Here is a 72,089-nt window from a genome sequence, read left to right as displayed (position 1 = left end):
GTCTTTACAATTTAAGCTGTCGCTTTCTTATTCAGAATCTATTGTTCCTTTTTATAGCTTAATTGGGGAATAAAAACGTTTACCCAATCATATTTTGTATCAATTGTTTCCGCTCTACACACTAAGAAGTATCGCATGGTCTACGCTTTTACCACCCTATAAAACAACAAGTAAAACAGGCAGTCAATTCTTATGATTACATTCTAATGCTGAAACCAGGAAAGTTCGCATTATATCAAGCTTTTTGTTTGTTTTATCTAAATATTTCTTAACATTTCTGGAAATATTGTCACTGAAATAATTTTGAGTAATTGGTGTATTAAATAATAAAAAAAAATCATCTGCGTGATTTAATTATGTGTGCTTAAAATGTAAGCAATGAATGGAATTAATAATTTATTTAACAAAACATAGCAATGTCAATATTGATTACTTTGGAAAACGTACAAAAATGTAGGGCAACCAATTTGGTTTAAACCATTGAGAATAAATATGAATGTAGTATACCGATTAAAGGGGCATTGTCTGTCAAATTCATGTTCACTGACTTGACCAAAATTCTCATACTGTATTTGTAACATACTAAAACGTATATCAAAAATACAAAACATCCAACAGAAACAATAAATAAAGCATGAGCTCTCTATAATGTATCAGAATTTCTTACGTATTTTAGACCAGATGCCATCTAGTTATCTATCAAGAAGACCCCCGAAGACTGCGGACAATCATACAGCCCGAAATAAACATAACTATCAATATAAATAGATAGCAAGCACTTTCAATCTGATTTTTATAGGTCTGATTTCATGATTAGAATAAAAAATATATATAAATCATCGTTTTTTCCCATATAAGAATGATTTTTTTTTTTGGTCGGATCAGTGAACGAAATTGTTATTCCTGTTGACTCTCTTGTTTTACTTTTCAGTGTTAACATATTTTTCTTATTTTTTTTATAAGATGAACACATGCGCACCCATCTTCACTTAAGGTCAAATTAAAAGGTTCCATGAATACGGATTCAAATGAGTTAAATTATTGACTTGCAAGCAAAAAATACATTAGCGATGGGTTTTTGGGCTCATTTTGACGAAATTGAACCAAATTGACTGCTAATAGCGAAATATTAATTCTATATTCCGCTTCTATAACTGTTTGAAATAAAAAAAAAATAACAGTTTTTTTTCAATTGTTTGTCAAATTCGTAGCTAATGCCCCTTTAAAGGTTAAAATTTCAAAGTCCATGTTCAAACATATAATTTCTTTCAACAATATAGGTTAAACTTATATTGAGCACTATTATCCCGAAACATATATTATTTTGCACGAGATTCAGAGCAAAAACTATAGAAATTACGAGAAGACATAATTCCTTAATAGTTGTACAGTAACCTTTATAAAGAAGCACAAATGTGTCATTGCAATGCTAAACAATGCAAGCTTGACTTTAAAGCTTTTAAGATATTTTATATGTAAATTATTTTCAATGTTTTTTTTTTAAACATTTCAGATTTACGATCTTTGCCTTTTAATCCGAAACAACACAAAGTATTAAATTCCGAATTAAAGAAGCTATACACAGCAATTACAAGAGCCAGGCAAAATGTTTGGATATTTGATGAAGACAAGGAACAAAGGAGGCCAATATTCGAATACTTCAAGGCTCTTAATCTTGTTGATGTTGTTGCAGAAGATAAGGAAGTGAAATGTTAGATCAGTATTTTGTATATTTTGAAGAAAAAAAAAACACTCATCGTAATCAACCCTGGGTGGGAGAAGGTTGGATAGCACAAACTAAATATAGGGTAGTTGGGATGGTTATGTATCTCTTTTTATGCTTCATAATATATGAAAGTGGTGTAAGCTTAATATGAAATATTACACGTGGATGTCTTATATAATTATTGGATTTGTTTGTTGTGTCGAAAGTTTTATATTGATTGTAGATCTTTGATGGTCTTATTAGTTTGTTCACAACTTTGTAAACTAAGGGTGGTTAAAAGCTTTGTATAGTTTGGAGGCACCTATTAATTGCTAATGACTACATGTTGGCCTTTGGGTGTCTTTTGATTGTTTGTGTCATTGAGTTGATGAATCTTTGGCTTGTAATCTCCTTATACATAAACACTGAATTTCTAGTTAATATCATTGGAAATGAAAACCATTCTATTATAAAATTATATACTCTAACTATTGGAAAATTCAAAACTTGTAGCCAAAGCTGGGCAAGGGTTCAGAGCTTTGCATGAAGGAGATTTATTCCTTGATTAAGGATAACTTCCAGAATTGTGTAACATTAGATTTTCATAACAATATCCGTATTTTTTGCCAGTACCGAAGTACTGGTTACTGGTCTGGTGATACCCTCGGAGACTAACTATCCACCAGCAGAGGTATCGACCCAGTTGCAGAAACAACATTAACGGTACCGACCCTGTTGGAATAACAAAATTGACGGTACCATTTGCACTGTACCAGATGCACATTTCAACTATAAAAATATCTTCAGTGATGCTCGAGGCCAAAGTTATTGAAAATTCAAAACTTATAAATAAACTGAAGAGCTTGTGAATTAAAAAGAAAAAAAGTATAGCCAAAGCCGTGCAAGTAACCATAGCTTTGCAAGAAGGACATTTATTCCTTGATTTAGACTAATTTCCAGAATTGTTTAACAACAAATTTAAATAACACAATATCCGTATTTTTTGCCAGTTCCGAAGTACTGGTTGCTGGGCTGGTGATACCCTCGGGGACTCAATATCCACCAGCAGAGGTATCGACCCAGTTGCAGAAACAACATTAACGGTACCTTTTGTACTGCACCAGGTGCGCATTTCAACAATAAAAGTATCGTCAGTAATGCTCGCAGCCAAAGTAATTGAAAATTCAAAACTTATAAAACAAAATGAAGAGCTAATAAATCAAAAAGGAAAAAAAAGTACAAAAAAAAGCCGTGCAAGTTATCAGAGCTTTGCATGAGGGAGATATATTCCTTAATTCAAAATAAGTTCCAAACCTTTGTAACGGTAAATCTTAATAAGACACTATTTTGATGACAGTACCGAAGTACTGGCTGTTAGACTGGTGATGTTCTCGGGGGCTTACAGTCTATGCATCGGTATCGACACAGTGAAAGTAATAAAGTGACAGAGCAAATGATAAAATATAAAAATCATGACACACATTATACATTGTACGTAAAATTTAATATCAGCAGGTAAAGTGGTTTAATCTTGCTCTCCGTACTTTTGATCTTTTTTTTTGTTGCGGTACAGTTTGTTGATACGTTTTTGCTGTCTAATTTTGACTGTCAGTGTCGTCGTTGTGTAAGGTGTTTTACTGCTCTGGTATTTGTTGTAGGTTCTCTTGTGTGCCGCTTGTGGCCCATTAATTGAGTTTGAGATTTGATAGTTGAGATCATAAAAGACTAGTTAAACCCGCCACATAAGTATTCACCTGCTTAAGTCGAGAATCTCGTCAACTATTGTCTTACTTTACATCTCAATGGGTTTTTTTTTTTGTTATAAGGAGGGTTATGTGTTGATGGCGGATCTGTGTTAGTTTCTGTGTAATCAATTCACTGAATTCTGCATTTTCAGCTTTTACAAGAAAGTCTACACCAAGAGAATGGATTGATAAAGGAGAAGAATTCATGAAAGTGAAGATGTATACACAGGCTGCACAATGTTTTAATACTGCAGGCGATTAAAGAAAGGAGTCCATAGCACATGCGTATCAACATTACAGAATTGCTAGCCTTCAATCTCAAAATAGTCCCCGTAGGAAAAGCGAACTTTATCAAGCAACTTTGAAATTTTTAGAAGCAAGAAAAACCAAGGAGGCCGCAAAATGTCTAGAAATGGCAAAACATTTTGATCTAGCCGCACAATTATATGATAAAAGACAACAGGTTAGGATAACGGGCAAATCTTTGAAATCGTCGTTTATATAATACCTTCAATTATTGCATCTTTTTACACGTTCATATTTGTACACAGACGAATTTTCACAGTATATACAATTGAAACAAATATGCCAATAACCATATGTATTTTTGAATCACAAGGGCATTTGTAATCAAAACAAACTTTTAAAATCACTCTACAGGCTCTTTTATGTTATCATGATCAAAATACACTTTCGATTTGGACCAGTTTTGCCGTTTATACCTTAAGCATTACCCTCTGTTTTTAGTTTGATAATTTCAGTTCCAGTTTTATTCTTATTCTTATTCTTGAAATAAGTGTTTCTAATTATTGAATCCTGAAATTCGTGATGAAAATTTTTCTCTAAATAGTCTGTTATGTTTTGCCAATTTACTGTCCATATTGAAGAGAGAAAAAAGAAAGTGATATATCCATCAAGAAATGGCAAATATCATCAAGTGCAACTTATTTAACATTACAACGAGTAAGTTTAATTTCATATTTGTTTGCTCTTTCAATTTGCGTTTCTATTCTAAATCTTAAATACAATTTCAACATTTCACAGCCTATTGTAAAATTAAAACCTATTAGAAATGAATTTTAATGGTTTCATATACATAGTGAACTCTAGATGTATTTGGGGATTTTAAAGTAGTTCTGGTGCTCTCTCAATTGAATTTACCTCACATCTCATTTTTCATATCGCTATGTAGTGGATCGCAAGTGGGGATCTATTGCATTCACCTTCTTCGTCCGTTCGTCCGTTCGTTTGTCCAACAAATATTCCCTTCATAATTTTCTCAGATCTTTATATGCCATTCATAATTATCACTGCATTAAATGATAGCTAAGAGAGATAGTTAGTCTCTTATGAGCTCAAGTTTTTATATCAAAGAGGAAAGGAATAGAGATGTCACATCAAATAGAAACCCAAATAAATCAGCATGAGAAAGTCATTTTCATAAAATGATATTTTTTTATTTTCGTTCAATATATTATATTGTCACTAAGTCATGTTATTAATGTATGCACCTTCTTTTATTTAAATAGTTTGAAAAAGCAGCTGAAATGTATAGAAGAACAAATAAACCACTGGCAAGTTGCGAATATTACGAACTTGCTGGACGTTTCGAAAAATCCATTGATGTACTTCTTGAAAACAAACAGTTTGAAAAAGCTATTCATTCATTAAACAAATATCAAAAAACGATACAGGTGAGAAGCAACATATTTAATACAGGCCTGTGATAAGTTAAATTTCACGCTTGAATACAACATCGCTATCCCTTTATCTTGTTAAATGTTTCAAACGAATTTTATTATTTAAAAAAAAAAAAAAATCTTTATGATTTTTAGAAGATTGGATTATGTAAATACATTTTGTATGGCAAAAACATACTTATATTGTCTATAAACAATAGCAGAGAAGCTGCAAAACCAATTTTCAAGTCTTGAGTTTGACACGACCGGGGTCGTTTCCACGACATCTACAAATGTACCACTTATGGCGAGCCCGCTTTCACGAGACTACATAGGCAGTCTCAAATAAGAAGAATTATTCTAAATGATTTCAAACTTATGTTTATATATCTTAATAGTAATGCATAAAAGAGAACACATCAAAATGCTTTTCTTTTCTCCGAGAGTTGGTATTCATCTAACGAGTTTTAAAAGTGTATATCAAATTCAAATAAACAGTTTGTACATCTGTCCCTCTCTTCACATATAGATTACAAAATAACAGATAGATATAGGAATACACAGCTTAATTTTACAGATATAACTAGATTCACAAAATATGCCGCAAACAAATAAAATAAAATAAAATACAACTTAACCAGCACGCTGAGTTGGATTTTTAACTTGCTCGATCACAAGGTAACATTGTTCGAACTCCGAGTCGATCAGTCTTTTGCTATAACTCATAAATGACGTGTGCGAAGCAGAATAGCAGCAATTACAGACCTTCTAAAATTCAAACTGACCACACGCACGATACACGCACGCACGATACACGCACGGTGAATGCACGATACACGCACGGTGAATGCACGATACACGATACACGCACGATGAGCGATGAGCGTTACACGGAGGATTAACGAAAAATGAATGATGAATGATGAACGCACGATACACGCACGATGCACGATGAATGATGAACACACGATACACGCACGATACACGCACGGTGAATGATTCATTGACGAATGAACGATAAGCGCTTAATACACGGTTCTCAGAGCCATTTTATTTTGAATTGCATTTAAAATTGATGTATGATAATGACAATCTATAAGGGTATACAAATTTTAGATATCTCGCTTTCTGTGTTGATTGGTCGACAGTTTTACTAAACACTCCATGTATTAAATAAATTAATTGTAGTATAGTATTTCCAATATCAATGAGTGTTGTCAAATTATAAAACTCATCGATTTTATAATTCTACTTAATATAAATAATTCATAAATTGCTACGTTTTAAAGAGTGGCGATTCCAGCCATTTTTAAAAAGAGGGTTGTCAACCCAGGATAAAAGGAGTGATTTTAACCATATGTCCCCATTCAAATGCATTGACCCCCCCCCCCCCCCCCCCCCCCCTCCTTCTTTTTATCTGCCTAAATTTGTAACCTTAACTAATTAATTATCATATGTTTACGTTCCGAAATTTAGGAAATATTTGTATGTTTCGAAGTTTAGTATGATGTCCATTATCACTGAACTAAAATTCATTTTTTTTTAGGGACCAGCTGAAAAACGCCTTCGGTTCGGGATTGTCTACCCATTGGTGGCCTTCGACTGTTTTCTGCCTGTACGTCTAAACACTGCTAAGGACTTATAATATGCCACTAAGGACTAGAAAGGACGTGTTACTTGTACTCTGTTTTCATACTATGGTAGAGATAGATAGATTTTTATTACATAAATTCCAATTTTTAAAGAAAAAGAATCACCATTAAATGAGTAGTTGAACAATATTTGGAACGTGCCGGTTTTTCCTTGATATTGCCGAAAATCAGTGATCCGACTGACACGATCGAACTTACATAACAACTGATTAAACAATCATAATCTCTTTTTTTTTTAACTTAAGTTACAATGTTCCTTATATTATCAGAATCGTATGAGTTAATTTAGAGCAAAATATATAATTTTTCAGAAAAATCTGATTCGTACAAATTAATTAGAAATAGCTAAGAAAATGAAATTTACCAAATAATGAGAAAATTTAAACATTTGTAATACCAAATATTTCATAATATACTTCTGAAACGACTTTTCGTCCTGAATATGCATGAAATTTTTGCCACTGGAGTTTAAACAACCACTGAATAATCAATCAATCAAATTTTGCTCGCAGTAAAAATGAATTAAACAATATAAGCCACAATTGTATCCATCACTTGGTGTCTGTTGTTTGTTTGTACAGTAAACATACTGAATCTTTTTATATTCCTTATACAATTTCAAGTATGTAATAAAATTCATACATATTTTCAAACATCCTGGCACTTCAAATTTCTAGGAGGTGAGATTCTCGGGGTTTTACCTGAAACTCTTTGGGAAATGCAATTTTTAATTCCAATTCCAATTCCAAACTGTAAAAGATATCCCAAGGTTTTTTAAAATGCATTTCTAATTTGATAAGGAGATTTGAAAAAAAAAACGATCTCAATGGTAGTTGAAATTATTCAGTGCAATCATTTTGTGTCCGCCGTTGTCTGTCATACATATCAATTGGTGTATCCGCTGTTTGCTGTTCGTTATCTGTTGTTTATGGCAGTCAGGCCTCGCGATCGGTCTCCAAATTTAAGCCCCCACTTAGGTAAATTAATGATCATTTATAAGGGGGGGGGGGGGGGTTTCTCGGGACAAACATTATTTTCCTTCCTTAAAAACAACTTAACAATTTTCTATATTTTTCATTTAATCATAAACCGATGAATATTAAATGATTTTTAAAAAATTAAAAAAATATTTTTATTCTAATATATCTAAATATCTGGGTTATTTTCTTATCCAAATAATTATTTTTTTCATTTTTTTTAAGGAAAAAGTGTTTTCAGTTATGGCCTCCTCATTTTAGACATGACATTTTGCTTGATACTGTATGAAGATTATTCGTTGCAACTTTTATGAAGAAATTACCGACTTTTTTTTACCTAGATAAATATACAACAAAAATACCGTTTTTTCTTCTTGTATCAATTTCTTTTCACAAAAATTAAATATTAACAAAGAATTGTTACACAAATGTAGAGCCCAATTTTATAACGAAGATATTCCTAATCTCTTTACCGAAATCCGCATATCTTTATCTTTTGAAACAAAAACGTTAAGGATGTCTGTTCAAAGGACAAAAATGTCCAAGAAACCGAAATGTTATAAGTAAAATTTTTTAATGTCGAATAATTCAAACCCATTTGTCTTTTAAATTTAGCACATGAAGATATAATTTTTATTACATATACAAATTGATTTTGTAAAAATTAGCTTGTATATATGTGAACTTTTGTAAAAAAAAAAATCACTGTGGTTCTTAAACTGTATCACATGCCCATAATTGTCCTAAAGCTAAATGTCATCGTCAGATTATGAGGGTCTGAATAGGGATTCATTATTTCTGTATTCTATCATTTTAGGCAATTTTTTCTAATCGTTATACCTTTTGTCGATCATTCTTTATTCCATATATTCTAGTACCTCATCATTTTCTTTTCTATATATTTGTCTGGTTATTTTTTGTATTCTTTATTTTTTGGTCAATAATTTTCTATTCTATAAACCCCCATCCATACCCTCATGTATAATGGAAGACGATAAACATTTTAGTATACATACCACCCGTTGTCACTTTCACCTAACATACAAACCACAAATTGTTATTTTTACCTGGACACGGGACTTATATAATTACGTAATAATAACGGATATAGTAAATTCAGTAAAATATAACCTGTATCAACGCACTGGCTTGTTAAATGAATATTGATCTGACAACTGTTTATCATATTTTTAGTTATTTTAAAATTGAGAATGGAAATGATGAATATGTCAAAGAGACAACAACCCGAAAAGAGCAGATGACAGCCGAAGGCCACCATATTTGATAAGGTTTTAGTTTCTAATGAGACAGTAACCATCGTATTTTCAGAAAATCTCTAAACGGATAATGAGAGTTTAGCTACCTTGACTGGCTATACAGCCCAAGCACGGTCGGTCTCTAAAAGTTGCCATTTAAGAGCCTATATCAAGAGATAGGCTTTACCTAGCTTTAGGTGTTTAAAAAATATCCATTTAAGAACCAAATGTGGCTTCTTTATTTAATACCAAAATTGAGTTCAAGGCAGTATTTTGTCGAAGAGAACAATTACACAAAGTGCAACATGCGAGAAGAGGTTTCATTTCCCTTATTTATTTTTTATTGAAGTGAGTAATCTTTTGAGATTACTTCACGGAAATATATTTTAAATGAAAAGGTGCAACTGGATGCATCCCTAAAAAACAAATTTAAATATATATATATTACATGTACCTGAAGATCTGTAAAAGCAGTGAAAGCGCTAGTAAAAGTGATGAATTGAAACCGTTATTATCTTTTATTAATTTTCTTATATGTTACCAGCATACGGATTCTAGACTACTTAACTTTTCTTTATATATATATATATATATATATATATAATTTAAATTTGTTTGTTATATATATATATAAAATGACGGATATTCGTCAATCAGACAGCAATCCAACATAAACACGAGTAAGTTACCTGACATCTAGAATAAGAGGTTTAAGCATACCCCGCGCTGGTCAACTTTCTGAGTTGTGGGTAAAATTCAATATACATGTAGGACTGTGAAACGGGAAATATACGAAAGATTTGTTTTTACGTACGATGAAGTGTCATTCCCTCAATACATACGGGTCCACCGTGAAACTATTCTTATGATTATATAACGGTAAATGATGATCTCATTAGAGGAACAAATTAAGTAAAGATACATGTTGAAGCAAGAATAATTTCCACATGCAAAACATCAAATAGGACGATCTCTAAATTAGTACGCGGCAACTTTAACTATTACATTCATAGACAATAACACTATTAAATGCACAATAATTGCACATCTGTAGACTTTAATCTAGGTATCCCGCGTTATATAAACCATCGCAAACCATCGAACAGCTCATCGCACTTCGGCGCAGACCAGCGCACTTCACGCGTGGCCATCAAACTTTATGATCTCCATTGCACCTCCGAGTCATACACACATATATATTCCGATTTTCTAATAATGGTTTTTATTATTTTAATTCCCGTAGGTATTGCCCAAAGAAATAGTGTTTATTTAAGGGTTTACACATCTTCATAGCTAAAATATTTTGATACTTACATCACGAACAGATATCTATGACAAACATTTCTTAAATTGTCAGTATATAAATTTAGATTTTTTTTTAAGAAACGTAGGTTTCAGCTACAGCAGACTAAATTGGCTTTTGATGGATTGAAGGCTTATGTAAAAATAAGAAAATGTGGTATAATTGCTAGTGAGTCAACTATTCAAGAAAGTTCAAATCAAGAGGAATGCTAGCAGTTATATCTATACGACCTTCAATAATGAAAAAATACGGGAACTGTAAGGTCGGTTATTAAAGGCCCCGCCCCGACATGAAAAAAATATGAAACAATTCAATTGAGCAAACTAACGGCCTTCTTTATTTCAAAGCTACATGTATCTTGCCACAAAAAAGCCCAAATACATGTATATAACAGAATTGATGTTACGAAAACCACTGAACTACGTGCTTTTGGCTTTGGACAGACACATAAATACACAGAATGTTGTGAATGTGTATAAGCCCTTTATTGGTCATATAGCTCTACACTCCTATCTATTTTATACATTCTTTGGCTTTCAAATATTTAGCATTGAGCGTTCCTAGTGAAAGTAAATCCAGAAAAGCGTTATAGATGCAAGAAATGTGTTGTTTTGTGAGGGGATCAAAACGTAGGGATCGATGTTAATGTCTGTTTTATATGTGTAATAATATCGGCCTTCTAACTTTAGTGAAACTCTGCAGTTGTTCAGTGACGGATCCAGGGGGAGGGTTCAGGGGGTTGGAACCCCCTTTTTTGGACGATCAATGCATTTGAATGGGGACATATAGTTGGAACCCCCCTTTTGCCCTGGGTTGGGAACCCCCCTTTTTAAAATGGCTGGATCCGCCCCTGTTGTTTCATGTATTTGATATGCAAATTATCACAAAACTAAAAGGATAAGATGGATGAATTAATAGTTGATCGTTTAACGTCCATTGGCATATATTATAGATTCATTATTAGGGGGAGTACAATAATTATGATATAATGATGAACATTGACAATCATACCTCAACTTCTTTTTTATAAGAACGTACATGTGTAGATTTTCGTCTTTTACTGTAAACGACAGTGTCCCCGGGAGTCAAAGCCGAAATCAAACTTGTGTAAATTTCTGAAACATACATTTCATTATTTAACCCAATGTAAAGCAAAACAAATGATACCGTTTTGAGCTATAAAACCAAGGCAACCCTTTATACTAGTCAAAAGTTGCTGGATCGTGATAGATGCATACGAAACTTCAATTAATTGTTTGTATTTTTCAATCTTTTATATCCGATAAAGATGAACACAAAATCTATCGGATAAAAACTACCGATTTTTCTATAAGATAAAATTTATCCTTATTGGAGTCAAATTTGTCATATGGATTCATAAAGGACAAAAAAATGTCCTCAGTAACGGAACAAAAAATACCTCCATGGTAAAATAATCCGTCATTCTTTAATACAAAGTACTATTGTGAATTATTTTTTCGGATATTAATCTTTTAGACATACATTAGAAACGGTGTCCTTGATATGCAACCATGAACACAATGAAAAGTGAATCTGTGAAAGTGTTCCATGTTTATTCCATTTAAATAAAGACTTGTTATGATAATACAATATATTTAACTATTTTATCAAAAAATTTAAATAAAAAAGAATATCTTAAACTCGTAAACACAATTTCAAGTTTAAAAAGTTCCTCAATTTAAAATCCTTCTTAAGGAATACGGGATATATTTGCGTGATCTTATACTTGTTTAATTAAAAAAAATGCCTTCAAATACATATGTTTATTTGTATTCAATTTTCCACAAAACATATTTAGCTTATTTTAAATGAAAATAAAGAACAGTGAATAAAAACACTGTTGAAGAGAAAATACATATTCGTGTTAAATTCGCCTCAGTTGAATTTGTTAATTCAAGTTTGACATCTAAAATCTTAATCCGCAATCCACATTTACCCGACAATCTTGTATATTGCATTTTCTCAATGGAATAACCTTACCTGCACGTGACCATCAGAAACGAAGACAAAAATTATATTTGTAATGGTATTTATCAAAACTTAAATGTTTGAATATTTAGTAGAATATGAATTTGCCAAATAAGCGAAGAATTATAATCTTGCATTGTTCAACATTGGAGAAATGACTCAAGTTAAACATTAATCATGTTAATACTGATTCAATATTTTATTATAGTTTCACCACATACAAACATAAAATGAGAATCACAGAAATAAACATAAAACATTAAAACATTTGCATTGTATGTACCAATCTTAAAAAGAATAATGAGAGACTTTTAAGACACAATATATTTACTCATTTACATTTAAAATTTACAGTGTCCACCTGTACTATATGAAAATAAAACATTTTTTCTTTGAGAACTAGGAAATAAAATGCCGTTTCTTTTCAATGAAATATTGTTGATGTTTTTGGCAACTATAGCAGCAACATTGCCGTTATTAAATAAAAATATAAATTTTTCGCTATCTGATAATAAAAGGTTAAAATGTTCATTAAAATGTTTAGCTTAATGTATCATAATTTGTCTTAAATCTACATATAATGGGCATTTTAAAATGACATGAAGTTCATCTTCAATAGTAGAGCTACAACACATGTCATCTCGTGGACTTCTTTTCTTTCATACTTTCCAGTTTCTATTTTTAGTGGAGCTACCCCACATCTAAATTTTGCAAAAGCACTGTTGTTTTTAATTGGCGGAATATTTTTTAACAAATAACAGTTGGCCAACAGTATATTTTTAAGCCCATTTCGCTCAGTTGAATAGAAATTCCAATTTTAACTGCTCTGTCCTGGGACTATTATACTAACACATCTTAGTATAATAGTCCCAGTTCTGTGGTAGAAATGTCATCATGTTATTGTTGATACGTAGAACATGTATCATTATATTAAAATGTGTCAGTCCCAGCCAAGATTCACTGAATAACCACGAAATGTTTACAGATGATAAATAAATTTTACACAAAAATTCATGATTCTGTATGAACGTTATGTACGATGAAGTTATTTAAGTGTTCACAAGAAAGTAAGTATGAATGTAAATTTTATTTAAAGTCGGAACATATATATACACTTTAACCGTGAGATAAAATATAAGCTTTGATGAGTTCATAACCAACTATCATATAAAAACCGCAAAGAAAGAACGTTACCCGATAAGGGATGAACGTTTGACAAATGCACGTTATCTGATGTACACAGTTATACACGATTGACGAACGCACGATACACGGTTAAGAATGAATGATTGATGAACGCACGATACACGCACAATACACGCACCATACACGATTAAGAATACACGATGCACGCACGTTACACGGAAAATACACGGAACGATGAATGATGAGCGCACGATTGGTACACGCACGATACACGCACGATACACGCACGCAACACGCACGATACACGATGAACGCATGGAATAATGGTCAGTTTGAATTTTAGAAGGTCTGTACCAATTTTCAAGCTTTTGCTTTGAAAGTGGCATTAAACATCAATTAATCAATAAAATCATCTGACGAGATTAAAGGTGTATATCACATTCTCACATTTAAATGCGGAATTGTTTTAAGTTCGTACAACTGTCCATCTATGCACACTTCTAGCTACTTTTTTTATGTTTCAGGAAAACCCTGACCCGGAAAAACCAAAACTACGTGATAATCAAACTGAGGACCAAATAAATAGAAATGCAGCTGAGTATTATCATACACAGAAAGACCGCGACGAAATGAAAAAAGCTTTGAATAGAATTCGTGATATTCCTTTCAGGGTGAAGTTCCTGAAAAAAAGATTCGATGGTGAAAATGATTATATAAAGCTTGCAGCATCTATTTATTTGGAAAATGGTAAATATCAAGTTCCATTTTCTAAACCAGCCATTATTGGAACCTTCTAGTTTTGTCAAACAGTACATTACTGAATTCTAATTGTTAAACCGTATAGAAATATCATAATAACCAGTCTCATTAAAAGAGATGCGAACGATACCAAAGGGACATTCAAACTCATAAGTCGAAAATAAACTGACAACGCCATGGCTAAAAAAGGAAAAGACCAACAAACAATAATACACAAAACACAATATAGAAAACTAAAGACTGAGCAACACGAACCCCACCAAAAACTTGGGGTGATTTCAGGTGCTCCGGAAGGGTAAGCAGATCCTGCTCCACATGTGGCATCCGTCGTGTTGCTCATTTTAGTAGAAACCTGGTAATACGTATAATTCGGTAGGGCACATTCGCGGAAAAGGGGACGGGATTGAAGCTACGACATTTGTAAAACGTACCAAAGTACTCAAAATTGTTTAACAACTTTTAACTTTTATAGATATGAATATTAGTTACATACGAAACAACTGTTTGTTTACACAACACATACATTGACCGATCGAGTAGCAGAGGTTCATGGACTATTTGTTTTCCTTTATGTCCCTGAATATTTTTTTTCCAAGTTGAACTACTACTACAGATAGCCAGCTCATTATTTATCGGACATTATGTTTTTATTTATTTATTATTAAATGCAAATAACCCAACTTCAATAATAACACCATTGACGAGCTAAGAATATTTGGTTGTGCATGTGTAGCATTATGAACTTGTATGTGATGAGATTAATTGAAAGTCTATTTTATGCATTATTTCTTAAAACAAAATACTAATGATTGCAACAAAAAACAAAAATTGATGCTTGTATAAAGTAAATGCTTAGCAAAAGGAGCCTAGACCATTGAAACTAAGTGATATACATGAACTTTTCAATTTACAATATAATGTATTGAATGCAAAACGTGTTAGAGTAAAAAGTATTTAAATTACAATAAGACCATATCGATAATTTAAATCACTGACGTGAATGTTTGACCATAAACTTATAATTTTGATTGATAGCTATGATATATCTGTTGATGAAACTATTTCAAATAGGATTTCAATTACTTCTAGGACAAACAAGAAAAGCGGCCAGTCTATATGTTGACTACGGTTATACACAGGAAGCACTTCCGTTGTTTAGAAAAGACAAAGAAACATATATGATAGGCAGATGTTTATATTTAGATTCTCTCATAAACATTTTCATTAGACCTGCTGGAAGTGCTATATGTACTTACAGTACGAGTCTGAAGGAGATGACAGTACAGTTAGAAGAAGCAATTAATTACTTCAATAAATGCCGAAACAAGTACAGGGACCGGAATTATGGAGAAATAACTGACGATATCGGTAAATCAAACATGCTTCTTGCAAGGCTAACTGGCCAGCAAAGATTTATTGGAACTGCTTTCAATTGCTTTGTCAAAAAAAAGCCGCATTCAAATGAAGTAGGAAAATTGGAGTGTCTTAGTTGGATGATCAATAATTCCAACTTAAAAATAGACTCCAACTTATCCAAAATTGTGATAGGAATGGAAAACTTCTTTAAAATCTTTTCAATCTTAGCCCTATCAAAACCTTCAACAAATTTCACAAAACGGATAAAGGATCAGTTTTTGAGGGATTATGGAATAGAAACTGAAATAGGGACTTCTTTTAACAACCCTATTTACAAACCTCGTATTCTTGAAGTTCTGATAAATGTTCGAGATTCAATAACTCGCAAAACTGTTAAAACAGTAGTTGATGATATACCTGCTATTCATGAAATGATTGTTGGAGACCGTTTAACAAAATGCAAAGTATGGTTTTGTAGAATAAGAAAAACAATTGAAGAAGAACGACAAAAACTGAAAACATTGTCTAAACCGACTGTAAAATCACAAAACTTTAGAGATAGGTCTCCGAAAGTCAGTATACCTAAAGTTTCTTTCACTCATAGTGAATTTTTGCAGCTCATTCGTTTGGACATGCACAATGTTAAGCTGGAACAAATTTTAAATGAGTGTAATACAAAGCTAGATCTGAACAGGGAGCAAAACCTTATTTTGAATCAGTCTGAACAAAGAAGTTTTCAATTTTTCAAATGCAGAAGACTAATGGAAGATTTGATTCATACTGTACCGCATATCAGTAATACAAAATCAGACTTGTTCGAAACCTTGAATGATGTACGATCCCAAATGGAAATTTACTTTAAATTGGAATTGGAATCTTCTAAAAAGAGACAGAAAAGTGTCGCTCGAATGTTCGAATTAATTTTCTTCAAAAAGATATTTGGTCTTCAACAGAATGTGAATGACAGTCTGACAAATCTCGAGAGTACAGTCTTGCAGGAGAGGAAGAAAAATACTTTAAGTCGACAGAAAGCTTATAGTTGTGGCTTCATCTCAAAAACAAATGTACAATATCCATTTGCGTTGTCCGTTGTTCGTTCTTTTAAGGAAAGTCTTGATTGTTTAAAGTTTCACCACAATCCATCCAAAGCCTTGAAAAAGTTTAGTATTTTTATTGGGAGGATGAATATACAACAAACAGAGGAAACAATACCAGAATTGACATTACTTTTAATATGGGTTAGATATTTCACTTTAGTTGGTCTTAGTTTGCAATCGAAATTTTGCGGAAAGAAATGTAATTTTGTTATTCCATCGTCATATATCATTACTTCAAAATTCGTCGAGCGAAGTGTTTTTCATTCAAAAACATGGACAACTGAAGCAATAATTTGCGCAAGCAAAGTAGTGTCAATAAGTGGCGATATATCAGTTCTTTTAGAAAAAAATATCGAGATATTGGCCGGAATTAGAGGAAATATCAATATCATAAGTATAGTTTTTAGACGTCTTGATGAATATCTCCAATTACAGAATTCGTCCGAACAATTAATGAAAGACGATGAAGCTCTGTCGTCAATAATTGACATGGCTGAAGATATTATATCATTGAGTATGGTATACATCATTAATATGGGAGAAAGCATGTCATACAACCTGGAACCATTTCTTCTTAAGGAATTTGCGCTTTTAAGATGTAATGAAAAATATCCCAAAAACATTTCTGAAGCTATACATGGAATACAGACTTCCTCTGGCATAGCAGATATCTGCATTTGTGTAAACAATTTTTTAAAGCAAAAAGGGGATAGCTTGATAAAATATGTATGGGATAATCAAAAGAAATGTATTTCAAAAGAACAAATTGAGTCTGTATTTAATACTAGAGGGAGTTTTTTCCTTCCACAAACTATAAGAATTTTATCAGATCCCACTTTGTCTGCTAGAGAGACAAACGAAGAAATCCAAACAATACAACCAGAAATTGAAATCGACGAGGAAGAAATCAGAACAGTTCGTGAAGTTCATCTTACTGTTGAAAAGAAAAAAAATGAACATTTCAGTTTGCAAACATTGCAGGCTAAGGAAAACCTTCATTCTAAAGTTAATGTTGGGTATGACGAATTTTTAGAGGATTCCTTGTTTTCTATCGTGTCTGTAAATGAAGCAGTCTGTGATGTTTGTGGCTGTACTTTTGAAGGTATCGGTGACGACGAGGCAGGAAACGGTGCTGGAATAAATACAAATCTTGAGCGTGTTCCTGACAGTCCTTCATCATCAACAGTATCAGTGAGTTTGAAATCAGTAGCAAGGTCTCTGTCTTCTACAACGGAGGAACATTTATCAGAAGCAACATCAGCAAAAGCTCAATCTCGCATACTGAATGAACAACTTGTCGATTTCACTTCAAGTCATTCCCTTTGAAATATGTCACAGAGATCAATTTCGTTGGAATCAGAGGAGAATAAACATTTTGTAAGGTCTTTGTCATCGACCTCTGATGATCAAGCACAATTGACATTGCAATCATTCGAAGAACATGCCGTATCCCTTTCTCATAAGACAAAAATGAAACAGGTACAGATATTTTATGAAGATTATAAGAAGTATATAAAACCCGGTCTAGAAAAAGTTCGTCTGTTCATAACAAAATACGAATTGTCTTCCGGCGATATAAGTGAAAGGTATGGGGAAGATGAAATCAGAATAAGCGAACTGCTTACACGTTTTGAGGAATGTAACACAGATTTATCTGATATGATAAAATCAAAACAATGGAAGACAACAAAAGCTGTAAAGAAAAAGTTGCAACAACTTGTACAGCTTAAATCTAAATTAAGAGACAGCGTGAAAGAATTATCTAGTGTAAAGCTTAAGGTATGTAACATATTATTTTACATTGTATGCATCATTAGGACATCTCCTTTTATTCATATTTGTGTTTTTGTGTTTTTGTGTTTTACTGTGAATGATATTGTGGACAGACATTTACTTTAATTCTGTCGATGTTCTATTTATGCATAAACTGTCAATTGACAATTATATTTATTTTATTTTTAGGAAAAATAGATAGTCCAAAATTTTTAGTTGTCTTGACTGAGCTATACATTTCAGTATTAACTTATAATAACTTGGTATAACCATATTTCATTATTACTCGAACATTGTTATTTACATTGCATACTGAAGTACATATACCTGCCTGGTAAAACGTTGTGACATGACAATCTTGATTTTAAGGTTACTTTTGCAATTTAAAGAGTTGCGATTGTCCGACGTTATTTTGAAGATATTTAAAACAGTTAATAAAACGCTTTATATTGGTGTGTTTGTTTAATAAAAGACAATCAAAAGTAGTCATTATTTGATTAAAAATAATAACTGAATAATTGTAAAATAATATTGAAATGTCTAATTTTTTCTTGTATTTGCTGAGGTAAAACATTAAAACTGATAATCATTTTATATAAAATTATTTTCCCTTAAATTTTTCAACATACACTGACATGACATATGAATCGTTATCATAATTAAAAGACAATATGTGTATATTGAATGGATAGTTGATAATGAACACACCAGCCTGCTCTAAATCTTAGTTGAAGAAAATAAGTAGATTTTGGAAAATTATTCCATGTTAGGGTCTATGTTTAACATTCTAAAAATTGGTATAGGAAAGAGCTAGCTTTTGTATGCTCACGAGTTATTTTTTTTTAACTTTTTGTTTATCGAAATACAGCTAAGAATAACATTTAAAAAAATATCAGTATAACAAGCTTCTAATGCAATTCTCTCGATAAATAATGAAACAAGGCAATATGCATTTGCATGAATATTTAATATAACATGGTTTAACAGATAATTTCTTTTAATATATGACTGTAGTTTCATTTTGTTTTTAATGTATGGCTACCGACTTTAAAAAGCTTTTGATTGTGTTACCTATAATATTATCATTAGAAGAGTTAGTTTTCTATGTTAGCGTTTCACCAGTTAGCATATTGTGTATTCTTTTTACATTTGACCATTTTCTATGCATGATATGTCTTAATTATAAGAGCTTCCAATTGCAATGAAACGAACTGATACCATTATGTTTATATCTCAAGAATATATTAAAAGGTCTTCACATGTTTTATTGAGTTCAAAATTATGGAAAAGATTTTCGTGAAATAGACTTCCAACGACATTGTATTTGTCTTCTGTCGCATCACGAATGAGGAACATAGAAAAAAAAATTGTCTGTCTATCTTTACTCTTCAGATACGGTTTGCCATAAAGCTTTCATACTGGGTAAGATTGTTTGTCAGGATGTGTAATTGACTATGCTATATAACACAAGATGATGTGGAAAACATTTTTTTAGAATGACTATTTTTTTTTACTTATTTGAGCAATATGACACGTTGTGAATGCTATTTATTTGCGATCATTATGTACGACAGCCCTCATCAGAGTCTTAAGCATTTATTTAGATTGAATTTTTTTTACTTATTTTATCATATGGCACGTTGTGAATGCTACTTATTTGCCATCATATGTACGACAGCCCTCATCAGAGTTTGATTTTGTTTTACTTATTTGAGCATTATGACACCATTTGAATGCTACTTATTTGCAATCATATGTCCGACAGACCTCATCGGAGTCTAAAAACATACATCTGAATGTGTCTGTTTTATTTAGCTCTATGTTAATAGATTTATCAAATGTGTCATTCGTTTCTCATATCTACATCTTCATCACCGTATTTATATGGTCATTTATCGAAAAAGGTATTGTACTTTGACCGTTAAACCTGGTTTATGTATTATCATAACAATCACTCGGAGCAGTTCAGTATAACTTACGATTAATTTTACTCGTATGGTTTATTTTCTTTTAAAGCTACAGAGTCTAAAAGCTATATCAAAATGTTTTGATATAAAATTAGGAGCTGTGGTATCATTGCCAATTGGACAACTCTCCACCAGACACCAAACAACGTAGAAGTTAACAACTATAGGTCACTGTACGGCCTTCAACAATGATCAAAACCCATACCACAAACATGTCAACTATAGAAGGCCCCGAACTGATGATTGTAAAACAATTCTAACGAGAAAACAAACGGCCTGATTTATGTACAAAGCAATAAACGAAAAACAAATATGGTATACAGCTACAAACATCACCCACTGAATTACAGGCTCCTGAATTTGGACAGGCACCTACAGAATGTGTCGGGGTTAAAGCTCACCAGTGACGAAAATATTAAGTGCATTCAACGTGTGAAAAATCCAAAGTATCGGCAAACAAGAAGTATGTTTCTGACAGATCCAAAAAGTCTTCGGACATTACAACTCATCGTCAAAGCTACTTACATTCTGCACAGTAGTACTTTGGAAAAGTGTGATTAAAATATTTGTTAGACGAACGAGCCGACGATCAGAGGAACGGACGGACAAGATGATTGCAATCTAGCACTCATTAGGGTGGGAGTATCATTAGTTCAATAATTCATTGATGGTTGACTTTAAAATATGTAATAGATCACTCAATCCAACTCCATAAATTGCTGCCAAAATTGTTAAGAATAAAATTTTCGACTGCAACTACCATAATTTTAGTTCAGTACTCATTTCCGCTGAATTGACAGGGTCAATTGGAAACTTGAACTTCATGATCACTCGGGGTCAACTTAAAACAATATGTCCAATGACTACGTTGTTAACCTAAATCTTAAATAGAATAAATAATCAGGTGACTGGTACAGTCTCTTTAGAGTTTACAGATAATCTACCTCTTTCCGCGAGTTACTATCTATCATTCGTTTCTTATCATATCAATCTTTTTTAATGTTTCAGACCGATATTGCGGAACCACACAACGATATAGTTGAATTAGAATACAAACCGCAGAACGAAAAGAAAAAACGAAGAAATGAAGGGAGAGGAAAGAAGGATTCGCGCAAATTTGACGTGAATGTTGTTTAGTACTCTTCAAGGTCATATAAAATGATGACCGTTTTAGTCTTTTGTCAAACTGTGAAATGAACTTTATGTGAAGGAGACATCATACAGATCCAGGCGCCCCGATATTTTTAATTTTATGAATACTAGTTTATAATCTTTCTTTTTTATTACTTAGTGTTCATGACATGTAATATGAGAGAGGTCTTTTTATATAATCATGGTAGTCAGTCATTTAGTATTGTTTTTCCACTGCAAATGATGCCACTGAAGTGGAGGTTTAAGTATATCATTAACAAGTTGTACATATCTTAATATTCAGAGGATAATTTAGGCTTATATCAATTTCAAACTTTTGGATTTTGCTGCTTTGTTTCGTTTGAAACTTTACTTTTCTTGTACCTTCAATATTTGGTTTCTTTGACACTTCAACATTCAAAATTTCTCTTCGAGGATCTTTTTGGATTATACATCATTTAGAAAATAGATAAAATTTGGGAGACTTAAAGTTTGTAAATACTTGAAAAGCTTTATAAACATACAAAAACAGAACCATATTAAGTATTCTTTGTAACCGGATGTTATGAATAAAGTTTTTTTGTAAAATGTACATAAATTATCTGTTAATAATTATTATATAGGTTATAAATCGTGGTTAATGACAACAAGGCAGCCAAAACTAAGTTACACACTTCACATTTTGGATTTGCACCACATATTCACTCTGTGTGTCCGATATGTTGACAGTTGATGGTATTATCGGACGTCTGACTTTTATCATGTTTACTATTGGCTATATATGTTTACATAATTGCAGTTAGTAGGGTATAGATAATTACAATATACACATTTCCACATAAAAAACATCTTTTGCATTTTCTTAAATTCAGTCAGCCAGCACCTGTGCTTTATTTACACTTCAAAATAAAAATAAGGAGATGTGGTATGATTGCCAATGAGACAACTATCCACCAAAGTTCAAATGAAATGGATTTGAGCAATTATAGGCAACAGTACGGCCTTTAACAATGAGAAAACCCCATACCGAAAAGTCGGCTATAAAAGTCCCCGACATGAAAAATATGAAATAATTCAATTGAGAAAATAACGGCTTAATTTATAACAAAACAATTTACGAAAAACAAAGTCCATTTATTTATTACACGTGCGCTTATAAATATGTAATTAACTTCCCGTTCGGTTGTTCAAAGTGGGACACCAATTAATATCAGTAAAATAAAGCATACACATAGATGTGTACTTTGATAATTCAATTTTTGACAATCGTATGTTTTAAATAACAACTCTAAACTGATGAATAGTTACACGTTATAAATAATTACTGCCCTTTCCATAAAAGGTTTTGAAATTAATTGAAATCAGGATGTGCTTACCTTTCCAGAGCACATGAGATTACCCCAGTCTTTCATGGTGTTCGTGTTGCTCAGTTTTTAGTTTTCTAACAGTGATGTCGTTATCTCTTCGACTAATGAGCTTTAAATGTTCTCATGGTATCTTCTACCTCTTTTTTTTATTTTCATTTTGATTACTAACTATCCAATTCAGATTTTTCGAAAACATTATAAAACAGTATGCACATGTTTTGCGTATTCCATTATGCTTGTGGTGTCTGAGCATCAAATTATCACACAAAATAAAATACGACTCTTGATTAAAATGTCACAAGAACAAAGTCAAAAGTCAAAACAACTATGAATAGACACACATTTGAGAACATTTTTAGTTTCCGAATGAAATCTAGAATCGTGTCCCTAATTTGTTCTATACTTAGATTAATGATATTGTCACTTTTGTCAATGCGTCCTGTTCCCTTTTAAAATCATTCTTTGACCTTGAATTTTGACCTGAGATCAAATTCTATTTTCTGGCATAAATTCATGTTTGAGCAATAAACCTTGGTTATCGTCATATCATATTCGGTCTGCAATTGTATGACCTTATGTTGATATTTTTCATTCTTTTTAACCTGAGGATAAAATATATATGTCATTGCGCGCCTTTCATGAAAACCAGTTGGCAGCATAATTTAATATGCATACTTACCTTGCTTTTCAAACATCATGTCCTTGGACCAACCCGAAGATATTAATTCCAAAGCCACGTGTTGAGTGCACCATAACTATTAAATTTATACTATATCATTATCATTGTATTCGTCATTGGTCTAATTCATTGTCATCACAACCGATATCAAACCAGTTGACTGCATGAAAGAATTGTCGCTCATTTTAGCATGTCTTGCATTTTAACATGTAATTGATTTTAATACTCAAAACTATCATAAATGATGACAATTATATACAAAATTATAGATTGTATGGTGATCGATACTTAATAGTTTAAATACAAGGAGACGTGGTATGAATGCAAAGCAAAACACTATTCATAAAGAGACTAAAAAACGTTAATATAAGCAACTATGGATGTAACATGTGTAATATATGACACCAGACATTGCAAAGTAACAAATTTTAAATAGGAATGTTTTAAATTTGCGCGAAGTCAGACTGGAGTTTGTTATATTTTTGAATATTTGTTTTAAATAGATCATGTTCGACAGCTACTTTTGCTTGCTACAAACATGGAAGTACTCTCTTGTCAATATAATACTCCGATGCATGCGGGAAAGAAAATCAATTAAGATTCACTCAGATTCATTGGTGTTTTCTTATCGTCCAGTGACGTACCGGAAAGTTTTAAGATAACATCACAAGATGCATTGCTTAAATTCGCTATTGTCCATTTGGCTGATATAAGCTTTAACTTAAGTATTAATTGATACAATGGATTTTAACAAAGACCTCAAATTACGTTTGAAGTAATATACGTTTTGTGTGGGTTTTTTTTTAACGTAATCTTATACATACATTCGTCATGTACTTCTAATGTGTTTTTCATGTAACAATTTTCTTTTATGTTATTTAGTGTTAGTGTGAACAACATTAATTGTAATAGCCACTGGCTTTGTATTTTTTCTGTTGAAAATCCTAATAAATTTATCAATCATATTTTTACTTGATGTTATGTTTAGAATTTCATTTAAAAATTACCAATGAATTCATTCGCAACTTGTAAAGAATTGGGGTGATCAAGAGCGTGTTAATATAGTATAGAATCTAGTCTGGTATATTGTTGTCCTTTAGACTCCTTTCATTTTGATTAACAATAAAGTCGGGTATGATACATCTCTCATATATAGCGATATATATCTAGTTATGTTTTGATTTTTCATTTTGTATTTAATCATTCTTGTCATTGCATAGTTACTGCATGCCAGTGCATGGGATATGAATTCAAGTACAGCGACGGTATTAGAGTATAGGACGGTACGATTTCATATAAGCAGGTTAAGTAATTTGAGCTTGTTTTTAACCATGTTAACTGCGAACAGTCTTGTTTTGTTTTTCCTTTTAAGCTTGTAATTGGTTTTTTTTTACCAATCATTTCGTTAATTTGGAGTGAAGTGCTTTTCATGTACTGATTTTACAGCATTTTCTTTTGCGTAGAGGTTAAACCAGTTTTTGCCTTTCTAGACCTTATGTCATAAAACTAAAGCACGCAATAGAAACCTTCACATTTCAGCTATCAGTAGGGTGACAACTTATACAAATAGCAAATAAAACAGGCATTTTGAAAGCAGGGTAAAAATATGCTCGCTACTTCAGGAAGCAGCAGCTGTTGGTTTATTTTGTTTATTCCTGAAATTAAAACTTTTAAAAAACAGTGGGTAATTGTAAGAAATTGTTGTACGAAATGTAGCATGTCTTGCATTAAAACATAGGATTGCGTCGGTTTAGGTTGTTTCAATGCAAAGTGCAAAATGTTACGCAATATCATCTTATTATATGATATTTTCTCATTGATATTAATCCCATATTATCTCATTTGAAACAAAATTGTTGTTTATTCTAAAGCAAGTTTGATACAGCATCTTTATAATGAACAGGTGTACTTTTGCAGATTGACAAAAGGAACAATGCATAACCCAATTCATTTTGTAATGATTAAGAAGAAATACAATTTAATTTCAAACCGAGAAGACCAATAAGATAGATATAGACTCGTCGCCAATTGCTTATTTTTATTTACTGTTCTCTTTAGAGTTGACGAAAGTATTTGTGCGACAAACAAACATGTTAGAACTGTGTTGTGTCGTCTGTGCTGTTGTTTGTCTGTTTGTCTTTTTATTTTTGGCCATGGCGTTGTCAGTTTGTTTTCGATCTATGATTTTGACTGTCCCTCTGGTATCTTTCGTCCCTCTTTTAGAATAATTTCTCTATTTTTTTTACCTTAACTTTTGGCAAGCATGAGCACCTGTTAGCTTGGTACATGTAAATGAAATTCTTTGTGTTCACAAAAATTATGTCGTGTTTATATTTAAGTCTCCAAAACGAAGTTTGGGAAGACTTATTGTTTTTGCTCAGTTCTTATTATTATTATTATTATTATTATTATTATTATTATTATTCCTCTTCCGCCGCTTTTAAATTTGAACTTGTCCGCACCCGTTCTCAAAAACCGCTTGTCAGATTAACTTAGGGTTCCACAATATGTTAGACTAACATGTCTAGTGGTGCAATCAGGGTTTTGTTTGTGCAATGGGGTTTATAAAGGGGTACTTTGAGGGGCAAAAAGAAAAGAGGGTTTTACTATAGAACCCTATGGGATTTTATTTTTTAAAATTTTCAAATGATTATAAATTGAAAACCGTTTGTGATAGGCACAATCTTTTTAACTGAAAATGTTCTAAATGATAAAGCCCATTAAATGAAATACAGGGTTAGTCCCCAGGGGTCACCCCACCCCCTGCCATTTAAGAAAGTTCTAATACCTTGTAAGTGGTCAAGATCCCCACCCCTAAACCATATATATTTTGGTTTGTCATGCTAAGATGGTTTGAATGATATACAGGGTTAGTCCCCAGGGGTCATCCCGACCCCCTGCCATTTGAAAAAGTTCTAAAATCTTGAAAATGGTCGAGATCCCCACCCCTAAACCATATATATTCTGGTTTGTCATGATAAAGCACATCAAATGTAATACAGGGTTAGTCCCCAGGGGTCACCCCCTGCCCATGCCATTTAAGAAAGTTCTAATATCTTTGTAAGTGGTCAAGATCCCCACCCCTAAACCATATATATTCTGGTTTGTCATGCTAAAATGGTTTGAATGATATACAGGGTTAGTCCCCAGGGGTCATCCCGACCCCCTGCCATTTGAGAAAGTTTTAATATCTTGTAAATGGTCGAGATTCCCACCCCTAAACCATATATATTCTGGTTTGTCATGATAAAGCACATCAAATGTAATACAGGGTTAGTCCCCAGGGCGTCACCCCCACCCCATGCCATTTAAGAAAGTTCTAATATCTTTGTAAGTGGTCAAGATCCCCACCCCTAAACCATATATATTCTGGTTTGTCATGCTAAGATGATTTGAATGATATACAGGGTTAGTCCCCAGGGGTCATCCCGACCCCCTGCCATTTGAGAAAGTTCTAATATCTTGTAAATGGTCGAGATCCCCACCGCTAAACCATATATATTCCTATTCGTCATGTCTCGAACATTTGAATGACGTATACGGTCAGTCCCCAAGGGTTCCCCCCATCCCCAATGTTCTAATATCTTGTAAATGGTCGAGATCCCCACCCCTTAACCATTTTTATTCCTGTTCGTCATGTCTTGAACATTTGAATGACGTATAGGGTCAGTCCCCAGGGGTTCCCCCCACCCCCAATGTTCTAGTATCTTGTAAATGGTCGAGATCCCCACCCCTAAACCATATATATTCTGGTTTGTCATGCCAAGATGATTTGAATGATATACAGGGTTAGTCCCCAGGCATCGCTAATGCATATAACTTTACTGGACCAAACCAATTTTCACTGGACTTTGCCTAATGTCAGGCGACCCTGAGAATTACGAATTATGGGAGCTTCGTTTGGGAGACTTCGTAACAGCATCCTGTTACAATCATTTCTTGTTTGTAGAAGAATACTAAAATAAACATTAATACCACATCTCCTCATTTAAAATTAGTATCTTTTTAATCAACCAACTATTGAAAATGTGTGTTCAATGACTTAAATTGAATTCGATATATTTCTTCTGGGTTTCTGTTTTAACTGCAACTTTACTGAATGCATTTGAAGTTATATCAAAACTGTCATCAGCTAAACAAAGCAAACATCATTACAAACAAAGAAACACAAAGATAAATTGAAGCAAAATCATGTTCCGATAACGTTTACAGTGTTATCAGTATGCAATGAATATTCGTCACCTACATTTTTTTGTCATATATTTCCTACAAAACAACGTAATTTTAAAAACATATTATGAGACTCAATTCTGGCCGGAATTTAATCACCTTGGTACCAATAGAAACTGAATTGCCAAAGGTTTATTTGAAAAAAAAACACGAATATTACTTTAGTCAGGAAGTTTTCAATATATTTCAACCCAATTGAACCGCAAAATATAAATAAGAAGATGTGGTATGAGTGCCAATGAGACAACTCTCGATCCAAGTCACAATGTATAAAAAGTTGACAATTATAGATCAAAGTACAACCTTCAACACGGAGCCTTGGCTCACACCGAACAACAAGCTATAAAGGGCCCCAAAATGACTAGACTAGTGTAAAACAATTCAAAAAGGAAAACCAACGGTCTAATCTATATAAAAAACGAGAAACGAGAAACATCTATATATGGAACACACCAACAAACGACAACCACTGAACAATAGAATCCTGACTAAGGACAGGTGCATAAAAATGCAGCGGGTTTAAACGTTTTAACAGACGCCCAACCTTCATCCTAACCTGAGACAGTAGTGTAACATTACAAAATAAAAAAACACACCATGAAATATCAATTGAAATGGCTTAACTCGATCAAAAAGACATTTAAACAAAGACAAGTAAACATACACTGAACGAATAAGTTTGATCTATGACACAATATAAATACAATATTAAAACGTAGATGCCTATATAAGATAGACGTTACAGGTATATATAAAAAAAGATGTAGGAATAGTGTCAAAAAGACAACTCTAACCTGGGACAAAATGACAAAACAACATACACAGGTAAATTAAAATATAATCATTTTGTTGTTAGGAGTACGGAAGTAAACATTTTTAACAAAATAAATAAATTTTTTGTTCAGAGTACGAGTAAAGAAGTGAAAATTTATCATCGTACTAAATACTTTTCAAAGGTGGTACATATCAAAAATAGTGAGAAGAGATATATTATGATCCCGCCAATGTAATACGGTTACAACAACGATATACAAAGAGGCATACAGGAGCTTGTTCGCTCTAAAAAAAACCTAACGCAAATTGTATGTCGAAAATGAGCATTTAATATAAAATGCCAATATCAAACAAGAGAACACATGTACAATATGATATCAAAAACAAATTTTATGAAATATAAAAAATATAAAAAATTATTCATGTAACCAATATGGTAAAACCATGCATATGACTAGACTGTAAATAGTGATTGGTTCATCTGATATAATTAGAGCAAAGGTTGGGCATAAAAGCGCAAATAAAGCTGTTTGAATTTAAATGTCTTAACATGAAAAGTCAAACAGCAGCCCCAACCGATGTATGCCTCTGATAATACATAAGAATAACTCAGTTTCTATGAACAAATATGATAAAAGGAAAGAAATACTAAAGAGTATAAACTACTGTAAACAAAACAAAAGTATTTTTACACCATCTTCCTAGCAACACATTTTGCCATGCAATGTCCTACAACAATGTACATATAATTCATGATAATGGTGAAACATAGTCTCAAAAATAGATGTGACTGTCAACCGTAGAACTAATGGACGGATTTGAGCGGAGTCCTCTAATAATCAACGGTATGGAATATCAGGACGGCATAATTAACATTAACATCCACCACTGTGAATAACAATACACTTTACAATGCTGTTGTAAAAGAAGTGTAGACCAATGTCTTTGAAATGTTAGCAATATAATCATCCGATTCTGCTCAAAGGTATTCTAACATAAGTCTAAGTTCAAATTTCGTATAAAAGCAAGCAATGTGCATCCTTGCAATGCATCCAGTGTTAAAACTTCAGCATGCCGACTTTAAAAGTCTTTCCAGCAGGTAAAAACGTAAACTTTAAATTCCCAAACTGTTATTGTTGTCCGTAATCGTGTTTCCTTTTATAGTGGACACAAATTCAGTTCTTACAGATTGTTTAACAGGTTAGACATCACATATTGGAGTCTGTACAACAGCAGAGTATCTCTAAAACTATGAAACTTTCATGTGCAATGTATTTTTTATTGGTCCAATATAAGACTACTGAATTATCCACAGCTTCTTCACGAAAAACATCAACTGTCACCATTTCATACACAAATGTATCCTATCATTACAGACTAACTAAAATAATGTAACTAAAAACTACACTCTTTCACTAAAAAGAGAAAACAATACTGTAACATATGGAACATTAACAATGAAAGTCACTTTATAAATGATGTATTTTTCACACATTAAATGCAAAACTTTGAATAAAGCAAATCCCAAGCCGCCTCAGACAGTCTTGAGAGAAAAATAAAATAATAAAAAATATGAATGTACAAGCTTTCTCAATGATCTCAGTCTTAAAAATAAACAAATCCTAGTTAGCAGCAACAGCAAATCGAAAATCGTGTTTGGGTTGTCTCAGACAATCCCTTTAGAGATTTAAATTCAGATAATATGAGCTGCTTCAGTCAGTCTCATGTCTTTACTAAACTTAATAAAATTAAAATATAACAGACTTTGTACGGTTTTTGGATAGATTTCTAAACCATCTGAAGGCAAGGCAACAATGGCACCCGAATATACCTGTTGTAAGAATCAGAATACCAACGCCCCATCGCCCGAATCTTTGAATCAGGAATACCTATCATGTGAGCTGTTGTAGCAGCACCAATTCGAAAACTGTGCGATTTGTAAAACTTTGTATCATACTTAGCAGACGAAAGCGCCATTGTTAATATATTACAAAATTCAGATCTTTGAATAGGTCTTGTGTCTCTATAGCAAAAAAGAGGGCCTGCTGCTTTTCCCCGTAATTCTAAAAAATCTCTCATTATCTTTACAGGACAAAAGTCATGTTCAACTTGGCTTAGAATCTGTAACTGAACAGGATGTCTAAACAAATTATGTTTAAAGTTAGACATCTTTAAAATTAAATACGGATTTCCAGAACCAACATTTTCAGTCAGATTTTCCAAATAAATCACATTATGATTTTCTTGTTTATTCCTAATCGCTATCTCTCCTATATGAAGGAATGCATGAAATGCCATTAAAAACATCAACGAAAACAACTTTTGTTAAAAGAAAGATCTACAGACAAATGGTAATGCCCTGATAATGTCATGGAGAACAGAAAGAGTAATAGGACGCCTTATATCAGGAGCTGCTGATAAACGCTTAGCACCACACATCATTTTTTTTTTAAATTTGAACACAAATCCGGACGACATATCAACATGTTACCTCGATGAATAAGATATTTTCACTTGTCCTATCCCTCGTTTCATTCTGTAAATGACCATATTCCTGGTGAATCTAAAAGTGTTTCATATGCTACAGTTGATGATGCTGTCCGGCTGATAGTGTTACTCGGTCGTAATTGTAAACTCGCCAAGTGCGATATTGATAGTGCATATAGAAATATTCCTGTTAATTATTTGGACTATGAATTATTAGGTATCAATTGGAAGAATCAGTTTTATTTTGAATGTTGTTTAGCAATGGGTCTTGGTAGTTCTTGTTCTATTTTTGATAAACTTTCAACAGCTTTGCAAGGGATAGCCCAAAGCAGGCATAATATTCATATTTTAGATGATTTTCTTTTTGTGGGTCCTGCGAACAGTAATGTTTGTGAGGAAAGTTTGAGATTGTTTTTTAATCTCTGTAAAACATGAGGCGTGCCAATTAAGAATGAAAAAACTGAATATACCTGTACTTGTCTTGTATTCTTGGGTATTGAATTGGATTCAGTGGTCATGAAAGCAAGGTTACCAGATGATAAAATTAGAAAAATTGAAGCTGCTTTGCAGGCTATGAAAGTTCGAAAAAGGGTTACTTTACGTGAGCTTCAGTCATTAATTGGTCTGTTAAACTTTGCGTGCTGTGTTGTTGTTCCAGGGCGAGCCCTTTGAAGGCGATTGATAGATTTGACAAAGGTATCTCTAGGCCTCATTACTATATCAGGCTTACTAAAGAAAGTCGTTTAGGCCTATTAGCTTGGTATATGTTTATCAATTGCTTCAATGGAAAGGCATTGATGCTCGACCATGTGTGAGTGTCATCTGTTAAGTTGCACCTTTACACAGACACAGCTGGAGCTATTGGATATGGTGCTATTTTCAAGTCGCATTGGTTTTACGGGCGCTGGTCCGATTCTCTCAATGATTGCACAATTACGTTTAAGGAGCTCTTTCCCATTGTGCTTGCCGTTGAAGTCTAGGGTCATTTATTTAAAAATTCTTGCTTGCTATTCCATTCTGATAATCAGGCAGTGGTATGGATTGTCAGTAAACAAACCTCAAAAGATCCTATGGTTATGAAATTAGTGAGGCGACTTGTTCTGACATGCATGAAATTAAACATATTAATGCGTGCCGAACACATTCCTGGAGCACATAATATTCTACCGGATCTGCTTTCACGTTTTCAGATTCAGGAGTTTCACAGACTGGCCCCTTTGATGGACACGTATCCCACAGACTTGGACCCAGGATTACTAGAAGTTTGTTAAACACTTCAAGACTGCTGATAGACGGTGGTATTGCACCCTCTACCAAAAACGTGTATGGTAATGCTTTAAGAGTATTTCATTTGTTTTTGTGTAAAGTTTTTCCAAGTTATACTGTAGTTAATTGCTCACTTGAAATGCTGATGTTTTTTTATTGCATCTTCTTATGATGATGGACAGTCATCGAACACTATAAGTACTTACTAGGGTGCATTATCTTACAATTTCAAAATGAATTGTCGTCCGGATTTGTGTTCAAATTTTAAAAAAAAATGATGTGTGGTGCTAAGCGTTTATCAGCAGCTCCTGATATAAGGCGTCCTATTACTCTTTCTGTTCTCCATGACATTATCAGGGCATTACCATTTGTCTGTAGATCTTTCTTTTAACAAAAGTTGTTTTCGTTGATGTTTTTAATGGCATTTCATGCATTCCTTCATATAGGAGAGATAACGATTAGGAATAAACAAGAAAATCATAATTTGATTTATTTGGAAAATCTGACTTTTAAAAATGTTGGTTCTGGAAATCCGTATTTAATTTTAAAGATGTCTAACTTTAAACATAATTTGTTTAGACAGCCTGTTCAGTTACAGATTCTAAGCCAAGTTGAACATGACTTTTGTCCTGTAAAGAAAATGAGAGAATTTTTAGAATTACGGGGAAAAGCAGCAGGCCCTCTTTTTTGCTATAGAGACACAAGACCTATTCAAAGATCTGAATTTTGTAATATATTAACAATGGCGCTTTCGTCTGCTCAGTATGATACAAAGTTTTACAAATCGCACAGTTTTCGAATTGGTGCTGCTACAACAGCTCACATGATAGGTATTCCTGATTCAAAGATTCGGGCGATGGGGCGTTGGTATTCTGATTCTTACAACAGGTATATTCGGGTGCCATTGTTGCCTTGCCTTCAGATGGTTTAGAAATCTATCCAAAAACCGTACAAAGTCTGTTATATTTTAATTTTATTAAGTTTAGTCAAGACATGAGACTGACTGAGGCAGCTCATATTATCTGAATTTAAATCTCTAAAGGGATTGTCTGAAACAACCCAAACACGATTTTCGATTTGCTGTTGCTGCTAACTAGGATTTGTTTATTTTCAAGACTGAGATCATTGAGAAAGCTTGTACATTCATATTTTTTATTATTTTATTTTTCTCTCAAGACTGTCTGAGGCGGCCTGGGATTTGCTTTATTCAAAGTTTTGCATTTAATGTGTGAAAAATACATCATTTATAAAGTGACTTTCATTGTTAATGTTCCATATGTTACAGTATTGTTTTCTCTTTTTAGTGAAAGAGTGTAGTTTTTAGTTACATTATTTTAGTTAGTCTGTAATGATAGGATACATTTGTGTATGAAATGGTGACAGTTGATGTTGTTCGTGAAGAAGCTGTGGATAATTCAGTAGTCTTATATTGGACCAATAAAAAATACATTGCACATGAAAGTCTCATAGTTTTAGAGATACTCTGCTGTTGTACAGACTCCAATATGTGATGTCTAACCTGTTAAACAATCTGTAAGGACTGAATTTGTGTCCGCTATAAAAGGAAACACGATTACGGACAACAATAACAGTTTGGAAATTTAAAGTTTACGTTTTTACCTGCTGGAAAGACTTTTAAAGTCGGCATGCAGAAGTTTTAACACTGGATGCATTGCAAGGATGCACATTGCTTGCTTTTATACGAAATTTGAACTTAGATTTATGTTAGAATACCTTTGAGCAGAATCGGATGATTATATTGCTAACATTTCAAAGACATTGGTCTACATTTCTTTTACAACAGCATTGTAAAGTGTATTGTTATTCACAGTGGTGGATGTTAATGTTAATTATGCCGTCCTGATATTCCATACCGGTGATTATTAGAGGACTCCGCTCAAATCCGTCCATTAGTTCTACGGTTGACAGTCACATCTATTTTTGAGACTATGTTTCACCATTATCATGAATTATATGTACATTGTTGTAGGACATTGCATGGCAAAATGTGTTGCTAGGAAGATGGTGTAAAAATACTTTTGTTTTGTTTACAGTAGTTTATACTCTTTAGTATTTCTTTCCTTTTATCATATTTGTTCATAGAAACTGAGTTATTCTTATGTATTATCAGAGGCATACATCGGTTGGGGCTGCTGTTTGACTTTTCATGTTAAGACATTTAAATTCAAACAGCTTTATTGGCGCTTTTATGCCCAACCTTCGCTCTAATTATATCAGATGAACCAATCACTATTTACAGTCTAGTCATATGCATGGTTTTACCATATTGGTTACATGAATAATTTTTATATTTTTTATATTTCATAAAATTTGTTTTTGATATCATATTGTACATGTGTTCTCTTGTTTGATATTGGCATTTTATATTAAATGCTCATTTTCGACATACAATTTGCGTTGGGTTTTAGTTAGAGCGAACAAGCTCCTGTATGCCTCTTTGTATATCGTTGTTGTAACCGTATTACATTGGCGGGATCATAAAGGTATTTATGTTGAGCATAAATGAATTTATGGTCCCTCAATACTGCCAGGATTGTTGTTATTTTTTTAGCAGGTTTCTTGTTTAGATCGATAGCCGATCAACCAATGAAAAGTCTCCTTTTAGACAACACCTTCATTTAGGGAAAACAAGAAGAGAATTTTTATCCCACGAAAAATTTAATTCGTCGATTTTCCGCTTTCCTCCCCTACCTCCCTCCTTTGAAACCAACACTTTTTATTTGAAAAAGTGTAAATTTGTGTTTTGTTTAAATTTTTCGTCTCATGTTGTTTGTAATTACATGAATTAATCAGTATTTGACAGTCTAGTTGTTTTTATTTCCATGTTTGTGGGCGCTTTTTATGCCCCACCTTCGCACTAATTAAATCAGATGAACCAATCACTATTTACAGTCTAGTCATATGCATGGTTTTACCATATTGGTTACATGAATAATTTTTATATTTTTTATGTTTTATAAAATTTGTTTTTGATATCATATTGTACATGTGTTCTCTTGTTTGATATTGGCATTTTATATTAAATGCTCATTTTCGACATACAATTTGCGTTGGGTTTTATTTAGAGCGAACAAGCTCCTGTATGCCTCTTTGCATATCGTTGTTGTAACCTTATAACATTGGCGGGATCATAATATATCTCTTCTCACTATTTTTGATATGTACCATCTTTGAAAAGAATTTAGTACGACGATAAATTTTCACTTCTTTACTCGTACTCTGAACAAAAAAATTTATTTATTTTGTTAAAAATGTTTACTTCCGTACTCCTAACAACAAAATGATTATATTTTAATTAACCTGTGTATGTTGTTTTGTCACTTTGTCCCAGGTTAGAGTTGTCTTTTTGACACTATTCCTACATCTTTTTTATAACTACCTGTAACGTCTATCTTATATAGGCATCTACGTTTTAATATTGTATTTATATTGTGTCATAGATCAAACTTATTCGTTCAGTGTATGTTTACTTGTCTTTGTTTAAATGTCTTTTTGATCGAGTTAAGCCATTTCACTTGATATTTCATGGTGTGTTTTTTTATTTTGTAATGCTACACTACTGTCTCAGGTTAGGATGAAGGTTGGGCGTCTGTTAAAACGTTTAAACCCGTTGCATTTTTATGCACCTGTCCTAAGTCAGGAGCCTATTGTTCAGTGGTTGTCGTTTGTTGGTGTGTTCCATATATAGATGTTTCTCGTTTCTCGTTTTTTATATAGATTAGACCGTTGGTTTTCCTTTTTGAATTGTTTTACACTAGTCTAGTCATTTTGGGGCCCCTTATAGCTTGCTGTTCGATGTGAGCCAAGGCTCCGTGTTGAAGGTTGTACTTTGACCAATAATTGTCAACTTTTTATACATTGTGACTTGGATGGAGAGTTGTCTCATTGGCACTCATACCACATCTTCTTATTTATATTTTGCGGTTCAATTGGGTTGAAATATATAGAAAACTTCCTGACTAAAGTAATATTCGTGTTTTTTTTCAAATAAACCTTTGGCAATTCAGTTTCTATTGGTACCAAGGTGATTAAATTCCGGCCAGAATTGAGTCTCATAATATGTTTTTAAAATTACGTTGTTTTGTAGGAAATATATGACAAAAAAATGTAGGTGACGAATATTCATTGCATACTGATAACACTGTAAACGTTATCGAAACATGATTTTGCTTCAATTTATCTTTGTGTTTCTTTGTTTGTAATGATGTTTACTTTGTTTAGCTGATGACAGTTTTGATATAACTTCAAATGCATTCAGTAAAGTTGCAGTTAAAACAGAAACCCAGAAGAAATATATCGAATTCAATTTAAGTCATTGAACACACATTTTCAATAGTTGGTTGATTAAAAAGATACTAATTTTAAATGAGGAGATGTGGTATTAATGTTTATTTTAGTATTCTTCTACAAACAAGAAATGATTGTAACAGGATGCTGTTACGAAGTCTCCCAAACGAAGCTCCCATAATTCGTAATTCTCAGGGTCGCCTGACATTAGGCAAAGTCCAGTGAAAATTGGTTTGGTCCAGTAAAGTTATATGCATTAGCGATGCCTGGGGACTAACCCTGTATATCATTCAAATCATCTTGGCATGACAAACCAGAATATATATGGTTTAGGGGTGGGGATCGCGAACATTTACAAGATACTAGAACATTGGGGTGGGGGGAACCCCTGGGGACTGACCCTATACGTCATTCAAATGTTCAAGACATGACGAACAGGAATATAAATGGTTTAGGGGTGGGGATCTCGACCATTTACAAGATATTAGAACATTGGGGATGGGGAAAACCCTGGGGACTGACCGTATACGTCATTCAAATGTTCGAGACATGACGAATAGGAATATATATGGTTTAGCGGTGGGGATCTCGACCATTTACAAGATTTTAGAACTTTTTCAAATGGCAGGGGGTCGGGATGACCCCTGGGGACTAACCCTGTATATCATTCAAACCATCTTAGCATGACAAACCAAAATATATATGGTTTAGGGGTGAGGATCTTGACCACTTACAAGGTATTAGAACTTTCTTAAATGGCAGGGGGTGGGGGTGACCCCTGGGGACTAACCCTGTATTTCATTTAATGGGCTTTATCATTTAGAACATTTTCAGTTAAAAAGATTGTGCCTATCACAAACGGTTTTCAATTTATAATCATTTGAAAATTTTAAAAAATAAAATCCCATAGGGTTCTATAGTAAAACCCTCTTTTCTTTTTGCCCCTCAAAGTACCCCTTTATAAACCCCATTGCACAAACAAAACCCTGATTGCACCACTAGACATGTTAGTCTAACATATTGTGAAACCCTAAGTTAATCTGACAAGCTGTTTTGGAGAACGGGTGCTGACAAGTTCAAATTTAAAAGCGGCGGAAGAGGAATAATAATAATAATAATAATAATAATAATAAGAACTGAGCAAAAACAATAAGTCTTCCCAAACTTCGTTTTGGAGACTTAAATATAAACACGACATAATTTTTGTGAACACAAAGAATTTCATTTACATGTACCAAGCTAACAGGTGCTCATGCTTGCCAAAAGTTAAGGTAAGAAAAATAGAGAAATTATTCTAAAAGAGGGACGAAAGATACCAGAGGGACAGTCAAAATCATAGATCGAAAACAAACTGACAACGCCATGGCCAAAAATAAAAAGACAAACAGACAAACAACAGCACAGACGACACAACACAGTTATAACATGTTTGTTTGTCGCACAAATACTTTCGTCAACTCTAAAGAGAACAGTAAATAAAAATAAGCAATTGGCGACGAGTCTATATCTATCTTATTGGTCTTCTCGGTTTGAAATTAAATTGTATTTCTTCTTAATCTTCTGGTGGCAAAACCCAAAATCACCGAGGTGGAATAGAGTTGACGCCGTCTGCCTTCCAAATCCTGCACTCTAGCATTATGACGTATTGTTTATTATTGCGTAACGTCAAAATTCCGTTGGCCTTTGGGCCTCACCCGTGGCACTCAAAGGTAGTGTTTTTGGATAGGCCGGATAGGCCGTATGGCAGAGAAAAGGTTAAAATGAAAAAAAATTTAATCATTACAAAATGAATTGGGGTATGCATTGTTCCTTTTGTCAATCTGCAAAAGTACACCTGTTCATTATAAAGATGCTGTATCAAACTTGCTTTAGAATAAACAACAATTTTGTTTCAAATGAGATAATATGGGATTAATATCAATGAGAAAATATCATATAATAAGATGATATTGCGTAACATTTTGCACTTTGCATTGAAACAACCTAAACCGACGCAATCCTATGTTTTAATGCAAGACATGCTACATTTCGTACAACAATTTCTTACAATTACCCACTGTTTTTTAAAAGTTTTAATTTCAGGAATAAACAAAATAAACCAACAGCTGCTGCTTCCTGAAGTAGCGAGCATATTTTTACCCTGCTTTCAAAATGCCTGTTTTATTTGCTATTTGTATAAGTTGTCACCCTACTGATAGCTGAAATGTGAAGGTTTCTATTGCGTGCTTTAGTTTTATGACATAAGGTCTAGCTAGGCAAAAACTGGTTTAACCTCTACGCAAAAGAAATGCTGTAAAATCAGTACATGAAAAGCACTTCACTCCAAATTAACGAAATGATTGGTAAAAAAAAAACCAATTACAAGCTTAAAAGGAAAAACAAAACAAGACTGTTCGCAGTTAACATGGTTAAAAACAAGCTCAAAGTACTTAACCTGCTTATATGAAATCGTACCGTCCTATACTCTAATACCGTCGCTGTACTTGAATTCATATCCCATGCACTGGCATGCAGTAACTATGCAATGACAAGAATGATTAAATACAAAATCAAAAATCAAAAAATAACTAGATATATATTGCTATATATGAGAGATGTATCATACCCGACTTTATTGTTAATCAAAATGAAAGGAGTCTAAAGGACAACAATATACCAGACTAGATTCTATACTATATTAACACGCTCTTGATCACCCCAATTCTTTACAAGTTGCGAATGAATTCATTGGTAATTTTTAAATGAAATTCTAAACATAACATCAAGTAAAAATATGATTGATAAATTTATTAGGATTTTCAACAGAAAAAAATACAAAGCCAGTGGCTATTACAATTAATGTTGTTCACATTAACACTAAAATAACATAAAAGAAAATTGTTACATGAAAAACACATTAAAAGTACATTACGAATGTATGTATAAGATTACGTTAAAAAAAACCCACATAAAACGTATATTACTTTAAACGTAATTTGAGGTCTTTGTTAAATTCCATTGTATCAATTAATACTTAAGTTAAAGCTTATATCAGCCAAATGGACAATAGCGAATTTAAGCAATGCATCTTGTGATGTTATCTTAAAACTTTCCGGTACGTCACTGGACGATAAGAAAACACCAATGAATCTGATTGAATCTTAATTGATTTTCTTTCCCGCATGCATCGGAGTATTATATTGACAAGAGAGTACTTCCATGTTTGTAGCAAGCAAAAGTAGCTGTCGAACATGATCTATTTAAAACAAATATTCAAAAATATAACAAACTCCAGTCTGACTTCGCGCAAATTCAAAACATTCCTATTTAAAATTTGTTACTTTGCAATGTCTGGTGTCATATATTACACATGTTACATCCATAGTTGCTAATATTAACGTCTTTTAGTCTCTTTATGAATAGTGTTATACCACGTCTCCTTGTATTCAAATTATTAAGTATCGATCACCATACAATCTATAATTTTGTATATACTTGTCATCATTTATGATAGTTTTGAGTATTAAAATCAATTACATGTTAAAATGCAAGACATGCTAAAATGAGCGACAATTCTTTCATGCAGTCAACTGGTTTGATATCGGTTGTGATGACAATGAATTAGACCAATGACGAATACAATGATAATGATATAGTATAAATTTATTAGTTTTGGTGCACTCAACACGTGGCTTAGGAATTAATATCTTCTGGTTGGTCCAAGGACATGATGTTTGAAAAGCAAGGTAAGTATGCATATTAAATTATGCTGCCAACTGGTTTTCATGAAAGGCGCGCAATGACATATATATTTTATCCTCAGGTTAAAAGGAATGAAAAATATCAACCTAAGGTCATACAATTGCAGACCGAATATGATATGACGATAACCAAGGTTTATTGCTCAAACATGAATTTAAGCCAGAAAATAGAATTTGATCTCAGGTCAAAATTCAAGGTCAAAAAATGATTTTAAAAGGGAACAGGACGCATTGACAAAAGTGACAATATCATTAATCTAAGTATAGAACAAATTAGGGACACGATTCTAGATTTCATTCGGAAACTAAAAATGTTCTCAAATGTGTGTCTATTCATAGTTGTTTTGACTTTTGACTTTGTTCTTGTGACATTTTAATCAAGAGTCGTATTTTATTTTGTGTGATAATTTGATGCTCAGACACCATTAATCATACCCTAAGCATAATGGAATACGCAAAACATGTGCATAATGTTTTATAATGTTTTCGAAAAATCTGAATTGGATAGTTAGTAATCAAAATGAAAATAAAAAAAAGAGGTAGAAGATACCATGAGAACATTTAAAGCTCATTAGTCGAAGAGATAACGACATCACTGTTAGAAAACTAAAAACTGAGCAACACGAACACCATGAAAGACTGGGGTAATCTCATGTGCTCTGGAAAGGTAAGCACATCCTGATTTCAATTAATTTCAAAACCTTTTATGGAAAGGGCAGTAATTATTTATAACGTGTAACTATTCATCAGTTTAGAGTTGTTATTTAAAACATACGATTGTCAAAAATTGAATTATCAAAGTACACATCTATGTGTATGCTTTATTTAACTGATATAAATTGGTCTCCCACTTTGAACAACCGAACGGGAAGTTAATTACATATTTATAAGCGCACGTGTAATAAATAAATGGACTTTGTTTTTCGTAAATTGTTTTGTTATAAATTAAGCCGTTAGTTTTCTCAATTGAATTATTTCATATTTTTCATGTCGGGGACTTTTATAGCCGACTATACGGTATGGGGTTTTCTCATTGTTAAAGGCCGTACTGTTGCCTATAATTGCTCAAATCCATTTCATTTGAACTTTGGTGGATAGTTGTCTCATTGGCAATCATACCACATCTCCTTATTTTTATTTTGAAGTGTAAATAAAGCACAGGTGCTGGCTGACTGAATTTAACAAAATGCAAAAGATGTTTTTTTATGTGGAAATGTGTATATTGTAATTATCTATACCCTACTAACTGCAATTGTGTAAACATATATAGCCAATAGTAAACATGATAAAAGTCAGACGTCCGATAATACCGTCAACTGTCAACATATCGGACACACAGAGTGAATATGTGGTGCAAATACAAAATGTGAAGTGTGTAACTTAGTTTTGGCTGCCTTGTTGTCATTAACCACGATTTATAACCTATATAATAATTATTAACAGATAATTTATGTAAATTTTACAAAAAAACTTTATTCATAACATCCGGTTACAAAGAATACTTAATATGGTTCTGTTTTTGTATGTTTATAAAGCTTTTCAAGTATTTACAAACCTTAAGTCTCCCAAATTTTATCTATTTTCTAAATGATGTATAATCCAAAAAGATCCTCGAAGAGAAATTTTGAATGTTGAAGTGTCAAAGAAACCAAATATTGAAGGTACAAGAAAAGTAAACTTTCAAACGAAACAAAGCAGCAAAATCCAAAAGTTTGAAATTGATATAAGCCTATATTATCCTCTGAATATTAAGATATGTACAACTTGTTAATGATATACTTAAACCTCCACTTCAGTGGCATCATTTGCAGTGGAAAAACAATACTAAATGACTGACTACCATGATTATACAAAAAGACCTCTCTCATATTACATGTCATGAACACTAAGTAATAAAAAAGAAAGATTATAAACTAGTATTCATAAAATTAAAAATATCGCGGCGCCTGGATCTGTATGATGTATCCTTCACATAAAGTTCATTTCACAGTTTGACAAAAGACTAAATCGGTCATCATTTTATATGACCTTGAAGAGTACTAAACAACATTCACGTCAAATTTGCGCGAATCCTTCTTTCCTCTCCCTTCATTTCTTCGTTTTTTCTTTTCGTTCTGCGGTTTGTATTCTAATTCAACTATATCGTTGTGTGGTTCCGCAATATCGGTCTGAAACATTAAAAAAGATTGATATGATAAGAAACGAATGATAGATAGTAACTCGCGGAAAGAGGTAGATTATCTGTAAACTCTAAAGAGACTGTACCAGTCACCTGATTATTTATTCTATTTAAGATTTAGGTTAACAACGTAGTCATTGGACATATTGTTTTAAGTTGACCTCGAGTGATCATGAAGTTCAAGTTTCCAATTGACCCTGTCAATTCAGCGGAAATGAGTACTGAACTAAAATTATGGTAGTTGCAGTCGAAAATTTTATTCTTAACAATTTTGGCAGCAATTTATGGAATTGGATTGAGTGATCTATTACATATTTTAAAGTCAACCATCAATGAATTATTGAACTAATGATACTCCCACCCTAATGAGTGCTAGATTGCAATCATCTTGTCCGTCCGTTCCTCTGATCGTCGGCTCGTTCGTTTAACAAATATTTTAATCACACTTTTCCAAAGTACTACTGTGCAGAATGTAAGTAGCTTTGACGATGAGTTGTAATGTCCGAAGACTTTTTGGATCTGTCAGAAACATACTTCTTGTTTGCCGATACTTTGGATTTTTCACACGTTGAATGCACTTAATATTTTCGTCACTGGTGAGCTTTTACCCCGACACATTCTGTAGGTGCCTGTCCAAATTCAGGAGCCTGTAATTCAGTGGGTGATGTTTGTAGCTGTATACCATATTTGTTTTTCGTTTATTGCTTTGTACATAAATCAGGCCGTTTGTTTTCTCGTTAGAATTGTTTTACAATCATCAGTTCGGGGCCTTCTATAGTTGACATGTTTGTGGTATGGGTTTTGATCATTGTTGAAGGCCGTACAGTGACCTATAGTTGTTAACTTCTACGTTGTTTGGTGTCTGGTGGAGAGTTGTCCAATTGGCAATGATACCACATCTCCTAATTTTATATCAAAACATTTTGATATGGCTTTTAGACTCTGTAGCTTTAAAAAAAAATAAACCATTCGAGTAAAATTAATCGTAAGTTATACTGAACTGCTCCGAGTGATTGTTATGATAATACATAAACCAGGTTTAACGGTCAAAGTACAATACCTTTTTCGATAAATGACCATATAAATACGGTGATGAAGATGTAGATATGAGAAACGAATGACACATTTGATAAATCTATTAACATAGAGCTAAATAAAACAGACACATTCAGATGTATGTTTTTAGACTCCGATGAGGTCTGTCGGACATATGATGGCAAATAAGTAGCATTCACAAGGTGTCATAATGCTCAAATAAGTAAAACAAAATCAAACTCTGATGAGGGCTGTCGTACATATGATGGCAAATAAGTAGCATTCACAACGTGCCATATGATAAAATAAGTAAAAAAAAATCAATCCAAAAAAATGCTTTAGACTCTGATGAGGGCTGTCGTACATAATGATCGCAAATAAATAGCATTCACAATGTGTCATATTGCTCAAATAAGTAAAAAAAAATAGTCATTCTAAAAAAATGTTTTCCACATCATCTTGTGTTATATAGCATAGTCAATTACACATCCTGACAAACAATCTTACCAAGTATGAAAGCTTTAAGGCAAACGGTATCTGAAGAGTAAAGATAGACAGACAATTTTTTTTTCTATGTTCCTCATTCGTGATCCGACAGAAGACAAATACAATGTCGTTGGAAGTCTATTTCACGAAAATCTTTTCGATAATTTTGAACTCAATAAAACATGTGAAGACCTTTTAATATATTCTTGAGATATAAACATAATGGTATCAGTTCGTTTCATGGCAATTGGAAGCTCTTATAATTAAGACATATCATGCATAGAAAATGGTCAAATGTAAAAAGAATACACAATATGCTAACTGGTGAAACGCTAACATAGAAAACTAACTCTTCTAATGATAATATTATAGGTAACACAACCAAAAGCTTTTTAAAGTCGGTAGCCATACATTAAAAAAAAAATGAAACTACAGTCATATATTAAAAGAAATTATCTGTTAAACCATGTTATATTAAATATTCATGCAAATGCATATTGCCTTTTTTCATTATTTATCGAGAGAATTGCATTAGAAGCTTGTTATACTGATATTTTTTTAAATGTTATTCTTAGCTGTATTTCGATAAACAAAAAGTTAAAAAAAAATAACTCGTGAACATACAAAAGCTAGCTCTTTCTTATACCAATTTTTAGAGTGTTAAACATAGACCCTAACATGGAATAATTTTCCAAAATCTACTTATTTTCTTCAACTAAGATTTAGAGCAGGCTGGTGTGTTCATTATCAACTATCCATTCAATATACACATATTGTCTTTTAATTATGATAAAGATTCATATGTCATGTCAGTTTATGTTGAAAAATTTAAGGGAAAAAAATTTAAGGGAAAATAATTTTGTATAAAATGATTATCAGTTATAATGTTTTACCTCAGCAAATACAAGAAAAAATTAGACATTTCAATATTATTTTACAATTATTCAGTTATTATTTTTAATTAAATAATGACTACTTTTGATTGTCTTTTATTAAACAAACACTACAATATAAAGCGTTTTATTAACTGTTTTAAATATCTTCAAAATAACGTCGGACAATCGCAACTCTTTAAATTGCAAAAGTAACCTTAAAATCAAGATTGTCATGTCACAACGTTTTACCAGGCAGGTATATGTACTTCAGTATGCAATGTAAATAACAATGTTCGAGTAATAATGAAATATGGTTATACTAAGTTATTATAAGTTAATACTGAAATGTATAGCTCAGTCAAGACAACTAAAAATTTTGGACTATCTATTTTTCCTAAAAATAAAATAAATATAATTGTCAATTGACAGTTTATGCATAAATAGAACATCGACAGAATGAAAGTAAATGTCTGTCCACAATATCATTCACAGTAAAACACAAAAACACAAAAACACAAATATGAATAAAAGGAGATGTCCTAATGATGCATACAATGTAAAATAATATGTTACATACCTTAAGCTTTACACTGGATAATTCTTTCACGCTGTCTCTTAATTTAGATTTAAGCTGTACAAGTTGTTGCAACTTTTTCTTTACAGCTTTTGTTGTCTTCCATTGTTTTGATTTTATCATATCAGATAAATCTGTGTTACATTCCTCAAAACGTGTAAGCAGTTCGCTTATTCTGATTTCATCTTCCCCATACCTTTCACTTATATCGCCGGAAGACAATTCGTATTTTGTTATGAACAGACGAACTTTTTCTAGACCGGGTTTTATATACTTCTTATAATCTTCATAAAATATCTGTACCTCATTCATTTTTGTCTCATGAGAAAGGGATACGGCATGTTCTTCGAATGATTGCAATGTCAATTGTGCTTGATCATCAGAGGTCGATGACAAAGACCTTACAAAATGTTTATTCTCCTCTGATTCCAACGAAATTGATCTCTGTGACATATTTCGAAGGGAATGACTTGAAGTGAAATCGACAAGTTGTTCATTCAGTATGCGAGATTGAGCTTTTGCTGATGTTGCTTCTGGTAAATGTTCCTCCGTTGTGGAAGACAGAGACCTTGCTACTGATTTCAAACTCACTGATACTGTTGATGATGAAGGACTGTCAGGAACACGCTCAAGATTTGTATTTATTCCAGCACCGTCTCCTGCCTCGTCGTCACCGATACCTTCAAAAGTACAGCCACAAACATCACAGACTGCTTCATTTACAGATACGATAGAAAACAAGGGATCCTCTAAAAATTCGTCATACCCAACATTAACTTTAGAATGAAGGTTTTCCTTAGCCTGCAATGACTGCAAACTGAAATGTTCATTTTTTTTCTTTTCAACAGTAAGATGAACTTCACGAACTGTTCTGATTTCTTCCTCGTCGATTTCAATTTCTGGTTGTATTGTTTGGATTTCTTCGTTTGTCTCTCTAGCAGACAAAGTGGGATCTGATAAAATTCTTATAGTTTGTGGAAGGAAAAAACTCCCTCTAGTATTAAATACAGACTCAATTTGTTCTTTTGAAATACATTTCTTTTGATTATCCCATGCATATTTTATCAAGCTATCCCCTTTTTGCTTTAAAAAATTGTTTACACAAATGCAGATATCTGCTATGCCAGAGGAAGTCTGTATTCCATGTATAGCTTCAGAAATGTTTTTGGGATATTTTTCATTACATCTTAAAAGCGCAAATTCCTTAAGAAGAAATGGTTCCAGGTTGTATGACATGCTTTCTCCCATATTAATGATGTATACCATACTCAATGATATAACATCTTCAGCCATGTCAATTATTGACGACAGAGCTTCATCGTCTTTCATTAATTGTTCGGACGAATTCTGTAATTGGAGATATTCATCAAGACGTCTAAAAACTATACTTATGATATTGATATTTCCTCTAATTCCGGCCAATATCTCGATATTTTTTTCTAAAAGAACTGATATATCGCCACTTATTGACACTACTTTGCATGCGCAAATTATTGCTTCAGTTGTCCATGTTTTTGAATGAAAAACACTTCGCTCGACGAATTTTGAAGTAATGATATATGACGATGGAATAACAAAATTACATTTCTTTCCGCAAAATTTCGATTGCATACTAAGACCAACTAAAGTGAAATATCTAACCCATATTAAAAGTAATGTCAATTCTGGTATTGTTTCCTCTGTTTGTTGTATATTCATCCTCCCAATAAAAATACTAAACTTTTTCAAGGCTTTGGATGGATTGTGGTGAAACTTTAAACAATCAAGACTTTCCTTAAAAGAACGAACAACGGACAACGCAAATGGATATTGTACATTTGTTTTTGAGATGAAGCCACAACTATAAGCTTTCTGTCGACTTAAAGTATTTTTCTTCCTCTCCTGCAAGACTGTACTCTCGAGATTTGTCAGACTGTCATTCACATTCTGTTGAAGACCAAATATCTTTTTGAAGAAAATTAATTCGAACATTCGAGCGACACTTTTCTGTCTCTTTTTAGAAGATTCCAATTCCAATTTAAAGTAAATTTCCATTTGGGATCGTACATCATTCAAGGTTTCGAACAAGTCTGATTTTGTATTACTGATATGCGGTACAGTATGAATCAAATCTTCCATTAGTCTTCTGCATTTGAAAAATTGAAAACTTCTTTGTTCAGACTGATTCAAAATAAGGTTTTGCTCCCTGTTCAGATCTAGCTTTGTATTACACTCATTTAAAATTTGTTCCAGCTTAACATTGTGCATGTCCAAACGAATGAGCTGCAAAAATTCACTATGAGTGAAAGAAACTTTAGGTATACTGACTTTCGGAGACCTATCTCTAAAGTTTTGTGATTTTACAGTCGGTTTAGACAATGTTTTCAGTTTTTGTCGTTCTTCCTCAATTGTTTTTCTTATTCTACAAAACCATACTTTGCATTTTGTTAAAAGGTCTCCAACAATCATTTCATGAATAGCAGGTATATCATCAACTACTGTTTTAACAGTTTTGCGAGTTATTGAATCTCGAACATTTATCAGAACTTCAAGAATACGAGGTTTGTAAATAGGGTTGTAAAAAGAAGTCCCTATTTCAGTTTCTATTCCATAATCCCTCAAAAACTGATCCTTTATCCGTTCTGTGAAATTTGTTGAAGGTTTTGATGGGACTAAGATTGAAAAGATTTTAAAGAAGTTTTCCATTCCTATCACAACTTTGGATAAGTTGGAGTCTATTTTTAAGTTGGAATTATTGATCATCCAACTAAGACACTCCAATTTTCCTACTTCATTTGAATGCGGCTTTCTTTTGACAAAGCAATTGAAAGCAGTTCCAATAAATCTTTGCTGGCCAGTTAGCCTTGCAAGAAGCATGTTTGATTTACCGATATCGTCAGTTATTTCTCCATAATTGCATTTCCGGTCCCTGTACTTGTTTCGGCATTTATTGAAGTAATTAATTGCTTCTTCTAACTGTACTGTCATCTCCTTCAGACTCGTACTGTAAGTACATATAGCACTTCCATCAGGTCTAATGGAAATGTTTATGAGAGAATCTAAATATAAACATCTGCCTATCATATATGTTTCTTTGTCTTTTCTAAACAACGGAAGTGCTTCCTGTGTATAACCGTAGTCAACATATAGACTAGCCGCTTTTCTTGTCTGTCCTAGAAGTAATTGAAATGCTATTTGAAATAGTTTCATCAACAGATATATCATAGCTATCAATCAAAATTATAAGTTTGTGGTCAAACATTCACGTCAGTGATTTAAATTATCGATATGGTCTTATTGTAATTTAAATACTTTTTACTCTAACACGTTTTGCATTCAATACATTATATTGTAAATTGAAAAGTTCATGTATATCACTTAGTTTCAATGGTCTAGGCTCCTTTTGCTAAGCATTTACTTTATACAAGCATCAATTTTTGTTTTTTGTTGCAATCATTAGTATTTTGTTTTAAGAAATAATGCATAAAATAGACTTTCAATTAATCTCATCTTATACAAGTTCATAATGCTACACATGCACAACCAAATATTCTTAGCTCGTCAATGGTGTTATTATTGAAGTTGGGTTATTTGCATTTAAGGTAGATAGGGTGTCTTCCTCCATCTTGAATTTTGAAATACAAGAAAACAATCGGTCTAGATCTTTAATAAAAGGTGCAAATTTTGAGAGTAGTAGGTAATTCATGTGTAAGAATTTTCATTTCAATAGAGAAAATGACATATTTTATCATATTTATGGTTGTATTTTACAGAAAAACAGAATACTTTTGTTTGATTCTATTTTTTCCAACTTTGCAACATAAGGGGAGGCAACTCAAATGTAAGGGCAGATAATTCAGATAAAGTTACTTTTACAAAAGAATGTGTTAGGAATTTACCTATTTTATTATGTAGCAAGAAAACGGGTCCCGTGACCCCATTTTTTCTTTTTCTTATCTGAAAGCATACTATTAGAGCTATCTTCTCATATTTTATCTCAAAATTCTATGGTGTAGTTTTTGTTTTATTGCAGAAAATTGGGTTTTCCATGCATAATCTATACAAAATCTGTCAATTTTGCACAACCTGTAGCATGAAAATAAGCTCCGTGACCTATTCTTTTTATTATTTTTTTTTAAAAAGCATGATATAAACTACATTTTGACAAATTATTAAAAAATTCTATGGATTATAATTTAGACACCCCATCTACCTTAATAATAAATAAATAAAAACATAATGTCCGATAAATAATGAGCTGGCTATCTGTAGTAGTAGTTCAACTTGGAAACAAAATATTCAGGGACATAAAGGAAAACAAATAGTCCATGAACCTCTGTAACTCGATCGGTCAATGTATGTGTTATGTAAACAAACAGTTGTTTCGTATGTAACTAATATTCATATCTATAAAAGTTAAAAGTTGTTAAACAAATTTGCGTACTTTGGTACGTTTTACAAATGTCGTAGCTTCAATCCCGTCCCCTTTTCCGCGAATGTGACCTACCGAATTATACGTATTACCAGGTTTCTACTAACATGAGCAACACAACGGATGCCACATGTGGAGCAGGATCTGCTTACCCTTCCGGAGCACCTGAAATCACCCTTAGTTTTTGGTGGGGTTCGTGTTGCTCAGTCTTTAGTTTTCTATATTGTGTTTTGTGTATTACTGTTTGTTGGTCTTTTCCTTTTTTAGCCATGGCGTTGTCAGTTTATTTTCGACTTACGAGTTTGAATGTCCCTTTGGTATCGTTCGCCTCTCTTTTAATGAGACTGGTTATTATGATATTTCTATACGGTTTAACAATTGGAATTCAGTAATGTACTGTTTGACAAAACTAGAAGGTTCCAATAATGGCTGGTTTAGAAAACGGAACTTGATATTTACCATTTTCCAAATAAATAGATGCTGCAAGCTTTATATAATCATTTTCACCATCGAATCTTTTTTTCAGGAACTTCACCCTGAAAGGAATATCACGAATTCTATTCAAAGCTTTTTTCATTTCGTTGCGGTCTTTTTGTGTATGATAATACTCAGCTGCATTTCTATTTATTTGGTCCTCAGTTTGATTATCACGTAGTTTTGGTTTTTCCGGGTCAGGGTTTTCCTGAAACATAAAAAAAGTAGCTAGAAGTGTGCATAGATGGACAGTTGTACGAACTTAAAACAATTCCGCATTTAAATGTGAGAATGTGATATACACCTTTAATCTCGTCAGATGATTTTATTGATTAATTAATGTTTAATGCCACTTTCAGCAATAATGTGCTATTTTGTGGCGGTCAGTTTTTATTGGTGGAGGAAGCCGGAGTGCCTGGAGAAAACCACTGACAACCTCATTGTTGACAGGCTAGTGATACAGTAGTTGGACTACTTACACCACTTGGCCACCGATGCCCCTAATCGTTAGATGAAAACAAACACTTATAGAAAAAGAAAAGCATGTTGACGTGTTTTATCTTTTTAACATTACTATTCAAAATATATTTGGATTAGTTTGCAATCATAAGAAGTTTTTTTTTCCGAAGTGGACACTGCCTCAGTGGTCTCTTGGTAGCGGTCCCGCCTAGAGTGCGTGATGTAGTCGGTGTGATGCCCGGCCGTGTAAAAGCAAAAACTTGAAAATTGGTAATTGCTGCTATTCTGCTTCACACACGTCATTTATGAGTTATAGCAAAAGACTGATCGACTCGGAGTTCGAACAATGTTACCTTGTGATCGAGCAAGTTAAAAATCCAACTCAGCGTGCTGGTTAAGTTGTATTTTATTTTATTTTAATTGTTTGCGGCATATTTTGTGAATCTAGTTATATCTGTAAAATTAAGCTGTGTATTCCTATATCTATTTGTTATTTTGTAATCTATGTGTGAAGAGAGGGACAGATGTACAAACTGTTTATTTGAATTTGATATACACTTTTAAAACTCGTTAGATGAATAGCAACTCTCGGAGAAAAGAAAAGCATTTTGATGTGTTCTCTTTTATGCATTACTATTAAGATATATAAACATAAGTTTGAAATCATTTAGAATAATTCTTCTTATTTGAGACTGCCTATGTAGTCTCGTGAAAGCGGGCTCGCCATAAGTGGTACATTTGTAGATTACGTGGAAACGACCCCGGTCGTGTCAAACTCAAGACTTGAAAATTGGTTTTGCAGCTTCTCTGCTATTGTTTATAGACAATATAAGTATGTTTTTGCCATACAAAATGTATTTACATAATCCAATCTTCTAAAAATCATAAAGATTTTTTTTTTTTTTTAAATAATAAAATTCGTTTGAAACATTTAACAAGATAAAGGGATAGCGATGTTGTATTCAAGCGTGAAATTTAACTTATCACAGGCCTGTATTAAATATGTTGCTTCTCACCTGTATCGTTTTTTGATATTTGTTTAATGAATGAATAGCTTTTTCAAACTGTTTGTTTTCAAGAAGTACATCAATGGATTTTTCGAAACGTCCAGCAAGTTCGTAATATTCGCAACTTGCCAGTGGTTTATTTGTTCTTCTATACATTTCAGCTGCTTTTTCAAACTATTTAAATAAAAGAAGGTGCATACATTAATAACATGACTTAGTGACAATATAATATATTGAACGAAAATAAAAAAATATCATTTTATGAAAATGACTTTCTCATGCTGATTTATTTGGGTTTCTATTTGATGTGACATCTCTATTCCTTTCCTCTTTGATATAAAAACTTGAGCTCATAAGAGACTAACTATCTCTCTTAGCTATCATTTAATGCAGTGATAATTATGAATGGCATATAAAGATCTGAGAAAATTATGAAGGGAATATTTGTTGGACAAACGAACGGACGAACGGACGAAGAAGGTGAATGCAATAGATCCCCACTTGCGATCCACTACATAGCGATATGAAAAATGAGATGTGAGGTAAATTCAATTGAGAGAGCACCAGAACTACTTTAAAATCCCCAAATACATCTAGAGTTCACTATGTATATGCAACCATTAAAATTCATTTCTAATAGGTTTAAATTTTACAATAGGCTGTGAAATGTTGAAATTGTATTTAAGATTTAGAATAGAAACGCAAATTGAAAGAGCAAACAAATATGAAATTAAACTTACTCGTTGTAATGTTAAATAAGTTGCACTTGATGATATTTGCCATTTCTTGATGGATATATCACTTTCTTTTTTCTCTCTTCAAGATGGACAGTAAATTGGCAAAACATAACAGACTATTTAGAGAAAAATTTTCATCACGAATTTCAGGATTCAATAATTAGAAACACTTATTTCAAGAATAAGAATAAGAATAAAACTGGAACTGAAATTATCAAACTAAAAACAGAGGGTAATGCTTAAGGTATAAACGGCCAAACTGGTCCAAATCGAAAGTGTATTTTGATCATGATAACATAAAAGAGCCTGTAGAGTGATTTTAAAAGTTTGTTTTGATTACAAATGCCCTTGTGATTCAAAAATACATATGGTTATTGGCATATTTGTTTCAATTGTATATACTGTGAAAATTCGTCTGTGTACAAATATGAACGTGTAAAAAGATGCAATAATTGAAGGTATTATATAAACGACGATTTCAAAGATTTGCCCGTTATCCTAACCTGTTGTCTTTTTTCATATAATTGTGCGGCTAGATCAAAATGTTTTGCCATTTCTAGACATTTTGCGGCCTCCTTGGTTTTTCTTGCTTCTAAAAATTTTAAAGTTGCTTGATAAAGTTCGCTTTTCCTACGGGGACTATTTTGAGATTGAAGGCTAGCAATTCTGTAATGTTGATACGCATGTGCTATGGACTCCTTTCTTGAATCGCCTGCAGTATTAAAACATTGTGCAGCCTGAGTATACATCTTCACTTTCATGAATTCTTCTCCTTTATCAATCCATTCTCTTGGTGTAGACTTTCTTGTAAAAGCTGAAAATGCAGAATACAGTGAATTGATTACACAGAAACTAACACAGATCCGCCATCAACACATAACCCTCCTTATAACAAAAAAAAAAACCCCATTGAGATGTAAAGTAAGACAATAGTTGACGAGATTCTCGACTTAGGCAGGTGTATAGTTATGTGGCGGGTTTAACTAGTCTTTTATGATCTCAACTATCAAATCTCAAACTCAATTAATGGACCACAAGCGGCACACAAGAGAACCTACAACAAATACCAGAGCAGTAAAAACACCTAACACAACGACGACACTGACAGTCAAAATTAGACAGCAAAAACGTATCAACAAACTGTACCGCATCGAAAAAATGATCAAAAGTACGGAGAGCAAGATTAAACCACTTTACCTGCTGATATTAAATTTTACGTACAATGTATAATGTGTGTCATGATTTTTATATTTTATCATTTGCTCTGTCACTTTATTACTTTCACTGTGTCGATACCGATGCATAGACTGTAAGTCCCCGAGAACATCACCAGTCTAACAGCCAGTACTTCGGTACTGTCATCAAAATAGTGTCTTATTAAGATTTACCGTTACAAAGGTTTGGAACTTATTTTGAATTAAGGAATATATCTCCCTCATGCAAAGCTCTGATAACTTGCACGGCTTTTTTTTGTACTTTTTTTTCCTTTTTGATTTATTAGCTCTTCATTTTGTTTTATAAGTTTTGAATTTTCAATTACTTTGGCTGCGAGCATTACTGACGATACTTTTATTGTTGAAATGCGCACCTGGTGCAGTACAAAAGGTACCGTTAATGTTGTTTCTGCAACTGGGTCGATACCTCTGCTGGTGGATATTGAGTCCCCGAGGGTATCACCAGCCCAGCAACCAGTACTTTGGAACTGGCAAAAAATACGGATATTGTGTTATTTAAATTTGTTGTTAAACAATTCTGGAAATTAGTCTAAATCAAGGAATAAATGTCCTTCTTGCAAAGCTATGGTTACTTGCACGGCTTTGGCTATACTTTTTTTCTTTTTAATTCACAAGCTCTTCAGTTTATTTATAAGTTTTGAATTTTCAATAACTTTGGCCTCGAGCATCACTGAAGATATTTTTATAGTTGAAATGTGCATCTGGTACAGTGCAAATGGTACCGTCAATTTTGTTATTCCAACAGGGTCGGTACCGTTAATGTTGTTTCTGCAACTGGGTCGATACCTCTGCTGGTGGATAGTTAGTCTCCGAGGGTATCACCAGACCAGTAACCAGTACTTCGGTACTGGCAAAAAATACGGATATTGTTATGAAAATCTAATGTTACACAATTCTGGAAGTTATCCTTAATCAAGGAATAAATCTCCTTCATGCAAAGCTCTGAACCCTTGCCCAGCTTTGGCTACAAGTTTTGAATTTTCCAATAGTTAGAGTATATAATTTTATAATAGAATGGTTTTCATTTCCAATGATATTAACTAGAAATTCAGTGTTTATGTATAAGGAGATTACAAGCCAAAGATTCATCAACTCAATGACACAAACAATCAAAGGACACCCAAAGGCCAACATGTAGTCGTTAGCAATTAATAGGTGCCTCCAAACTATACAAAGCTTTTAACCACCCTTAGTTTACAAAGTTGTGAACAAACTAATAAGACCATCAAAGATCTACAATCAATATAAAACTTTCGACACAACAAACAAATCCAATAATTATATAAGACATCCACGTGTAATATTTCATATTAAGCTTACACCACTTTCATATATTATGAAGCATAAAAAGAGATACATAACCATCCCAACTACCCTATATTTAGTTTGTGCTATCCAACCTTCTCCCACCCAGGGTTGATTACGATGAGTGTTTTTTTTTTCTTCAAAATATACAAAATACTGATCTAACATTTCACTTCCTTATCTTCTGCAACAACATCAACAAGATTAAGAGCCTTGAAGTATTCGAATATTGGCCTCCTTTGTTCCTTGTCTTCATCAAATATCCAAACATTTTGCCTGGCTCTTGTAATTGCTGTGTATAGCTGCTTTAATTCAGAATTTAATACTTTGTGTTGTTTCGGATTAAAAGGCAAAGATCGTAAATCTGAAATGTTTAAAAAAAACCATTGAAAATAATTTACATATAAAATATCTTAAAAGCTTTAAAGTCAAGCTTGCATTGTTTAGCATTGCAATGACACATTTGTGCTATTTTATAAAGGTTACTGTACAACTATTAAGGAATTATGTCTTCTCGTAATTTCTGTAGTTTTTGCTCTGAATCTCGTGCAAAATAATATATGTTTCGGGATAATAGTGCTCAATATAAGTTTAACCTATATTGTTGAAAGAAATTATATGTTTGAACATGGACTTTGAAATTTCAACCTTTAAAGGGGCATTAGCTACGAATTTGACAAACAATTGAAAAAAAACCGTTATTTTTTTTTTATTTCAAACATTTATAAAAGCGGAATATAGAATTAATATTTCGCTATTAGCAGTCAATTTGGTTCAATTTCGTCAAAATGAGCCCAAAAACCCATCGCTAATGTATTGTTTGCTTGCAAGTCAATAATTTAACTCATTTGAATCCGTATTCATGGAACCTTTTAATTTGACCTTAAGTGAAGATGGGTGCGCATGTGTTCATCATATAAAAAAAATAAGAAAAATATGTTAACACTGAAAAGTAAAACAAGAGAGTCAACAGGAATAACAATTTCGTTCACTGATCCGACCAACAAAAAAAAATCATTCTTATACGGGAAAAAACGATGATTTATATATTTTTTTATTCTAATCATGAAATCAGACCTATAAAAATCAGATTGAAAGTGCTTGCTATCTATTTATATTGATAGTTATGTTTATTTCGGGTTGTATGATTGTCCGCAGTCTTCGGGGGTCTTCTTGATAGATAACTAGATGGCCCATGCTTTATTTATTGTTTCTGTTGGATGTTTTGTATTTTTGATATACGTTTTAGTATGTTACAAATACAGTATGAGAATTTTGGTCAAGTCAGTGAACATGAATTTGACAGACAATGCCCCTTTAATCGGTATACTACATTCATATTTATTCTCAATGGTTTAAACCAAATTGGTTGCCCTACATATTTGTACGTTTTCCAAAGTAATCAATATTGACATTGCTATGTTTTGTTAAATAAATTATTAATTCCATTCATTGCTTACATTTTAAGCACACATAATTAAATCACGCAGATGATTTTTTTTTATTATTTAATACACCAATTACTCAAAACTATTTCAGTGACAATATTTCCAGAAATGTTAAGAAATATTTAGATAAAACAAACAAAAAGCTTGATATAATGCGAACTTTCCTGGTTTCAGCATTAGAATGTAATCATAAGAATTGACTGCCTGTTTTACTTGTTGTTTTATAGGGTGGTAAAAGCGTAGACCATGCGATACTTCTTAGTGTGTAGAGCGGAAACAATTCATACAAAATATGATTGGGTAAACGCTTTTATTCCCCAATTAAGCTATAAAAAGGAACAATAGATTCTGAATAAGAAAGCGACAGCTTAAATAGTAAAGACATCTTTTCTTTAAATAGCTACAAAACAACTAAAATCAATCAATATGCTAAACTTTGTTGGAGAGTGCTTATATCGCCCCTTCGTGTGTATAATAGTTGCTTGTGTTATTGACTTATATCCTCATCTTTTTTGTCTTCCCTTTTTTGGTAAAAATGTATTCATTGTATTTACATATTTAAAAATACATACATATTTTTATGTTAAGTGCGTTTCTTTCTTTACCTGCTGAAATTTGCAAAGTTGGTTTTGTTTCATTCTGCGAGTCTTTCTGTACAAGCTTTTCGAGAAACGATAAAACAACCCTCCATTCCTTTGTAGCCTGAAAAATATGCAACTATGTTAACGGAATTAAAATAAAAACATCAATATTTGTACAGCAAATGACTATTACTAATTTATAATAACTAGAACACATCCATGACAGTGCGGACCCGTCATTGAATTGAATTAGTACGTAAGTACGTCTATTTGTAGCCGGGATGTTTAGTATTCGTATTGTCATCTGTTGAAGTCTCGCAGTCAATTAGCTAGAACGTTGTGCACGATGTTCCTACAACACGACGTTACACCAAAAATGGGACGTCAAAGAGTGTTTTCTCAAATTTTGACGTCGATTAATTAAATTTGTTAGTTTCATTCGTTTTTTTTTTTATATGTTATGGGTTGATTCTGTCTCTGTTATTTTTGTGATGTATTTTTACCATGAATTACCTCAAGTTGTAGAAATCGATTAACAATGTTTACCCTTAATTCCCCTTAATATGCTGTATTGTCGTAAATAATGTAGGAAGGCAAAATGGGACGGAATTATTAAATATACAGTTTTCCATAAATAGATTAAAACATAATTTTAGAAGAACAAAACTTTAATCACAGGCTGCTTAAATTTTATGGTGCATATCAAATGTCATTGTAAATTTTCCATATCTTGATTCAACCCCAATACAAATATATTCGACAATCTGCAAGTAAATCATTTTTTTTACCCTTGATTAATTTGAAATGAATTGTACTTTCCTTGACACACAATTTGTCGAAATACAGCCCTTCAATTATTTGAACCCCAGCTTCAAAATTATTTCCCCAGTCATCTATAGTTTCTTGCTTAAGTTTTCTAACGTCTGATGTACTTTTTAGATTTTAGAAATCTTCTCCTGGATCGTCCGTAAAAACGGGTAATACAATCCCGGGTTGTATTATTCCAATGAAACTGTTTTCGTCGATTTTTGCAATTAGTCTTTCAGTCACCTCCGTTTCATGCACCAGTTTATTTTGACGAAAAGGTCCGGCTTCGCTAGTACATGAATTAGTTTCAGTATGACAGTTATAACATGAGTAGCAGGACAAGTCGCGAACTAAAACTTTTCGAGTACTTGTACTTTATATTTGGTGAATGTACCTTACTGAAGGGGCGACTTAAAATGATTTATATCTATTTTAGGGTACTTCCGCAACATAACGAAAAATTCGCCTTTAATATATAGAGGACTGTCTTGGTGTCTCCAAATTGTCTTTGCAAAAGTTGAACATATCATTCGCATTCTGATTCAAACATTTGCCTCTAGCAACAATAAATCACTAAGAGCTAAAAATGGTTATAAAATATCAAAATTTAATCTGTGTCGAATCTATGTTCCGAGTTTGTCAATATGCACTATTCTTTTTTCGACAGCCTTCAATATCTTTTTCCAAATTTCACCGAACGATTTGTTTTAATTATCAGGAACATTTAATTGAAACAAATTTAGCACATGCAACGTCGGAAATAATCGTTTTTCGGACTTTTCGACGTTTTCACCGATTTGGACAAAATGACTACCGTTTTGTAATGTTTCGTAGCATTTTATTCCTTTCAGACCCAAACATGTAGTTAATAAAAAACAAATCTAGGCATTGTGTACTCTTTGTGTATCTAACTTTTGTTTTTATAAATTATAAATAACTTATTGAAATATCAGGTAAAAAAACCCGCATTAATTGCTTTGACAAATGAAATATCAACTTGGACAATATGACTACCGCTTGAAAAACGACTGTAAAGAGAAGATTTTATAGAATCTACAATATTTGAACTCACGAACAATGAGGCAAATATTTGTACTATTAGTAGATGTTATTACGTTCTTACAATTTTTAGACATTTTCTGCTATATCTACATATAAAATACACTTTCAGTCGTTGAGTCAACGAAAAACGTCGTTGGACATTTTTCTTATTCCAGCTTAATATGCAGCCGCCGAGTCAAATGAAATTTGACAAAATAATGACTTAATTATCACAAAGAACCGACACATGTTGTTGTTCTCGCCAAGTTTCAGGAAGATCAGAGAATAAGAAATAGGATCACTATACAAAAGAGTTAAAACAGTTGTTCAAAAATGTAACGTTGGACATCCGTTTTTTCACATATAGCTATGTTGTTTTAATCCTCAAATATACTAGATATTACTAAGCATATGACCAAGAGCTATAAGAACATTATTGAAAACATATACTAAATTTTTTTATATAGTGGTTAGTGTTTGCTAACATTTTGTTTTGTTTTGCGAAGGAAATGTCGAAGATTATTTTTTAAATCCTATGGGTTGTAGGAACAGCGTGCGTAACGTGTAGACAGTTTTCTCTGTTTCGATAGCTTTCTGTCTGAACCCGTCTGTTCTTGATTTCCTACTTTTTTTTATAAATATTAAAATTTTATCGTGAGCAGCCAGGCGGGTGTCAGAGTGCAGCAGATATAGCTTATCCTTGTGGAGGACCTAATTGCTTCGCATCACGATGCGAAACTATTAGTTTCATACGATATACCCGCCATCTTTAAATAATTACGTAACAAAAGTTAGTTCTGATTGGTTTCCAGATTATTTTGCTAAGATTCTATGGGCGGAAATCGGTTGTAGAATTGAGAATTCTTACGAAAAGGAGAAGAAATTATACAAGGATGTATAGCATTATGGGTGTCCGAGACCTGATAGATGAATTTAATTGCTATATATCTCGGGAAATACATTGTTGAATAAGTGCATACGTATCATTTTACCGGAGCTTTTTATAGCTTATTATACACCATGGGTTTCGCTCATTATTGAAGGAAGCACAGTGCCTTATCGTTGTTTACATCTTTGTCTTTTGGTCGCTGGTGAATAGTTTTTCCATTATCACAGCTCCTTATGTTTATACTCTCATACGCATAGTTGAAAATATACATGAATAAATGTATGTATGTGCTATTAATCAATCAATTTTTAAAAGAACGGAAAAATAAATGTGTTACCCCCCTTTTTTTAAAGCAAAATAATCATGAAAAACTCAGATGACTAACAATATTCAATGAATTATTACTTAAAACGACAATCATTACCTCTGAATCGGTGAATATGTTGTAAAGCAAAACATCATCAAATTCTAATCCTTTTGCTTCGTATAATGTAAGAACAAGTCCACTTTTCATTTCATCTGGAATGTTGTTACGTGCTTTATCATTAACCACTAAAATCGCTTGATGTGCACCAAATTCAATTTTCGATGTTTCTCTATGGTTTTCACACAATATGAGACTTAGCCAATTAGAGGAAACAGTCTCAAGAAGAACTGGTTTTGGTCCTTTAAAAAGACACTGATCATTCGGAAGACTGTCAAAGGAATCGGGAAACAAGTCCTTTAGTATGTCAAGTACGCTTGTGGCCAAAGCTGTAATTCCTGAATGTGACCTATAGTTGTGAGGAAGCTCATATATACGATCTGGTTGAACAGAAACGCCGATAGTTTTAACCTAAAAATTTGCAAGCTCAGATTAAAATGTCTTTATTTGGAAGTCTCGTATGCTATTTATACTTTAAAAAAAGTCTCAATGTCAATAATGGTAATGTTTCAAAAGTTTTGGTATAACAATCATATGCTTCTTAAAAAGACAACGATAGCAGGTAACTTTAAATTGAGATAGGGAAAATTATGCTTTAGTATTCATATTAAGAAAGAACGTATCCGAAACCGATATCTTTAGAAGGTTAGATTTTTTTGCAGACAATTAGCCTTCAGATTGGAAGAAATTGCATATTATTCCTTGTTACTGTTTTCGCATCAAAGAGACTTCATTCAAGGGCTTTAACACAAATTGAAATATAATGAAAAATATAATATCAGACAATACTTTCAATTAAATAAAAACATACTGTCTAAGAATAACCATAAGTTTTACAATCACATACATAGATTAATTTCATTTCCTTTTTTTCCTTGGTTGATAATCATATCAGATTTCTATATTTTCTATCAAACTATCATTGTCATTACAGAAACGTTTAACACTTAAGTTTACATTAATTTCAGTTCAAAATGTATAATAGTGCATGAATATAACATTCGCTCCTTTTCCTGTTCTGGTATTTCAAGATATAAATTGGTTGAAATGCACAAGAAATTACTAATTAAGGGGAGCTAACTCTGTAATTTGCTATCATTCTTACCTAAAGTTATCTAGAGATTTCTTGAATTACCAGACACGCAGAAACAAAAGATCTACCATTTCTAACTCAGGACGAGGGTTACTTCAAAATAGGATGGTTAAGTTGGTGGTTTTTTTTCGGTCATGTTTTAAAATTTTTCAAAATTGCCTGATTCTTACAAAGACTGGCACTTAATGCTCGAAATTTCTGTATATTGACGTATACTCCATCTCCTTTTATTCATATACTGTGTTATTTGTCACAACACTGGCAATGCACCACATTGATTACTACATATATGAGTTAAAGGAGATCTGGGGTATACGTCAATGAAACAACAACCTAACGACACGAACAACAAAAAGACATCTAGAAGTCAACATAAATTTTAAGTATTCATCCCATATAAACAGGACTGCCAAACATAAATTTTCTTTTCACCTGGCATTACTATCCTCAATCGACGTTCCTATATAATTTTAACTTATTAACATAAATTCTTATTTCATTAAAACTTTAATGTTTCCGCGAAGTTGTCAAACGTAAAAAAGATATATGAATTTTAATGTCATTTTCATTAATTTTTTTTATTTCAAAATTTATCAAATGGATGCGGTTTTTTGTTAAGGCAAAGAATCCCAAGTCTAAGTGCTAGACATACAATTTACATCAAACAGTTTGTCGGATTTTTTTATTTTGAAATTTAAATTTAAAACTCACTGATAAGTCCTTACTGGCGTAGTGGAAAAGACTGACTAGATCTTTAAACCGGAAGGATATTCCCTTCATGATACTTTGAGCTGTGTCGCCAGTCACAAACATACCATGTGGACTTTCACAAAGTTTGATAAGTAGAAACAGTTCAGCCTGGGCAAAGTCCTGAGCTTCATCAACATATATTTCATTCACTTTCCATTTTGGATTTTTTTGCTTGCGAAATCTTTGATACAAATTTCGGACTAGATCTGTTTGATCGAACATTTGTCTGTTTTGTCGAATATGTTCATACTCAAGAAAAAAATTGTAAAGTATTTCTCTCTCATCGATGAAAGCAGGTGCTTGTTTCTTTCCTATTTCAAAATATCTATTCTTATTCAAAAATCCTCCGTCATAAATTGCCTCATAAGACCCTTTGATAATAGACATTATTTCTGTCCAAACTAATGACGGATGATATTTCCCTTTATACTTTTTAAATTTTCCAATAATGCGAGGCCAAATTATATCTTCGAATACCTCATAGGTCACTTCTCGCCTCGGATCAATTTTCTTCATACGAGTTCTCTTGTTTTCACCGAGAGTTATATGTAGATCCAACTCTTCTTCCTCTTCGTCACTATCACTTTCATCACTATACTCGTTATCAAATTCATCATCTAGAATTGTTTGCATATCATCATTGTCCGTCCATCCTTCTATTTCAGACTTTAAACTCCCGTCAATATGTCTATCAAAATAGTATGGAGGCCCTAATGTAGCATCAAGCATTAACAAAAAATGTTTATCGGTAATAAAGACTGGGTACTGAAGTTTTTTTATATCCTGAAAACGATTTGGTAAATCGTCATCTTTCATTTTGAATAGTCTATATGTCCTTTCATCCCCATCTATAAAACTTTTAAACATTTTGTGGACTTCCCTCCGAAGCACACCATTTTTTGTGATGAATATTTGGCGTAATTCATCGTCATTGTTCTCACAGCTCATCGAATCCTTGACATCTTCAACGTCACTTGGTAATGAAATTATTTTATCATTTTCATGCGAGGGACCTTCATTGAAGTTTATTTCACTGGTACTTTCAGTATTGCATCGATTACTTGCGTCCTCTTCGGAAGCAAAAGAACTTTTGTCAAAGCAAGCTTCACTGCCATATCCATTCGTTTCATGATGAATTCCATGAATTTCAGCATGTAAGTTTTCATCTATGACGTGGTCATTCATTGATTCGTGTTTACCAGGAACACAAATGTCTATTATATCATCCTTCTCCTCTGGAAACAAAAGACCAATTAATACTTCAGACAAATATTGTAAATAAGAAGACATTTAAATTCTTATTTTTTTACACTGTTGGTTTGCTATATGTATATACCAATTGCACAATATATCATTATATGACACACCTTTATAAAGTATTGTGCATGTGGTAATATGCTTTTGGTATTCTGTTATGCCAATATAATTGCATTGAGTGGTTTGACTAGTTTGATATCTATTGTCCATTTTTAATTTTATCTAATGTTCTTCCACTTACCTGGAAAAGCTAAAGAGTTTTATATCTGAACTTTAAAAAAAAAACAATGTAAGTTGTCGTTTGTTGGTGTGGTTCATAAGTGTTTCTCGTTTTTCGTTTTTATATAGATTAGACCGTTGGTATTCTTGTTTGAATTGTTTAACACTAGTCTTTTTGGGGCCCTTTATAGCTTGCTGTTCGGTGTGAGCCAAGGCTCCGTGTTGAAGGCCGTACTTTGACCTATAATTGTTTACTTTTTACACATTGTGACTTGGATGTATAGTTGTCTCATTGGCACTTATACCACATCTTCATATTTATAAATTCATAGCGCAACCTGTGTAGTCAGTTTAAATTATCAGTCTAACTAATAGAATCAATGTGAACTCCGTTTGTTAGCAGCTACAAAACTAACAGTTTCTTTCATATTTATCTTTAGTCAATTTTTGATTGATAACATATTCTCTCTCTCACCTCTAAATATTCGTAAATCGTGTAAATTATGAGTTTATAAGAGCGTGTAAATGTATTTAAGTCACTTTGGTTAGTATTACTGTAGCCCCCCGCAGGACACGAATCCTACTTTTAAAAAATGCTGCATAATTTTACTATATTTTCCTGATAATACATTCAATTGGTAATCATTGGTCCACTCGTTTCTCAATGAGTTTAACTTACACTACAAACCAGTAAAAGTCTGAAATGGCCTATATCTGTATTCGACTATACTGATTTTTACTCGACCAGTCTGAATTGGTCGGAATTTTACTCGATATTATTTGACCCCAATCTTAACCATACTCGACTGTACTGATATGTACTTGACCCTTATCTTTGCCATTGAAAAAAGCCTGAACTATTATTGGACCAGTCTGAAACAGTCTTAACCCATTCTCGACTTGAACTCGACCAATACTCGACCAGTTCTCTACCTTTTTTTCAGTCTGAACCATACTCGACCAAAGGTCTGAGCCAAACTTGACCAAAGTCTGAACAATACTCGACCAATCTGAACCATACTTGACCAAATAACCTCTACTTTATTTTCATTTTAACTGTTTATATGACAACATGACAACAGCCACAATAAAGTAAAGATATATTTATAGATTTTTACATCCTTACATGATTATCAGATTTATCAAATCAAGATAGTCAAATTATCTAATTTGAAAGTCTGAGTCTTGGTAAAAAAAAAAAGATTTTCTTTTACCTGAAAAACCCACCTGTACTGAGGGAAATAAAACCTTTAAAGGTGCTTCTTGTTTGCCATATGGGTTTTTTTTAACAAAACTTAATTCACCTAAATTCTTAAATAAAAACTACATAGGTTTCATGGTTACAAACGGAAGTTATATATTTGATTGATAAACGGACAGAAAGTCACAAACTTGATAGGACAAAAAGTCACATGACAAAAAGTCACAAATAATTGTTTGAATATATATGAGAAAGATCTTGAAATATTTTCTTTTTATTACATATATTCATTTTACAGTTTAGGAAATTGTTCATTAGCCTTGATAAATGAATATTTATAAAATTTTAATCATGCAAAGAGTAAATAACAAAATAACCGAGGAAAATTCAAAACGGAAAGTCTCTAATCAAATGGCAAAATCAAAAGCTCAAACACATCAAACGAACGGATAACAACTGTCATATTCCTGACTTGGTGCAGGCATTTTCTTATGTAGAAAATGGTGGATTTATTTCTTGGCACCATGAAGCCCTTTAAGTACCAAGCCACTTTGACATTTTGTTTTCTTAACAATTATTTGATCATTATTGATATTTTTTAAATAAATTTTAATTTTACAAAGTTGCTTTATATATAATGGTTTAAGAAAAATAGTTTTCTTATTCAAAGAAAAATAATCTCAAAACTGAATTGTGACTTTTGTCCTGTGACTTTTTGTCCGTGACTTTTTGTCTCTGACTTTCTGTCCTACATTCATTTTTTTCACTATCTTTTTAACTGACGTAACAACAGCCAATAAAATCACTGAAATTGTTTAACCTTATATCAGAAATATATTTATTCTTATTATAATTTGGCATATATATATATATCTAAAAGGGATAAAAAATTAAAGAAAAGATTAAAATCATGAATATTGTTCTTCAGATTAGGGGGTAAACTATAAAGTTATACCTCCTGCTTGGGACAAACTCATTAAAAAAAGCACTCCTGGTCAAAGAGTAATACATTTTAAATAACATCCTTTGAAAATTAAACAACATCCTGTAAAACTTAAATCACAAGGCCTTTTGAATTCACTAGAAAAATAATACATGAGTTTAGAGAAAAAAAGGGTTTTCTTTTTACTTGTAAAAGACACCTGTACTGAGGTAATTAAACATTATAAAGGTGCTTCTTGTTTGCCATGTCTTTTATTTTGTCAAAACTTAATTAATCAACCTAAATGTTTTACTACAACTTTGGAACACAATTCCTTTTTTAAGGTTATCAAGGATTGCTATGGAAGTTCTATAATATTAAATTCTTGGTTTTACCAAAACAATGGTGTCATCTTTAAATTTTATTAAGTTGCTTTATATAAATTAAAAAAAAATGTTCACTGCGTTATTAACTAAACTTGACTGGCACCATAAATTTATACCAGGCTTAAGTTAGTGTCGAAAATTTTCCAGTAACCATAAAATATATCTGAAACATTTGAAATATTTTGAATACCATTTAAGATATTTGAATAATGGACGAAAGTTTTAGTATTTTTGATGTAGGCCTACATAATGCAATGCGAACATGATCATGTATATAAAATTCATTTTAAGTATTACATGATATTTTTTTAATCCGACTAGAAATCACTTCCTTTGATCATCTTGTTTTATTTTTATTTTAAAGGTGATATACATTGTGTATATATATATATATAAGTGTTGATGATTATATTATGTTTATTGTGAAATTTTGGTTTTAATACCATATTAAAATACATTTTGGATTTCAAAGTGTTGTTCAAATTTCTAGCTAAGGGAAATAGCTGTTTTTTTAGAATAGTTCCTAAATTGATGAAATACAATAGATAGATACAGAAATAGGTCTAGGTTTAGTTAAGACTTGGTCGAGTAAGGTTCAGACTAGGTCAAGTATGGTTCAGACTAGGTTGAGCATGGTTCAGACTTGATCTAGAATGGTTAAGACTTGGTCGAGTATTGTTCAGACACGTATAAAATGGTTAAGTACTAGTCGAGTAAAGGTCGAGTACAAGTTCAGACTGTTAATAGATATAAGAAGACGTGGTATGAGTGCCAATGGGACAACTCTCCATCCAAGTCAAAATTTATAAAAGTAAACCATTATAGGTCAAAATACGGTCTTCAACACGGAGCCTTGGCTCACGGTTTAGACTACAGTCGAGTAATATCAAGTAAATTTCAGACCAATTCAGACTGGTCGAGTAAAAATAAGAAGTCGTGTACAGTTATAGGCCATTTCAGACTTTTACTGGTTTGTACTGTTACATACATAATCCTTTATTATATTTTCAGATCAAAATTGTAAAAGTTTTTCGAAACCTGTGCTCTCGGTCATAATACTTTACTCAGTATTCGGAATAAGAGATTTGTTCTCAAAATACCAAATCCAGCATTTAATTGGTTGATTTCTGTCTGAGTCTGAGTACGATAATCGTGTTCGAATGTTTTATGACCGCAAGACTTGTTGTAGACATCGTCTTTTTTTCAATTTTTCTAGTAGTGGAATGTCTTGCTATTTGTTGACAATGTAATGATTGATATCCTATCTGTACTTCTTCTTCAAATTCAAGAAAGATTATATCAATCTTACAATGAACTCGTTAAAATAGACTATTTTAAATATTCTTATTGTTTTTTGATGCCATGTGAAATATGCAATCCACCTTAAATGATAACTTACTGGCCAATCAGCTTTCTTATTATGAAAGATTTGAGGTATACGTAAATGAGACGGTTACTGAAAATCACAATGAAAAAAAACCAAACAAACAAAAACATGAAAATATGACTTTCACTTTTGATAAATGAAAAGAATGTAGTATTATGAACAATGTAATACAATTTAATCCAGGAATATCAGTTAAATGTCAATATGATGTCAATCATATGCTGAAATTGTAAAATTTGACCTAAATTGATCATTATAGCCAAATTTGGCAAATTAGATATGAGCTACAACATTGTTGAAAATAGATATTTTTGATCTGTCACTAAATAATTCAAAATTTGGTTACTATGTTGAACGCATCTATCCCATCGAACTAGAGATAAAGGATACAACATATACAGTTAATTCTGCCTCGTATCTTGACTTACATCTAGAAATTGACACTGAATGTCGGTTGAAAACAAAACTTTACGACAAAAGAGATGATTTCAGCTTCCCAACTGTGAACTTTCAATTTCTATGTAGCAATATTTCAGCAGCGCCTGCAAACGGAGTATATATCTCCCAGTTGATACGATATTCCGGGGCAGGTATTTCCTATCATGTTTTCCTTGATAGAGGGTTGCAGATCTCAAGAAAGCTATTAAACCAAGAGTTCCAAGTGGTGAAGGTGAAATCATCCTTTCTTAAATTTTACGGACGCCATCACGAGTTGGTTGACAGTTATGGAATATCCGTTTCACAGATGATAGCGGATATATTCCTACTGTCGTAACTACAATCCCATCCCCTTTTCCTGAATGTGACTTACCGAATTAGACTTATTACCTGGTTTGTACTACCATGAGCAACACGACAGGTGCCACATGTGGAGCAGGATCTGATTACCCTTCCGGAGCACATGATATCACCCCCAGTTTTTGGTTGGGTTCGTGTTGCTCAGTTTTGAGTTTTCTATGTTGTGTTCTGTGTACTATTGTTTGTCTGTTGGTCTTTTTTATTTTTAGCCATGATGTTGTCAGTTTATTTTCGACGAGTTTGAATGTCCCTCTGGTATCTTTGGCCTCTCTTTTACCTTTATTAACACTTTTGTAAAACCAATACATGTACTCGTATATCAAAATTAAGGTTCTTTATAAGTTTTTGCAGTTTTTATTAATTACATGATTTGAATGACATATGTGTAAGACAAAATATATGTATATAAATAAAACGTTTTTCTTCAGTAATGCACAAAATTATATATTTGAAATAAAATCAACATAAAAATGATCACAAATGTTAAAAATCTAGCGCTTTCATCATTTCTTCGACGTTACGTCATCGTATTATAACATTGTTTTTGATCCATCTTATTGTTAGGGTTTTTCCGGATTTTTGGAAAAGAAACAGTTCTTAATTTAAAGCGTTGGTTTGAATATCTTTATAAAATACTTTTCCATTTGTTCTCAGTATGTCTCAGTGTCTTTTTTATACATAAAATATAGAATGGGAAAATTTGAATTTATTATTTCCGCATCGTTCAAAGTGTTCGCATAACGAAATTATTCGTGTGCTTGGTATATATATATATAAATGCATACGTCTTATAAGATAGAAGAGTTGGATATCTTGTATAGTATACATATGGTCCTAAGTTCCAAGTTTCTGTCTGACCTATACCTGGTATTTTTGACCTCGTTTTCACTATCAGTCCCCGAGGGTATCATCAGCTCAGTAGTAAGTATTCCGGTACTGACATAATTTATAACAAACCTTTCTTAAATTGTCCGTTTATAAATTTAGAAACTCCCTCAGGCAAAGTTGACCTTAGATGGATTTGGCTATTATTCTTATGTCCTTTTTAAGAATATAGCTCTTCAACAGGTTCGATTCGTATGCATCCTGGGCTTTCAAATATTCGGCTTTGAGCGTTCCTGATGAAGGTAAATCCAGAAAAGCGCTTCGGACGCAAGGAATTTATGAAGTGTTGTTTTCATTTTTTTTTTCAAGATTCAGTGACTGCTTAAAAACTGTTTATATAAAAATAAGAAGATGTGGTATGATTGCCAATGAGACAACTCTTCACAAGAGACCAAATGACATAGAAATTAACAAATATATGTCACCGTACGGCCTTCAACAATGAGTAAAACCCATTCCGCATAGTCAGCTATAAAAGGCCCCAAAATGACAAATGTAAATCAATTCAAACGAGAAAACTAACGGCCTGATTTATGTACAAAATAATGAACGAAAACAAATATGATATACAGCAACAAATGACAATTACAGGCTCCTGACTTGGGACAGGCATAAACAGACTGTGGCAGGGTTATACTAGTTTGTTGGCGCCAAACCTTCCCCCTTATTATAACCTGGGACAGTGGTATAATGGCAAAACATAAGAACAAACAATGCAAAACAATAAACGATTAAACAAATTTGAGAAACAGCAAAAACTGACAACCACTCAATAACAGGCTCCTTACTTTTGATAGGCACATATAGCATGTAGCGGGGTTAAACTAGTTTGAAGGCGCCAACTCTCCCCTAACCTGGGACAGCGGTGTAACAGTACAACATAAGAACAAACTATAAAAATCAGTTGAAAACGGCTTAACTCATCAGATAGATACAAAGCCGAAATACATCTAACAAAAACACAGAGTGGACGTAGCAGGGTACTAATACATCCCCACAACAAAATAGTTTTTTTATCATCTGCATAAGGTAATATGTCTGTCAGAAAAGTATCATTTGATCTTGACCTCGTTTCGTGGTTCAATATCAACTTTAAGTTTTTCATGGTTTGGTCCGTTCTCAAATACTGTAAGCCATATGTCAACGATATTTTGAGTATAAATGATTTATGTCCGTCTGACAGGGTTCATCTGACCTTGACCTAAATTGTTCAGATCTGTGAGCTTTAAGAAATAGTGATACGTGCATTTCTATACTACAATTCTATACATATAACAAATAAATAGACATAAATCTAATCTTTTAGCTGTTTATTGGTGGCAAAACTTTATTTACCGGATTAGTGTGCCTGCAATGAAAATCAGACAATAAAATATTTGTTCATTGGAAACCATACCCCACCAATCTACTGATTTCACAGAATATTGAAATTAGGGACGAAACAATAATCAGACATGTATTCTTAAAAGTATATATCATAATAAAACATATGTACTAAGTTTCAAGAAATGGACTGACGGACTATCGAAGTCAACTCGAATCACGATTGAAGAGACGGGAACTATTAAAAGTAGTTTTCCGAAAGAGCAGTGTATTACTAAGAGCAAATGTTAAAATATAAAGATACAAACATACGGTATTCAGTACGTAGGTGAAACTGGGCGCTATTTATCTAAACGCAAGCAAGAACACCTTTATCGTTTTAAAAGACCCCATAAATTCAAAAGTATCATTTATCAACACCTTAAGAAGCACAATCATCATATTAAATATTTAACAGTTCAACCTTTAGAAGTAGTAAATAAGCGGCCTGGGGAATCTCATTCAAAGTTTGTACGATCACGGAAAATAATTGAATTAAATTAGATTAAAACATTACAGACAGTTTATGCTCTCGGTCTTAATGATAATATCATGGGAATTGGTTATATATCAAGAACCGATTCTGTTAACATTTTAAATATAGTTTCTAAAACTGTTCGTAAAAACCGTTCTCATGGGAGTGGAATAAATCGCAATCAGAGAAAATATTTCGGACATAATTACTATTTCAAAAAACAACGGCAGACATTATCTGTTAACCAAGCTCTGTTCTTAACCTGTTAGTAAATTACATCAAATTTTAGAGGATTGCAACACAATTGCAGTCCTAAGTATGAAATCGTCTAAATTATAATTGCATATTGTTATTCTAAACTGTTTCCCAAAATTGATCGCCCTGAAGATCATAAAAAACATTTTATTAAAATCAATTATGTCAATAAAGGTTTTGATTTTGTAAATATTGCTGGTAATTTTAATGATCATTCTGTTAAAGAACAAATTCCTGGCTATTTTGATAATACTAAACTCCCTCTTATTTGTTATGTTTACAAAAAATAAACCCGGAAATATGTGTTAAATTATAGCGAAGTGTGTAAAGATGTTAATATCAGTGAGAATACTCCTACGTCATGAAATTGCAGAAATTCCAAATACGTTTATGGCCCCAGTTCCCATGTTATAACAGGAGACCTTAACATCGTTCATGACCGAGAGTTGAAATCATACCTCAGTAAAGGACCTAAATATCGTCCCCCGTCAATTATTAATTGGAATGGGTGTCGTAACATCATCCACGACTCACTCCGTACTTACTGCTCGAAATGGATTAAACGAGAAAAAGCTGACAAAAAATCCTTAGATTCTTTTTTTAAATTCAGTAATGAACATAGTTGATATTCGTATTAAACATTTTAAAGAACATTTTACTCCTAACAACAACCATAATAGCCCTATTTCTCGTATCAAACATAAGCTAAAAGAACTCGCCAAGGAATTTGTTTTTGTCCCGGCTGA

The 72,089-nt window shown here is 32.6% G+C and overlaps 1 protein-coding gene across 1 annotated transcript; it reads right to left on the bottom strand.

Annotated features, from left to right (window-relative positions):
• Window positions 1–39,306: 39,306 nt before the first annotated feature.
• Window positions 39,307–63,073, bottom strand: LOC127723124 (uncharacterized). Its single transcript, XM_052229653.1, has 9 exons — window positions 62,158–63,073; window positions 60,354–60,764; window positions 57,217–57,313; window positions 55,330–55,527; window positions 53,127–53,437; window positions 51,896–52,060; window positions 50,406–50,628; window positions 45,539–48,687; window positions 39,307–42,554 (listed from the first exon to the last, which is right to left on the bottom strand). The coding sequence occupies exons 1-9, from the start codon at window positions 63,061–63,063 to the stop codon at window positions 42,426–42,428; spliced, it is 5,589 nt and encodes a 1,862-aa protein (XP_052085613.1). The 5' UTR covers window positions 63,064–63,073; the 3' UTR covers window positions 39,307–42,425.
• Between the last annotated feature and the right edge of the window lie 9,016 nt (window positions 63,074–72,089).

This window comes from Mytilus californianus, unplaced genomic scaffold, assembly GCF_021869535.1.
Source record: "Mytilus californianus isolate M0D057914Y unplaced genomic scaffold, xbMytCali1.0.p SCAF_1, whole genome shotgun sequence".
NCBI lineage: Eukaryota > Metazoa > Mollusca > Bivalvia > Mytilida > Mytilidae > Mytilus > Mytilus californianus.
This window is presented reverse-complemented; position numbering and strand designations above follow the sequence as displayed.

Excerpts from the sequence above, each read along its gene's own strand:
- LOC127723124 (XM_052229653.1), bottom strand. The coding sequence starts at position 63,063 with ATGTTTAAAAGTTTTATAGATGGGGATGAAAGGACATATAGACTATTC. Across the intron at positions 60,765-62,157 it reads ACGCCAGTAAGGACTTATCA|GTTAAAACTATCGGCGTTTC; the intron begins GTGAGTTTTAAA and ends GCAAATTTTTAG. Across the intron at positions 42,555-45,538 it reads TATCCAGTGTAAAGCTTAAG|ACCGATATTGCGGAACCACA; the intron begins GTATGTAACATA and ends TTAATGTTTCAG.